This window comes from Pogoniulus pusillus, chromosome 30 (assembly GCF_015220805.1).
Source record: "Pogoniulus pusillus isolate bPogPus1 chromosome 30, bPogPus1.pri, whole genome shotgun sequence".
Classification (NCBI taxonomy): Eukaryota; Metazoa; Chordata; class Aves; order Piciformes; family Lybiidae; genus Pogoniulus; species Pogoniulus pusillus.
In genome coordinates this window covers 11116737-11177684 of record NC_087293.1, presented here as the reverse complement: position 1 = coordinate 11177684, position 60948 = coordinate 11116737, and the positions used below count along the sequence as shown (strand labels likewise).

Genomic DNA, 60948 nt, shown 5'->3' with positions numbered 1-60948 from the left:
TGGCCACAACCACCCCTCAGGTAGTTGAAGACACCACCCCCATGCGTGCCATGGTCTGCCCCCTTGGTGTGTGCCTACTGTGTGAGCACCCAGCCAGGAGCAAAGTGAGCGGAGCCCACAGCATCCTGGCTCTGCAGGCAGCAGCATCACCTGTGGTGGCCCAACACACACATCATACCCATTACCCAGCAGGCTGCCCAGGGCAGTGGTGGACTCCCCATCCCTGCAGGGGTCTCAAAGCCATGGAGATGTGGTTCTGAAGAGCGTGGTGTAGCAGTGGCTGGGTCGTGCTGGGGTAACGATGGTCTCAAAGGTCTCTTCCAAGCAAAACAGAATCATAGAATGGTTTAGGTTGGAAGGGACATTAAAGATCAGCCAGTACCAACCTCCACCATAGGCCCACTAGAACAGGTTGCTCAAGACTTCATCCAACCTGGTTCTGAACACTTCCAGGGAGGTTGTGGAGCACAGAATCACCCAATGTGATCTTTGATCACATTGGGTGATTCTGTGCTCCACACCCTCCCTGGGCAACCTGTGTCAGTGTCTCACCACCCTCACTGCAAACAACTTCTTCCTAACAGCCACTTTCAACCTCCCCTCTGCCACTTTAAACCCATTCCTCCTCCTCCTGTCATTCCAAGACCTTGTCAATAGTCCCTCTCCAGCCTTCCTGTAGCCCCCTTCAGATACTGCAAGTCCATTCCAAAGTCTCCTTGAAGCCTTCTCTTCTCCAGGCTGCAGAGCCCCAACTCTCATGGCCTGGCTATGAATCTATGATCTATAACTCTATGAATCTATGACCTTCTATGAATCTATGATCTTCTATAACTCTATGAATCTATGATCTATAACTCTATGAATCTATGATCTTCTATGAATCTATGATCTATAACTCTATGAATCTATGATCTTCTATAACTCTGAATCTATGATCTTCTATGAATCTATGATCTTCTATAACTCTATGAATCTATGATCTATAACTCTATGAATCTATGATCTTCTATGACTCTGAATCTATGACCTTCTATAAGTCTATGAATCTATGATCTTCTCTGATGCTCCTAAGGGTTAGTGCTTGGACTTGATGATCTGAAAGGTCTCATCCAACCAAACTGATTCCAGAATTCTATGATCTTCTATGCCTCTCCCAAACCCAGCTGTGCAGAGCTGCCACCTCTCCATCCCAACCTCCTCCTTCAACACCCTTCCATTCAACATTCCACCACCCACCAACAACTGGGTTTTTTTTCCTCCCCACCTCTACCAAACCCCCTGGTCCTTGATGGTCCTACAGAGAAGGAAATAAACCAAAAGTCATTAATAACAAACCATCACATTTGAGTTTAGGCTTTGGGGTTTTTTTTGTCCTTTTCCAATAGTCTCAGTTTATTAGATACCACACCAAGAGAGGATGTTGTGCTGCATGCAGCGGAAGACTGGAGGGTTTCTAGTTCCTGTGCAACATTTTCTTTGTCTCTTAAGAGTTGTCAACAGATTATTTTGCTGTAAAATCACTGCATGCAACTCAGAATGCAAACAGCAGTAGAAGAGGATTTTTTTTTGCATTGTTTCCCCCCCCTCCTTTTTTTTCCCCCTCCTATTTCTTATTATTGTTATTTGTTGTGGTGGTGGTTGTTAGGATTTCCTTGCACCATTCCCAATCTGTATCTGCATGCTTTATTTACAATGCAAAAGGAGGCATTCAGGGCAGAGATTACCAGCAGACACAAACAAACAAAAAGGAAAGCAAGCAGCAAGGAAGAAGGTGGTGGCACAAATGGAGACAAAGAAAGATGAGTTGGGACAAGGGAGAGCAGTAGGTTGTGTTGCTTTCAGTTCATGGGTGCAAAGAGAGGATGTGAGCATTGCTTGGCTGAAGGGAAAGCAGGCTGAAGAGAGAAGGGCAAGACAGGAGGGGGGGAAAGGCAACCTGCACACACAGAAAAGAGGCTGGGCTGCTGCAGGGGTCAGATTTGGGGTTGCTTTTAAAAGGTAAACCATTTCTCCAGCACAGCTCAGAAGGACACAGTGACTAACTCCTGCTCCAAGAGGTTAGAGAAGGGCCAGCAAAGGTTTTGAGCAGGTCCACCACTCTGGAAGGATGACACCATCCTACTGCCAAACCCACTCTGTCCAGAGCAGTGAGGATTTGGGAACAGCTGCACCGAGGAGCACGGGATGCAGAAGGAAATGATCCAAAAGAACCAAGTCATTCCCACCTGGGTCCTTCATGCAGCTTACAGTGAGGGTAACATAGCTCAGGGGCTCTTGGACATTGCACTCACTCATGCAGAATAAAGACCTTCAGGAAAAGGAGGGGAAAGCCACTTCAGAGTGTCCTCTCCCACTGCACACTTCCATGCACTGCAATCTGAGCAGCTCCCATCTTGGCAGCCACACCACTGGAGAAAGTCTAGGGTGATGGAGCAGAGGACGCATATGCTGCTTTAGGTTTCTCCACCTGATTACTAGGTCCAAGGGTGGCTCCTAGTGGAAAGTTAGCAACAAAGAGCTTGCAGCACCCAGCTGGGGCTGGAGGGAGGAAGAAGTACCAGCTGGTACATGGGAAGTCTGAGCTGGGCTGGGGAAGGGCTGCTCTGCAGCAGCAGGATCACACAGCAGTGTGGACATCACGCAGCAACATGAACGTCAGGCAGCCCTGCAGAGGTGCTCGCCACAAGTCAGCACTCAGAGCAAGTTCTGCTGGGGGAAGAGTGGGGGAGATGGTGGGGAAATAATCAAGAAGAGGACAACAACTCATCCAATTCCAGAGAGCAAGCTCTGCAGTACAGCTGCATTGAGGCCACGCCACAGGCCAGCAGACCACAGCAGGGGTTGCAGGGGCAGTGATGGGCCAGGGGGCAGGGGCCCAGGGGTGACACAACATGCGCAGGCTGTAGCTGACCAATGATCTATTCCAGATGTGCTTATTGTGCTACCAGTGACACCTCTACCCTTGAGGTTGTCCAGAGACAGCCAATGATAACCCAACCTGATCAGCACCAAGCCTGAGAGCAGCTCTCTCCTGCTACTGTGAACACACCAAACATCTCCTGATGATCCTTACAGTGCAGGCTGGAGACAATGCTTCTTGTGCAGATTTCAAACAGACCCAAACCAACCCAAAGTCTGGAAGGCCTCTAACTGCTCCAGCTCATTTCAGTCCTTGTGGCATTGTAAAGCAATGATCCTTGCACGCATCAGCTTGTTGGTGGGAAGTGTCTTCTCCTTCAGCTTCCCTCCTGCATGTGGTATGGAAAACAGAAAGGACAGTCTGAGGAGGACCAAGGAACTGCCCTGGGGGGGGTCCAGCTAGTCACTACTTCGCAGCTAGGAGGTGAAGAGGAGGTAGTCACAAGCTTGAAACATGAGTGGGCTCCTACAGCAAGAAACACAAACCAACCCAAATCTCTGCTTCCCTGCGAGCAGAGTGGCTCCTGTTTGCCCTTAGTGTATTAGAGGTGGATCTTCTCGGCAAGGGACGTGTCACAATATTGCTGGGGTGTACCAGACCAGAAGTAAAGCTCAAGCAGGGTTACATCAGTGACACAGGCTTTAGCCTAATCATGACAACACAGATACCAGGCTACGGCCACGACCCACACCGAAGCCAAAGAGCTTTGAGGTATTGATACCACGCAAGCAGAACGAGCTCCCACCGCCAGGGCTCAAACCCACCCCAGCGCTGGATGAGAGCACAGCCAGGCTGGTGGCCGTGCACCCCACTGGCAGATCCGGGTGCCACAAGCTGGTGGCCAAGGGAAGAGCCACAGGAGCAGAGAGGCTGGAGGAACACAGAGCATCACACACACAACGGGAACGCTACCATGGCGTGCGTGAGACTAGTGAGAAGGAGGAACAGTCAGAGGGCAACTATTGCTTGGCAGAACTACACACCAGGATAAGTCAGTGACTCCCCCACAAAGATAACCCAACTGCCCCCCCCCCCCCTCCAAAAAAAGCCAAACCCAAACCCCAGACAAACGAAAGGGAGTGAATACAAAAGATCTGGGTTAGTTTTCAGGTGGAGATAAGGAGCACAGAGGATGCTTGGAGAAGACAGAAGAAGGTCGCTGCCCCGCGAGCGGAGGCGTGTAGCAAGGCATGGCTGCGCTGGAAGACGGACATCAGGGCACCTACGGGGGCTGGGCAGAGGAGGGGCTACTTGGGGAGGTTTGGGCAGCAGCTCCTTTTAATCACTGGCAACGTGGTTCTCGTTCTGGAGGGTGTGCCAGCGTTCGATCTTCTTGTCCTTGTTCTTCAAACATTCATACCAGTGTTTCAAGCGCTCCCCCTTCGCCGTGATGCCAAGCTGACAGCCACCTGGAGGAGCCAGAGGGGAAAACACACCATGCTCAGAGTCGAGGCTGACAGTAGAGTAAACCACTTCTGTGGAGACAGAGCTCACATTTAGAATCATAGAATCAATCAGGGTTGGAAGGGACCACAAGGAGCAGACAGTTCCAATCCCCCTGCCATGCCCAGGGACACCCTACCCTAGAGCAGGCTGCACACAGCCTCAGCCAGCCTGGCCTTAAACACCTTCAGGCATGGGGCCTCAACCACCTCCCTGGGCAACCCATTCCAGCCTCTCACCACTCTCATGCTCAACAACTTCCTCCTCACCTCCAGCCTGAATCTCCCCACCTCCAGCTTTGCTCCCTTCCCCCCAGTCCTGTCACTCCCTGATTGCCTAAAAAGTCCCTCCCCAGTTTTTTTGTAGGCCCCCTTCAGATCCTGGATGGCCACAAGAAGGTCACCTTGGACATTTGGGACATTTCTCTTCACCTCCCTGTTTTAAAATGTGGTGGAAACGACCAGAGCTGCTCTGCTGGCACTGCAGAGCCCCCATGACGCTGGGGATGGGGCAGGACAGTGGCTGAACTGTACCTGATGGACTGACACAAGCACCCAACCAACCTGCACAGCCCCACCTCAAAGCCCAACCCAGGGTCCCTCAGAGGGTTGGTGACCTACACATCCCTTCTGCAGAGCAAGCACTGCACTGGGTGCTGGAAGCACATCCATGCTGGTTTGAAGCTGGTTGGAATATTCTAATGAGAGAAATCAGATCAGTGCTTATAAAAGGGTAATAAAGTCTATGGGAGCCCAACACAAGGAGGACATGGAACTATTGGAGCCAGTCCAGAGGATGCCACCAAGATGCTCAGAGGGCTACAGCAGCTCTGCTATGAGGACAGGCCATAAGAGTTTGGGCTCTGTAGCCTGGAGAAGAGAAGGCTTTGAGAAGACCTTGGAGTGGCCTTCCAGTATCTGAAGGGGACCTACAGGAAGGCTGGGGAAGGACTACTTGCAAGGTCATGTAATGAAAGGAGGAATAGGAATGGGTTTAGATGAGCAGAGAGGAGACTGAAAGTGTATGTTAGGAAGAAGTTGTTTGCAGTGAGGGTGGTGAGACACTGGCACAGGTTGCCCAGGGAGGTTGTGGGGCACAGAGTCACCCAATGTGATCACAGATCACATTGGGTGACTCTGTGCTCCACAACCTCCCTGGAAGTGTTCAGGACCAGGTTGGATGAGGCCTTGAGTCACCTGTTCTAGTGGGAGGTTTCCCTGCCTATGGTGGAGGGTTGGAACTGGATGAGATCTTTGAGTTCCCTTCCAACCTAAACCATTCTATGATTCTATCTTACTTCCCAAGCCACCTGAGCTGGTCTAGTAAATTTGAGTAGTGATGGGGGGGGGAGTTTCTCAACCCACCACAACATCCCAGGGCACAGAGACTTGCAGCTCACCGATGTAGTCATTGGATTTTCCAATGTCATAATCCCAGACAGAAATGTCCAGTGACTTCTTGGCCAGGTCGTTGTGTTTTATGTCATAGAAGAACTCCTGCAGAAGGAGAACACCCACATCACCTCAGGAAAATACAGCCCTAAATTGCAGGGAAGGAGTTGCAGATGATTCCTGTAGAGCCTGAATCCAAAATCCAGCAAGAGGATACTTAAAATACATCAGCAAGGAGCAAATGTTCCTGCCCTGCAGCACCTTTCCTCCCAGGATCATGGGATGGTGCTCAGATGATGATACCAAACTGAGAGGAGTGGCTGACATACCATCAGGCTGTGGTGGTGCCATTCAGCCAGACCTGGACAGGTTGGAGAGCTAAGTGAGGAGAACCTCCTGAAGTTCAACAAGGGCAAGTGTTGGGTCCTGCCCCTGGGGAGGAATAGCCTCCTGCACCAGCACAAGTGAGGGGCTGACCTGCTGGAAAGCAGCTCTGTGGAGGACCTAGGAGTGCTGGTGGACAAGTTCATCATGAGCCAACAACATGCCTGCATGGCCAAGAAGGCCAATGGTCTCCTGGGTGCATTAAGAGTGTGTCCAGCAGGCAAAGGTAGGTTCTCCTCCCCCTCTGCTCTGACCTGGCAAGGTCACATATGGAGGACTGGGTCTAGTTCTGCTGCTCAAGAGAGACAGGGAACTACTGGAGAGAGTCCAGTGGAGGATGGCAGTGGTGCCAAGTGACAGGACAAGCAGTAGAGGGCACAAAGTAGAACCCAGGAGGCTCCCTCTGAACAGGAGGAGAAACTTGTTTGGTGTGAGGGTGCTGGAGCCCAGGAGCAGGCTGCCCAGAGAGGTTGTGGAGTCTCCTCCCCTGAAGAGATTCCAAAGCCACCTGGGCATTGTGATCCTGGGAAAGCTGCTGTGGGTGCCCCTGCCTGAGCAGGGGGCATTGGACTGGATGGTTGCCAGAGGTCCCTTCCAAGCCACACTGTGTTGGCATTCAGTGACCATAAGCTGAGCTCACCTCTTGTCTCTAACTGAGCACTTTGCAGTCATCCCATCAAAACAGCACCAGCTTGAGGATGCTCATCCCACCCATACCCCAGGTTGAGGTGACACAGGGTTGGCAGCAGGGAGGTTTTGGGGCACACTGGTGCTGCCCAGCATTGAGCTGGTGAGATCACCCAGAGCAAAGTCCTTCCTGAAATATGCCTGGGTACAGAAGGGGAAAAGGAGCTGGAACTCTGAGTGAGCAACCAAACCTTGGGCAGTTTGTCTTCTGTCTCCTTGGCACAACACATTGCTTAGCTAAACTGATCCAATAATGCATGGATCACATCCATCCTTACCTCGTTAAACTCAGGATTCAAGGTCTTCTTCTTAATCTGTGTCTTGTGCTTGGCTTTTTTTCCCATGTCAGGTTTCAGCCAACTGGGGGCAACAGAAAACAGCTCAAAACTCCAGTGTGAGACTAGCCTGAGCTTATTGACTAAGGAAAACTGAGGTCTGGGGCTAGAAAACAGCAAGTGAAGGTTTCTACAGCAAAGCAATGCGTTAGCCAGGCTCTTCCCACCTTCTAAAATAACATCACATCAGTAAAATCCTAATTATTCTCTTTCCTTTTTCCCCTGGGTTGCCAAATGAGACACAGGAAACCACAAAGACCTCAGCAGAAACCTCTCTGGAGGAGCTGGGTGATGGTCAGGCACCAGAAAGCAGCAAGTCCTGCACACAACTTTTGATGTCCTTCCAAACAATGCACTGGTCCCAGGTAATTTCCCACCCATCTCCCCCAGGAAAAGAAAGGGCCTCTTGTTCCCTGGCTCTGAGTCTGTGCATTTGGGAACCTCTGCATTCAACAGGCTGCTCAGGGCAGTGGTGGAGCCCCCATCCCTGGAGGGATTAAAAAGACCTGTAGGTGGAGTGCTGAGGTTCAGTGGTGGATTGGGCTGTGGTGGGTTAATGGTTGGACCTGATGATCTTCAAGGTCTTTTCCAACTTAGATGATTTGGTGATGCCATGATTCTAACCTACAGGGACTGGAATCATAGAACCAACCAGGTTGAAAGAGACCTCCAAGGTCATCCAGTCCAAGCTATGAGGAAGGACCTAAGGGTGGGGTCAGTCTCACCTAGCATCAGCCATGGCAGCGGCACACAAGCAGAGCACTGCCACCTTGCACAGCCAACTCTGGTGGGCATCTCACCCCTGCGGGAGGTCTCAAGGTGGTTGGGGAGATGCTCTGCTCTCTCCCACGGTTTTAGGAGGAGCTCTGAGCCCATCAGTTACCGCCCAGGGACAGTGGGTGGCTCCACAACCAAGCGCTAGCAGACGGAGCCATCCCCAGCTCCCACTCACAGCTTCACGAAGGGGTCCGAGTAGCCGTTGGCATCCATGGCCGCCAAGTGCACGCAGCGCACGATGCCCACGATCAGGCCTCCCTGCTGGGTGCTGTACATGAGGGACACGAGGATCTTCCCACGTTCCTCCACATCCCCACCGCGATCTACCTTCAAGAGGAAGCAAGCAGAGATGTAGACACAAAGGGCTGCGTGAGGCAAAACCTCAGCTGCAGAGCAGACGAGGCAAGACAGGTGCAAAGGACCCTTGCACCTCCACGAGGGGAAAAGGGCTTTGTCCACGGGAGAGGATGGGTGAGGCAGGCATGGAGCCTCCAAGCTGCACTCCAAGCCCTCTTACCTCCTCCTCGTACAGCGCCATCCCGCGGGACGCGCCGCTCGTTCCAGCACGCTTCATCTGGGACGGGGAAGGGGGAAAAGAGACTTCCATGAGTGACAGGAGTGCAGTGTCCTACAGGATGAACACCCCCAGGAGCCCACCTGCATCTTGCCCAGGGAGGTTGTGGCTGCTTCCTCCCTGGAGGTGTTCAAGGCCAGGTTGGATGAGGGCCTTGAGCAGCTTGCTCTAGTGGGAGGTGTCCCTGCCTACGGATGATGCTTGAGATCCCTTCCAACCTAGACCATTCTATGACCTTTTGCTGGCCTCAGGAGTGGAAGGTGCCTCAGGTATGTTCAACTGCTCCATCAACCTCCACCTCAGCACTGGGGAGTGGAGTGACCTGACCCTGAGCAGTGACACACATCAGCATAGGCTGGCAACGCATTCCCCACCACAAGGTCAGGCTGGGCAGGCCTCTGAGAAACCTGCTCTAGTCAAAGATCTCCCTGCCCATGGCAAGAGGGTTGGACTAGATGAGTTTTAAAGGTCTTTTCCAACCCAAACCATTCCCTCATCCCACAACACCAGCAGCTCTGTGGCCACTGAAGCAGTCACCAGAGTCACTTCCCCTGGGTTCCCACCATGCTCTTATCTCTTGGCCTTGATGTGCCACATCAGCTCAGACACAGATGGGGATACAACTCCTAAGGATGCCAGCACCTACAGCTCTTGGCCAGGTCCAGCTCCAAGCTCACCAGGAGCTCCCTCATGTGCCATTTGGTGGCAACCCCAACACCAGCAGCAGCAGGAGGACATGTGACAGGCACTCACTGGTATTACTCTCTCCAAGCAGATGTTGAAGTTCTTTTTCTGGTTGGCTTTAAGCTTTTTCAAGGAAACTCTGGTTTCTCCAATAAACTCATTGTGGCCAAATTTGTCTTCATCACACACAGAGATCCTGAAGGGAACAGGAAAGGTGAACATCAACCAGATGGAGCAGTGGCACCTGACTTCAGAGCACAAACCTTCTCCTGCAAGGGCACTGGTTTGGGGGTAGCCAACACAAAGCACTACCAAAGCCTCCCCACCCATCTGGCTCTTCTCTGACCACAAGCAGTCAGAAAGGTGAAGTTGTGCTGTGCCACCAAAAAGCAACATGTGCTTTGTTGTGGAGCAAGAAATCAAGAGGTGGAAATTTCTTGTGGGAAGGACATGCCCAAAACTTTGAGAGGCACCTCAAGGTTCTGCTGGGATAGAGTCCGAGCATGTGTGGCTAAGCAAGGCACAAATCTCTACATTGAGAAGGGTAAAATAAATATTACAATAACAAATTACAAGCTCAAATTTGTATCAGGAAGTTTCTTCCCAGAAAGGGTTCCTAAGTCCTGGAACAGGCTGCCCAGGGAGGTGGTGCCCCTGTGGTCGAGAAGGCCAATGGGATCCTGGGGTGCATTAAGAAGTGTGTCCAGCAGATTAAGGGAGGTTCTCTTTCCCCTCTACTCTGCCATGGTGAGACTTCATCTTGAGTGCTGTGTTCAGTTTTAGGCTTCCCAGTTCAAGAGGGACAGGGATCTGCTGGAAAGGGTCCAGCAGAGGGCTACGAGGATGATGAGGGGACTGGAGCACTGCCTGATGAGGAGAGGCTGAGGGATCCAGGTCTGGAGAAGAGAAGACTGAGAGGGGATTTAATCAACGTTTATAAATCTCTGAGGGCTGGGGGTCAGGAGGGGGGGACAGGCTCTGCTCAGTGCTCCCTGTGACAACACAAGGAGCAATGAATGGAAGCTGCAGCACAGGAGGCTCCACCTCAACACGAGTGGGAACTTCTTTCTTGTGAGGGTCACAGAGCACTGGAACAGGCTCCACAGAGAGGTTGTGGAGTTTCCTTCTCTGGAGCTTTCCAAGGCCTGTCTGGATGTGTTCCTGTGTGACCTGAGCTGGATTGTATAGTCCTGCTCTGGCAGGGGGGTTGGTCTGGATGATCTCCTTGGGTCTTTTCTAAGCCCTGATATCCTGTGAGCCTGTGGTGGAGTCAACATCCCTGGAGATAATGAAAAGACACTTGGATGTGATGCTGCGGGACCGGGACATGGTTTAGTGGTAGCTGCTTAGCAGCATTGCTGGGGTCCTGAGCAATAGGTAAGCACTTTGGCTTGATGATCTGAAAGGTCTCTTCCAACCTCAGCAGTTCTATGGTTCTATGATTCTCAAATGCCTTTATGTTTTTTAAGAGGACCATCACCATCAGCACGTTGTGTGAAGCTTGTTGATTTGGGCCAAAACCTCTGCATTTCCTCCTCCTGAGGAAGGCTGGCTTGAGTCCAGCTCTGTGTCCAGTTCTGGGCCACTCAAATTAAGATGTGGAGGTGCTTGAACATGTCCAGAGAAGGGCAGCAAGGCTGTGAGGGGCCTGGAGCACAGCCCTGTGAGGAGAGGCTGAGGGAGCTGGGAGTGTGCAACTTGGAAAAGAGGAGGCTCAGGGCAGAGCTCATTGCTGTCTACAACCGCCTGAAAGGAGGCTGTAGCCAGCTGGGGTTGGTCTTTTCTCCAAGGCACCCAGAGACAGAACAAGTGGACACAGTCTCAAGCTGTGCCAGGGCAGGTTAAGGCTGGATGTTAGGAAGAAGCTCTTCACAGCAAGAGTGATTGCCATTGGAAAGGGCTGCCCAGGGAGGTGGTGGAGTCTCCATCCCTGAGGATGTTCCAGAGGAGGCTGGATGTTGCACTTAGTGCCATGGGTTAGTCAATTAGAAGGTGTAAGGTGATAGGTCAGACTTGATGTGAAGTCTTTTCCAACCTGGTTGGTTCTGTGAGCCACTCCATGCAAGGAAGCCCCCAGTCCCCACCCCACCATACCAAGCAGAGGCAGCCCAGCTACTCCAGCCTAGCTCTGCCAGGGGCGATTTAGGCTGGAGGTGAGGAGAAAGTTCTTCACTGAGAGAGTCATTGGACACTGGAATGGGCTGCCCGGGGAGGTGGTGGAGTCGCTGTCCCTGGAGCTGTTCAAGGCAGGATTGGACGTGGCACTTGGTGCCATGGTCTGGCCTTGAGCTCTGTGGTAAAGGGTTGGACTTGATGATCTGTGAGGTCTCTTCCAACCCTGATGATACTGTGATACTGTGATACTGTGCTTACCTGAGGGTTTTCCTCTGCATGTCCTCGTCCGTGATGCCGTGGTACACCAGGGTCTCGTTCCACACGGGGTTGCGCGTGTTGCGCAGCGTCTTCGTCCTCAGCTTGTTTGACTACGGCATTGAAACGACAGAGGCATCGTTAGACCCCGCAGCTGCTCCCCGCCTCCACGCAGGCTCCTGGCAGAGGAGTGTCAATGAGATGCTCCATCGCTTCTGCCTCACCAGAGGTGCTTTGACCGGGCTCTGAAGGACGTCACCGCCGCCCGCTGAGGCTGTCGCGCCTCCGAGCCGTCAGCTGCAGGTGAGCGTCACTGACCTGACAAGGTGGACCTTTATGCAAGCACCAAGGACTCAGCTGCCTGCAGTCACTAGGGTAGACTTCACCACCTGGCTTTTGGCACTGGCTCTGGGGTCTAGTCCCTCAAGGACATCTACACAAGTAGTCTGCCCAGGGCAGGCTGTGCAGGGCTTGGGTGGTCTAAAGCAGATGACAGCATGGGAAATGGAGGAGCTCTGTCACTTGTCCTTCACAGACATACAGGTCAAAGAAAACAGCAAATGAGACTAAGCAAAAACCATATCCCAAGACCATGACACCTTGATGGACCCTGCACAAGACCAGGACATCCCCACTCACGAAGCAAAGCTGGAGCTATCAATCCAGCAGGGTTTGCTTTCAGTTTCCTACTGTTTTACACTTCATTCCTCTGAGCAAAACCCTTCTGCAGCCCCCCAGATAGCATCCTTGGGCACCAGGTCAGTGGTCAGCCCTTCATCAAAGGTGTCCCCACCAAGACCAGCTTAGCTGGGCTGGGGAATGAGATCTTCAAAGCTTGCTTAACGGAGTGAGTCAGAGCTTGCTCAGTGGTTACTGCCTCACTGCTCTAACAAGAAGATGCTGCAGCATCAAATGGATGGTTCAAACCCCAGTAATAACTGGAGTATGTGTCAGGTGCTTTGTGATTCATGAACAGTGTCACCTCCTCTGAAGCTCCCTTCCATCCCTGTCTGCAGCATAAGCTGTTCCTTGGCTAGGGGAGAGCATCTGCAAGCATCAGCACTTCTCTAGAGACACCTCCTGGGTAACACAGCTCCAGGGAGTGACAGCATGGAGAAATCAAGAGGAGAAAGTTTAATGCAAGGCAAGGACCTCAGGGGCCTTTGAGGAACCTCCGCTCCATCTCCCAGGCACACCCAAACCAGGCAAAACCTCACCTTGCTGGCTCCAGGCAAGAGGTGCAGCTTGACATAGGGATCTGCCAGGCCATTTGAGTCCATTGGTTTTAAGCCCTAAAAGATAATAAAGAAACCATGGTGCATGGATCTTCGTAAAGATAAGGCAGGGAAGACAGAAAAGCTGCCCATGAAGCAACTCAACAAAGAGAAAACATGGTCAGAAAGCCAGGAACCTCTGCTCCAAGCAGGTGTGGGTGCCAGCGTGTGCTGAAACATCAGACCCACTCAAGGAGATGTCCTACAGACTTCCCAGACCTACTTGGGGAAAGGCCCTAGAGATCTCTTGGATTCAGTTGAAGAAAAGCCCCACAGACTTTCCAGACCCACCCAAGGACAATCCCCACAGACCTTCCCAGACAGGAACAGTGGAGTAGCTGTGCTGGGTCTGCTTAGGGGCAGCCTCCACCAGCATCCACATTCACAGAAGTGCAGGATCACAGAATTAAGCAGGTTGGAAGAGAGCTCCAAGCTCAGCCACTCCAACCTAGCACCCAGCCTGAGCCAAGCAACCAGACCATGGCACTAAGTGCCCCAGCCAGGCTTGGCTTCAACACCTCCAGCAACTCCACCACCTCCCTGGGCAGCCCATTCCAGTGCCAATCACTCTCTCTGACAACAACTTCCTCCTAACATCCAGCCTAGACCTCCCCTGCCACAACTCCAGACTGTGTCCCCTTCTTCTGGTGCTGGATGCCTGGCAGCAGAGCCCAACTCCACTTGGCTACAGCCTCCCTGTAGGTAGTAGCTCTGCCCTGAGCCTCCTCTTCTGCAGGCTGCACACCCCCAAACTCCCTCAGCCTCTCCTCACAGGGCTGTGCTCCAGGCCCCTCGCCACCTTCGTTGCCCTTCTCTGGACACCTTCCAGCACCTCAACATCTCTCTGCAATGGAGGAGCCCAGAACTGGACCCAGCACTCAAAGTGTGGCCTGAGCAGTGCTGAGCACAGGGGCAGAAGAACCTCCCTTGTGCTGCTGGCCACACTGCTCCTGAGCCAGCCCAGGATGCCATTGGCTCTGCTGCCCACCTGGGCACACTGCTGCCTCATGTTCAGCTACTCTCTACCAGCACCCCCTGGTCCCTCTCTGCCTGGCTGCTCTCAGCCACTCTGTCCCCAGCCTAGAGTGCTGCTTGGGGTTGTTGTGGTCAAAATGCAGAACCTTGCACTTGGCCCTGTTAAATCTCATCCCATTGGCTTCTGCCCACCCATCCAGCCTGTCAAAGTCCCTCTATGGTCCCTCCTATCCTCCAATAGATCCACACCTGCTCTTATCTGCCTTCCATCTCATCACACTGGGGGAAGTGGGAGCCAGATGGACACAAACTGGTGAAAGAAGGAGCAAAAGAGGAGCACTTACTTTGGCCTTGATGAGGGTGCAGTGGAGGGAGCTGTTCTCCTGGTCATAGAGCAGGCTGAACTCCAGTGCTCCCAGCGTGGCTGACGGAGAGAGGAGTTGGAAATAGGACCTCATTAAAAGCTCAGCCAATTGCTGTTTAATCAGCCCTGATTAGCAAAAATTAGCCAGCCTTGTGGTTGAAATGTGAGAGCCATCCAATGCCCGTGGGACCGCACTGGCATCGGCCAGACTGCTGCACACAAATCCAGCTGGATTCACAGGCTCTGCACATCAGAGCTTTGCCATGCTGGGAGTGCCAAGGGAGGACAGCTGGGGGCTTTTGAGGTGACTTAAAAGCTCATCAGGTAAAGGAGGATGTGACCAACTCTACAAACCCTTCTTCTCAGGGCAATGCCACCCCAGAACTACCCCGAGAAGGTGTTTCAGCTCAGGTGGGCTGTATCTCCTCTCCCAAGGCTTGGGACTCAGTGTTTGGTCCCCACTTTGGCCTGTTTGGGAGCCAGCTCCTGCTTGCTTATGTGTGCTCACCACAGAAAGATGACAGGACCTCAGCTAGGTCCTGCTGCTCCTATCCAAGCATGATTCCACACCCAGTCCTGGCCCAGAGAAGCTCTTGCCATCCTGGGTGGGAACAGTCTGGACAGGCAAAGCACTGCTCTGCCATTGATGCTTGTCCTCATGCAGCAAATCCCCTGAACACAAGGATCTCATGATGCTGAAGTCACCAACCCTTTCCTACAGACAGGCCCACCAAGGCAAAGGATGCTCTGATGGAAAGAGGCAGCTGCCTTCAGGACTTGAATTTGGAAGTGGGAAGATGGTGTGAGCAGAGACTAAACCATCCCCTGCCAGAGGTCAGTAATTTAGTGCAAACCCACCTGAAGATCCCATGACTGAGCAGAGACAGCATGCCAAGAGCCCAGCCCAGCTCCAGAGCAACATGCCCCAAGGACTCTTCTCACCAGACACCACAAGCTTAGCATCATGGAATCACTTTGGTTGGAGGAGACCTTTAAGATCATCAAGCCCACCCCTTACCCAGCACTGCCATGGCACCATTAAACCATGGCCCTCAGCACCACAGCTCCACGGCTCTGAAACCCCTCCAGGGATGGGGACTCCACCACTGCCCTGGGCAGCCTTATAGTGGGAGTCACAGTCCCACAGTGACCACCTCTTCACAACTCCTGGTTTTCCAAAGAAACTGCTCCCTGCCCTCCCACCAGGTGCCCCAGGTACGCACTGCCTTCATCAGAGTCATAGCTGTTGGCATCTTCCTCTTCCTCCTGCTGGGGCTGCTGCCGCACTGGGGCCGCGGGTGCCGGTGGGACGGCTGGGGGCTGCTGGAAGGCAGGGGGCTGCCGGGCTGGCCTCTCCTCTCTGGCAGGGGGCACACCATAGCCCCCTCCTCGCTCCTCCCTGGCAGCAGCACGGGCTGGCTCTGAAGGTCCCAGTGGTGGGCTCGCTGCAGGAGGGACCCTGTTAGCCCCTGGCACACTCTGCCCCCCAGCCCCTTGCAAGCAGCTGGATTTTACCTTGTCTCTCTGGGAACCGGCCAGCTGCCCCAGGACCTGGTCTTGCTGCTGCTGGAGCTGCTGGGGACAGGTCACAGAATCATTTTGGGTGTAAAGACCAAAACCAAAAAGATCATCCAGTCCAACCATGAACCCAGCACTGCCAGATCACCACTAAACCCCTTCAAGGATGGGGATTCCACCACTGTTCAGGCTTGCTAATCCTCACAAGAAATTGTTCCTCACATCCAACATACACCTCCCCTGGGGCCATTTGAGGCTGTTTTCTCTTGTCCTAACACTTGCTCCCTGGGAGAAAAGGCCAACCCTCACCTCACTCCAACCTCCTTCCAAGGAGCTGTAGAGAGCAATGAGGTCTTCCTTCAGCCTGCTCTTCTCCAGGCTGAACCCCCTCAGTTCCCTCAGCTGCTCCTCACCCACTTTGTACTCCAGACCCTTTACCAGCTTCATTGGCCTCCCCTGTACCCACTCCAGTCCTTTAGTGTCCTTTTTGAAGTTAGGGCCCCAAAACAGAACCCAAGATTCAAGATGTGGCCTCACCAGTGCCCAGCACAGGAAGATGATCCCTGCTCACATCCTGCTGGACACTCTGTTGCTGATCCAAGCCATTCACCTGGGTGATGTTCTCCATCCCATTCCCTTCCCAGCACTGCCACAAGCAGGGAGGTGTCTGCCCACGGCAGGGCATTAAAGTATTACCCTCATAAACCAAGCATCTTGGCTGCGTCCCCATCGCATCCTACCTGGGGATGCTGCTGGACCAGGAGCAGCAGCAGGAGCAGGGCTGGCAGCAGCTGGTGGGGGCGGCCTCGAGCCTTGCACGGAGTTGGTTCTCCTCAGCGCTGCAAGGAGAAGGGAGCATCAGCAACAGCTTTGCGGGGGCTCTGCCCGTGTCAAGCACGGGGGCGCAGCCAGAGCGGCCAGGCAAGGGCAGCCAAAGGCGGTGGAGAGAGAGGATTGGTCCACGGCTAGAGGTGGCCGAGACCACATCTCACACAACGTAAAGTCCCTCAGCGCTGCTTGGTGCTGCACACTGAGCAGAGACAGCCCTGGCACAGCTGGCAGCTCCATGCCCCCCACCTCCCAGGCGCGCTGCAGCACAGCTCTCACCAGGGCTCCTGCTGACGCCGCTCTCAGCAGCGTAGTCGCGGCTGTCGGTGCCCCCATCGGTGACCTCACTGCCACATGGATCTGCTCTGCCCTCGGCTGGCTTGCGGCCGGGCACCGCGGAGCTGCCCCGGGCAGCTGCTGTCACATCGCTGCCTGCAGGGACAGGGATAAAAGCTGTGGTGAGGCTCACACCCTGACCACCCATCCATCCCCCGAAGTGAGGAGAAGGAGGATGGGTATGGCCACAGCAGTGCCATCAGAGCATTGGGGACCATCAACCATGGGTGGCAGGAGGGCTCTGCCCCATCCAACCTGCACACAGTGGTTGGGAAAGCACAAAGGACATCCCAAAGGACACAGAAAACCATGGGGACAGCAGAGACCCGCAGGGAAAACAAGACCAGAGGTATCCATCACCTGGTCCTCAGCACCCATCAAACCCCTAACGACATTCCAGCTCCACACCCCCTGGGATGGGAGGATCCTATTTTCTTTCCGCTGCTCATCCTCCATTTATCAGTGAGACAACAGCGGCAGCTGCCTTTGCCTCTCCCTTCCATCACCCAGCAGCGACCATCCCGGCGGATAAATCCCAGCCGTACGCGCCAGGGTGCCGAGCCCGCTCCGTGGTGATGAATTGCAACCCACGGATGCGATGGGAAAGGTCTCGGAGCTCACCTGGCTGGCGCTGGTGACACCAGGTATAAATCTTTGGCTGTGACACAAATGGGATGTTTCTCCTTGGCTGGGTTCTCAGGGTCACCAGGCAGGAGGAGAAAGCAAAACGCAACAGATTGTGGCTGGGGCGGGGGGGGGGGGGGGGGGGGGAGTGGAGGGAGGGGGAAGGGATGATGAAGGAGGGTGGGGAAGGAAATGAGCATCCACAACGCTGAGCCTCGTGGCGCAGAAAGAGCGATGCGAGAATTCATTCTGCAAAGGAGCTTCAGGAAAGTCATGGACACGGCACCAGGGGCAGGCTGAGCACCGGGGAGGAGCTGCGCAGCCTGACCGACTGCCTGCCGGCTGCGCGGCCGAGTCGCTGCCTTCCCAACAGCAGCCTGTCGTGGGGCCGGGAAGCTTAATGGCACCAGTTACCAGCACAATTAAATACTCTTAATTAAGTGGTTTCCCCAACTGCTGCTGCGTGGGAAGATGAAGATCATCACTTGGCTGGGCACAGCCTTGCCAAGGCTCAGCAGGAGCTTCCTGCCGGCGCCGTGAGCTGTAGTATGGGATGTGCCCGAGCCTGGATACTCTGCTGACTTGGCGATCCCATCATGGGGCTCGTCCCAAAGTGTAGAGTGCATCCCCATGGGGAGTGGTGCTGTAGTGTGGAGAGGGTACGAGGCTGTGCCACCCACCCTGCTCGCTGAGATGCTGCCTGCCCACAGCCCTACCTAACTAGCTTGCCCAACATGCAGCAAAGCCCCAGGCAGCTGCAACACAGCTCCAGGCAACAGCCCCTAACACCTCTTGGGCACCTACAGCCATTCTGCCAACCAGGTTATGGCCACCAAAACAGATCCTGAGCTAAAGGAAAGGTGGGATGGAGAGGATCTCTCCAAGAGATAGTGCCCTCAGCCCCTCATTGCCTCCTCCATAAATGAGGGCAGAGGGAGAGGAGGGTTTGGCACTGTGCTGCTCATCACCATGATGGCCCAGGTGACAACATCACCGAGGTGATGTGTGAGCTTCACACCTCAGCTGTGACGCTGAACTGGAAGAATGGTGGTTAACTCCCAGCAGTACAACTCATCCAGGAGCAGCAGGACCCCCAGCCCTAGCTCACGTTGGTGCCAGCAGCAGCAGTAGCTAGGGGATGTGAGTCCAGAGTAGCACAGGGTATATTTGATGGTTGGACTTAATGATCTTTTAGGCTTTTTCTCCCACCAAAATGATTCTGTGAGGTTAGTAATTGATAAGCCCTGGTGAAGAACATGACTTTGTGAGCAGGAGGCACTGATTGCTGTCCCTCAGTGCAACCCCATCCACCATCATCATTAAAGACACAGAATCATAGGATGCATTGGGTTGGAAGACACCCTCAAAGTTCATCTTGTCCAGTGAGCCTAGGAGGGGGCTGCAAGTGCTGCAGGGGACCAGGTATAACCATCAGAAACCACTAAAACAGCCTCCCTTTGCTCTGGTAACCATGCAGAGTAAAGCTTTGATGCCAGCAAGCCCAACATGATCAGGTCAGAGGGCAGAACATCTGCTGCTCCATCCCTTGCAGACATGCACAAGCTCCCCCTGCCCCCACAAGCCTCCTAAAAGCATTCCCAGAAGTTTTTCTAGGGATTTCCATTAAACACCCAGAAAAACAACTGCCAACTGACAGTGGGAAAGCAAACACCCCCGGGAGCCAGCTCTGCTCAGCATCTTCACACCAGCCCAGGCGTCTGCCGTGGGTGGGGAAGCCCCAGAATAGCTCTGGTCCCCGCAGAGGGGGTGGCAGCAGCCAGGAGAGGTCCTGCTGCTGTCACCTCCCAGGAAAACACGGTGGGGAAAGGAGGGAAGGAGAGAGGGGGCTGAGCACAGGGGAGGTGTGAAGGTCGGTGCTTACCATCAGAATCCTGCTCGGCTGGGGGCCTGGGGTCTGCCTGGTCTTGGGGGGTACAAACAGAGCAAGAAGTGGTGAAGCTGCAGCTCATCCACCCCACCAGTACCAGCCTGGGATGTGCTGACACTCCTTAACAGAATCCCAGAACCTCAGCACGGTGGGGTTGGAAGCAACCTCTGGAGATCAGCCAGTCCAACCCTTCCTGCTCAAGCAGGGGCACACACAGCAGCTTGACCAGGATCACAGTGCCCATGTGGCTTTGGAATCTCTCCAGAGAAGGAGACTCCACAACCTCTCTGGGCAGCCTGCTCCAGAGCTCCAGCACCCTCACACCAAACAAGTTTCTCCTGTTCAGATGGAACCTCCTGGGTTCCAGTTTGTGTCCATTTCCCCTTGTCCTGTCACTGGGCACCACTCAGTGCCTCAGCCTCGTGGCCCCCACAGGTGACAGAATCATAGTCATAGAATGTCAGGGGCTGGAAGGAACCTCAGAAGATCACAGGATGTTAGGGGTTGGAAGGGACCCAAAGAGATCATCCAGTCCAACCACCCTGACAGAGCAGCACCACACAATCCAGCTCAGGTCACACAGGAACACATCCAGACAGGCCTGGAAAGGCTCCGGAGGAGACTCCACAACCTCTCTGGGCAGCCTGTTCAGTGCTCTGGGACCCTCACAGGAAAGAAGTTCCCCCTTGTGTTGAGCTGGAACCTCTTTTGCTGCAACTTACACCCATTGCTCCTTGTCCTGTCCCAGGGAGCAGTGAGCAGAGCCTGTCCCCCACTCCTGGCAGCCCTCAGATACTTATAAACATTTATCAAATCCCCTCTCAGTCTTCTCTTCTCCAGACTAAGCAGCTCCAGGTCCCTCAGCCTCTCCTCATCAGCCATGCCCTCCAGTCCCCTCATCATCCTTGTAGCCCTCTGCTGGACCATCTCCAGCAGGTCCCTGTCCCTCTTCAACTGGGGAGCCCAAAACTGAGCACAGTATTCAAGATAAGGACTCAGCAGGGCAGAATTGAGGGGGAGGAGAACCTCCCTTCATCTGCTGGACACACTGCTCCTAATACACCCCAGGATCCCATTGGCCTTCTTGGCCACAAGGGCACATTGCTGTGCCATGGGTACCTTGTTAGCCACCAGGACCCCCAGGTCCCTCTCCACAGGGCTGCTTTCCAGCAGATCACCTCCCAGCCTGTACAGGTGCAGTTTATTATTCCTCCCTAGATGCAGGACTCTGCACTTGTCCTTGTTGAACTTCATCTGGTTCCTCTGTGCCCAGCTCTCAGTCTGGAAATCATCTGGCCCAGCCCTGGCCAGAGCAGGACCACCTAGAGCATACCACACAGGAACCCATCCAGACAGTCCTTTAGCTCCTGCTGAGCACTGATCAGGTCCCCTCTGGGGCTACTCTTCTGCAAGCTCCACAGCCCCAGGGCTCTCCACCTTTCCTCCTCACAGAAACACCTCAGTTCCCCCAACACCTCTGTAGCCTCTACTGGACCTTCCCCAGTAGCTCCTCGTCTCTCTTGAACTGGGGAGCCCAGAACTGGAACCTTTAGAAACCAGACAGCAGCTACATGACTGCTCTGGATGCCCTCTGCTAGGGCTTGTCCTTGCAAACGATGGAGAGCAGACCCCACACCTTGCTGGTAGGACCTCCTGTCCCTTGCAGTGATGGAGGGGGCCAGCACCTGCTGTCACCTACCTCGGGTGGGTGCACGGGAGGGGAGTTTTTGGTCCTGGGCTGGTGGCTCTGCCGGGCTGGGCTCACTCGGGGCTTGGGGTCCCTTGTTCTTGCTGACAGGCATCGGCTGGGGCAGCATCTGCTTGGGCAAGCCCTTGAAGAACCAGGCACCAGAGCGCTTCCACACCTGGGGGTGCAGGTAGAAAGGGGGTAGGCATGTCCTGGGGGAACGCTGGGTACAGACTTAGCCCCCCCCAGCATCACCAGGGTTCTTCTCCAGCAAGCTACATTGAGGATGTAGATGCCTGTTCCCACCCTGTCCCACAGGAGGTTGGAAGGGACCTCTGGAGATCATTCAGTCCAACCCACCTGCTACAGCAGGGTCACCCAGAGCAGGTTGCACAGGACAGCATCCAGGTGGGTCTGGAATCTCTCCCCAGATGGAAAGTCCACCACCTCTCAGGGCAGCCTATGCCAGTGCTCACTACCTTCAACATACAGAGGTTCCTCTTCAGGAACCCACATTCAAGTTTGTGACCCTTACCTCTCATCTGTCCTGTTAATCAATTAACTCTTCAGCTTTTGGATTCTGTAGGTGTCAGGGAGCCCATCTTTGGCCCCAAAAGTCTCTTCAACCCCATTCTGTTTCCAAGTCAAAAAACAAATGGCTTTTCACCTCAAAAATCAGCTCACCCTACAAGAACCAAACCTGCTGGGCAGGATTTAATGCTCCATGGGAGCATTCACCAGTCTGGAGATGGTTCCATCTCAGAGGTGGGGACAGACCAAGGTGAAACCAAGGGCAGGGATGTGTCCCCACTTCAGCATGAGGAGCCCCCAGGGCAGGAGATGCCACACTCACCTCTCGCTGCTCGCTGCAGATCTTGCAGAGCCAGATAGTGTGGGGCCGGTTGTTGGTGGTCTGCACCCCACACTTGGTGCAGACATTCTGCAAGAGAAAGCAAAGCACCAGCTGGGCACACTCTGGCCACCAAAAAAGTCCCACAGCACCAGCATCATCCCTCAGGAGTGTGAGGTTAATGAGAGTTGGGTAACGAGAGGTGGTTAACCAGAGGTCTCCTAGCAATAGCATAGGTGATCATAGAATCAGACTAGTTTGGGTGGGAAAGGACCTTTAAAGCTCATCTGGTCCAACCCCCTGTAATGAGCAGGCACATCAGCAGCCAGAGCAGGTTACTCATTGCTCCAAACAACCTGGGATCATCCCACGCATGGGACACCTGCACCCTGGGGCAGGCTCTCATCACTCCCAGCATCAAACATTTCTTCCTTCTCTCTAGTTTGAATCTCCTTCTTTTAGTTCAAACCCTCACCCCTTGTCCTGCCACAGCAGGCCCTGATCAAACCTGCCCCCAGCTTTCTGCTCAGCCCCTTTGAGCACTGAAAGGCCACCAGAAGGTCTTCCTGCAGCCTTCTCTTATCCAGGCTGAACAACCCCAACTCTCCCAGCTTGGCCTCCCAGCAGAGGGCTTCCAGCCCTGCCAGCATTGCTGTGGCCTCCTCTGGCCCCATTCCAACAGGTCCACATCTCTGCTGTGCTGAGGACTCCAGAGCTGGCCCCAGCACTGCAGGTGGGGGCTCAGCAGAGCAGCGCAGAGGGGCAGAATCCCCTCCCTCTGCCTGCTGCCCACCATGTCCCTTCGTGCCAGCTGCACAGGGATGCTGGGCAACCAAACGTGCACTGAAAGCCCAAGGCGCCCATGCTTCCACCAGGGCGAGCTGCGTTGGGTGCAGGGCACAGGGAGGGGTCTCACCTTCTTGCAGTCCTCACAGACGACACAGGCAGAGCCCCGTGGCCCCAGCTGCTCCCCGCAGAGGATGCAGCGGTTCACCCCATCCCCCAGCATGCTGCGCCGCATGTCCTCCAGCCGCGTCATCAGCCGCCTGGCAGAGGGGGACAGGCAGAGTCAGGGCAGGCACTGCACGGCCAGCACACAGCGGTCCCTGCTCCTGAGAGGGAGATGTTGCCTTTCACAGAACCACAGAACCATCCAGGTTGGAGAAGCCCCTCAGCATCACCAAGTCCAGCTGATATCCCTACTCTGCAAGGGGCACCCCAAACCGTATCCCTAAGCACCACATCCAAAGGACTCTCAAACGCACCCAGGGTTGGCGACTCCACCACCTCACTGGGCAGCCCATTCCAACACCTGACCACTCTTGCTGGGGGAAAAAAATGTCCTAATGTCCAGTCTGAACCTACCCAGTGGCAGCTTGAGGCCATTCCTTCTTGTTCTATCACTAATTACCTGTGAGAAGAGCCCAGCAGCAGCCTCTCCACAACCTCCTTTCATGTAGCTGTAGACAGTGATGAGGTCTGCCCTTAGCCTCCTCTTTTTCAAACCATCCATCCCCAGCTCCTTCAGTTGCTTTCCACAACATTTATTCTCCAGGCCCTTTCCCAGCTCCCTTGCCTTCCTCTGCACTGGCTCCAGCACCTCCACATCTCTCCTGTATTGAGATGCCCAAAACTGAACACAGTACTCAAGGTGTGGCCTCACCAGAGCTGAGTACGAGGAGAGAATCACCTCCCTACTCCTGCTGGAGACAGCATTTCTTACACAAGCCAGGTCCAGCAGCACCTTTTCCTGCTGCTGTTTCCAGCAGAATCTCTCCTCTTCCAGCAACAAGGGAGCAAGCCACATCCCAGGGGACATGTTGGAGTATTCTATTCCCCTGCAGCTTTAGATCACACAACTATTAATTTCCACCAGTACTGCCAGAAAGCAGATCCCATCCCCAGCTCCACATACACAGACCCCATCCAAGTCAGCACAACAAGGTCTGACATGAGGGAAGCAGCTTTGTTTTCTTCCCTTAGTCCCAGTGACCATGGAAGAGCTGCAAGAGGACGTGTTGGAAGGACTCTGGTAGGGAGTCTATGGAGGTGGTCAAGCAACATGCAGGGATGATACTTTGTGACATGGTTTAATGGCTATGGTGGTGTCAGTCTGATGGTTGGACTTGATGATCATAGGGGTTGGTCTTTTCTCTCTAGTCTCAGGTGATAGGAGAGGAACTGGCCTGAAATTGTACCAGGGAAGGTTAGGTTGGAGATGAGGAAAAATTTCTTTGCTGCAAGAGTGGTCAGAGATTGGAAGAGGCTGCCCAAGGAGGTGCTGGAGTCACCATCCCTGGAGGTGTTCAAAACACAGAGACATGGCACTCTGGGACATGGCTGAATGGCCATAGTGGGGTTAGGATGATTGTTGGACTCAGTGATCTTAGAGGTCTTCTCCAACCAAAGCAGTTCTGTGATTCCATGACCTAATTGTCTCAATTTTTGAGGAAAAAAATGCTGCATATCCTTTATGAAAGTTTTCAGCCCTGAGAGATGCAAAAAAAGCCTGCTGGAAAACAGGCTATAAACCACATCTGTCTACTTCAAGAAGAAGAAGAAGAAGAAATCCCAGTTAAGCAACTTCTAGAAGCTAAATCAGCGCTGGCAGCAGCACTTCTCAGAGCAAAGGCAGCAGAGAGCTGCTGGCGAGCTGTACACTCCCATAACCCAGAATCCTGGCCCTAAAAATAGCTCTAGAAGGGAAAAAAATGATGCATTATTTATGCCATTCAGCGAGGATGGAGAAGGAACGAAGAGGAGGAGGAGGAGGAGACCCAAGCCCACTGGGGAGAGCAGCAGCTCCCACGGCAGCCTGACCCAAATCCGGCAGAGCCGCTCACACGGCAGGGCAGAAAACCCACCCCACGCTTCAGAGGCGTTTTCCCACAGGGCTGATGACAGATTTATGGTGGCTGAGCTGCCAGCACCTCTGAAGCACACAGGGACAAATCCAGGAGCTCTCCTCCTCCCCATAGGGTGCCTCTGTGGTTGGTCTCCAGGAGGGCCATAGCGGTGTGGACTCTGCTGCTGTTTGTGGGCTTTGGAAGAAGGAGGAGCAGCCAAAGAGGGGAAAAAGAAGCATTGTGGAGCATGCAGCCTACTGGAGCTCCTAGAAAGCCTCATTGCAAAGCTGCTCTGGTCAATGGGAGATCTTGGAGGTCTCTTCCAACCTGGTTGATTCTATGACCTCAAACCATTTCATCAGTCAAGCCCAGCATGGGGATCACAGGAGCACAGGATGATAGGGGTTGGAAGGAACCCAAGGAGATCATCAAGTCCAACCCCTCTGTCAGAGCAGGACCATACAGTCTAGCTCAGGTCACAGAGGGACACATCCAGACAGGCCTTGAAAAGTCTCCAGAGAAGGAGACTCCACAACCTCTCTGGGCAGCCTGTGCCAGTGCTCTGGGACCCTTACAGGAAAGAAGTTCCCCCTTGTGCTGAGCTGGAACCTCCTGTGCTGCAGCTTCCATCCATTGCTCCCTGTCCTATCCCAGGGAGCACTGAGCAGAGCCTGTCCCCTGCCTCCTGACCCCCAGCCCCTGAGTGTTTATAAACATTGATTAAATCCCCTCTCAGTCTTCTCCTCTCCAGACTAAGCAGCCCCAGGTCCCTCAGCCTCTCCTCATCAGGCAGTGCTCCAGGCCCCTCATCATCCTCGTAGCCCTCTCTTGGACTCTCTATAGCAGATCCCTGTCCCTCTGAAACTGGAGAGCCCAAAACTGAATACAGTTCTCAAGATGAGGTCTCAGCAGAGCAGAGTAGAGAGGGAGGAGAACCTCCTTTGATCTGCTGGACACACTCTTCATAATGCACCCCAGGAACCCATTGGCCCCCTTGGCCACAGGGGCACACTGCTGCCTCATGGACAACTTGTTATCCACCAGCACTCCCAGCTCCCTCTCCAAAGATCTCCTGATCCCAAAGATCCCAAGAGGTCTGCACGATCCCCTAATCACCCAGCCAGCAACCAGCAGAGCTCCAACTGAACCTGGAAGCTGGCTGTGCCTCCACCACTTCTTACTTAGATGACATGAGTCACACCATGGTTGTTCCCAGCCCACATCCCACCATATGCAATCTGAAGTCTACATGAAGAGCCCCCAGCAGCAAATAACCACCAGCATCCCACCTCAGAGAGAACATTCTGGGGGGGGGGGGGTAAAACCTTTCCTTTCCTAGCAGTGAAGGACATGTACAAGCCCATTCTGTTCTACAGCTTCCCCTCCCACTGCACTGCAAGAGCTTTGCTCCAAGAGAAGCAGCTTCCAGTTGGAAAGCTGCAAGCCCAAACAAACTGATTATAGAAACTGGAACAAATGGCACAATCAAAGAGAGAAGGAGAAGAAGGAGGGGAGGGAGGGGAGCAGGGGAAAGCTTTTGCATTTCAAGAGATTCATTATTTAGCCACAAAAAAACCCCCACAAACCCACCACATCTCTCCCAGCCTCTCATTTACCAGAAGCAGCTCCTTAAGAGGTTGTTTTGAACTGGTGGGAGAGCTTCAGCAGCCAGTACATGCACCTGTGGCTCCAGTATCAAACGAGGCACATTTGCCTAATTAAATCCAACCATTCAAGATGCAGGAATTAGCCTTTCCCCTCGCCCCCTCCCCTCCTCAATACAAATGCTGCAGTGAAAGGGCTGGATGGGGAAAAAAAAAATCATTTCAAATGTAAGTCCTGGGGTGAACTTGGTAGAAAGAGGAGAGGAGCTGGGAGAGGGAGTATCACACTGGGATAGGTAATAAATGGGAGAAAAGAAGCTCCCAAACCCCCCTAAAGCCTCAGAAGCTTTGACTCCATCCAGCACTACCCCCCACGCATGCAGTTCTCCAAGGAGAGATCACAGAATGGTTTGGGTTGGAAGGGATCTTTAAAGACCATCTAGACACCACCCTGCCATGGGCACAGACACCTTAGAATCATAGAATCAAGCAGGTTGGAAGAGACCTCCAAGCTCACCCACTCCAACCTAGCACCCAGCCCTGGCCAAGCAACCAGACCATGGCACTAAGTGCCCCAGCCAGGCTTTGCTTCAACACCTCCAGGGACAGCCACTCCACCACCTCCCTGGGCAGCCCATTCCAATGCCAATCACTCTCTCTGCCAACAACTTCCTCCTAACATCCAGCCTAGACCTCCCCTGGCACAACTCCAGACTGTTTCCCCTTGTTCTGTTGCTGCTTGCCTGGCAGAAGAGCCCAACCCCACCTGGCTACAGCCTCTCTTCAGGGAGTTGCAGACAGCAATGAGCTCTGCCCTGAGCCTCCTCTGCTGCAGACTAAACAACCCCAGCTCCCTTAGCCTCTCCTCATAGGCTTTGTGTTGCAGGCCTTTCACCAGACCAGGTGAGATATTCTCTTGCCCAGGAAGGAGCTTTCTGCCTTCCTAAAAAGCTTTTTCCCTCCCTCTCTCCTCACCCTCACTTACAGTCCTCTTTCTTCGATGGCAGATACAATCACCATCCAGGTCATCACTCTCCCTCACACACCTCTAGGAGTGCAGCAACATCCTTCTCACTATTCTGCTCACTTCAAAGTGCCCATCCCTCTGGCCTCTGGGAGGTGAACTTCAATGAGCAGGAAATATGCTTCAAATTGTTCAAATAGGGAAGGGGAAGAAAAAAACCCCAAGAGAGAAGTAACTGAAAGTGGTAGCAGGGAGCTGGCTAAACCCAGCAGCTGGGAGAGTCCTTGATCCCAGAGCCAGCCCTGTGGAGACAGGGAGAATCCATCACCTGCCAAAGGAGTAGTTACTAATGGCTGATGGGAGCAGGAGAGAAGAACCAGGAATCAGAATGCTTCACTTGCACCTGAGAAGCCAGCACTAAAACAGCCCCCTGGCAGCAGAACCAGAGAATCATTTGGGGTTGGAAAAGTCATTTACAATCATCAAGTCCAACTGTGAGCCCAGCACTGCCAGGTCACCACTCAGCCAGGTCCCTCAGCACCACATCTCCACAGCTTTGAAACACCTCTACAGATGAAGACCCCACCACTGCCCTGGGCAGCCTGAGCCAGACCTTGACAACTGTTTTGGGGAAGAAATTGTTCCCCATGTCCATCTTAAACATCCCTTGGGGCCACTTGAGGCTGTTTCCTCTAGTCCTATCCCTTGCTCCTACCATGCCTCCTTTCAGGGGGTTGAAGGGAGCCAGAAGGTCTCCCCTCAGCCTCCTCCTCCTTTCCTCCAGGTTGAACAACCCCAGTTCCCTCAACTGCTGCTCACCCAAACCTGTTCCCCAGACCCATCACCAGCTTCACTGATCTCCTCCAGGCACTCTGCAGCACCTCAATATCCTTCTTGGAGTGAAGGGACCAAAAGTGAACCCAGGATTTGAGGTGGCCTCAGCAGTGCTGAGTACAGTGGCACTATCACTGCCCTGGTCCTGCTGGCCATACTATTGCTTATCCAAGCCAGGATGCTGGAGGTCTTCCTGGCCACCTGAGCACACTGCTACCTTGTCTTCAGCCACTGTCAACCAAGCCACCTAGATCCTTTTCAACCAGGCAGTTTCCAGCCACTCTGCCCTGAGCCTGGAATGTTCCATGGAGTTATGGCCCAAGTGCAGGACCCAGGCACTTGGCTTTGCTGAACCTCATCCCATTGTCCTCAGCCCATGGATCCAGCTTGGCAAGGCAGAGACACCTCACATTAAACCACAGGCTCACAGGATGTTAGGGGTTGGGAAGGACCCTAAGAGATCATCCACTCCAACCCCCCTGCCAGAGCAGGACCACACAATCCAGCTCAGGTCACACAGGAACACATCCAGACAGGCCTTGAACGCCTCCAGAGAAGGAGATTCCACAAGCTTTTTGAGGAGTCTGTTCAGTGCTCTGGGACCCTTACAATAAAGAAGTTCCCCCTTGTGTTGAGCTGGAACCTCCTGTGCTGCAGATCAGGTTGCTCAGAGCCCCATCCCGCCTGCCTGACCCCATAGATGCAGTTAGGAAGAGAAAAGCATCCAGGGCTGGTAGATGACCTTCATTGCCCCCAGCCAGGAGCCCCAGCACAGGTAGGGGAAGGGTGTGCATTCCCAAGGAGACCTGCAAACATCTCCCAGGATCTCAGGCAGTCAAAGGTTCCACAAGGGAAACAGCAAAGGCTGAGGGACCATCTCAGGCTGGGTGGATCCTACACAGCATGCTACAGCATCAGCATTTGCTCCTGCATTAGGCCCAGAGCAACTGAGAGGAGGACAGAGAGCCACTATGGTCCCTGGAAACAAGACTTGCCAGCAGGGCAGGCACACAAGAGCAGGTTGTGTTTAAATATTCATTGGCACTCTGCAGAAGTGAAGAGCTGAAGACCTGCCTAATGGGTCTGAAATCAGGCTGGGGAGGACATTTCGTGTGGCAAACAACAAACTGCTGCGTAGGGACAGCAGCAGGACCTGGCCTGCAAGCCAGCAGTGTGCCCAGGTGGCCAGCAGAGCCACTGGCATCCTGGCCTGCATCAGGAGCAGTGTGGGCAGCAGGACAAGGGAGGTTCTTCTGCCCCTGTGCTCAGCACTGCTCAGGCCACACCTTGAGTGCTGTGTCCAGTTCTGGGCTCCTCCATTCAAGAGAGATGTTGAGGTGCTGGAAGGTGTCCAGAGAAGGGCAGCAAGGCTGGGGAGGGTCCTGGAACACAAACCCTATGAGGAGAGGCTGAGGGAGCTGGGGGTGTGCAGCCTGCAGCAGAGGAGGCTCAGGGGTGATCTTATTACTGTCTACAACTACCTGAAGGAAGGTTGTAGCCAGGTGGGGGTTGGTCTCTTCTGCCAGGCAAGCAGCAACAGAACAAGGGGAAACAGTCTGGAGTTGTGCCAGGGGAGGTCTAGGCTGGATGCTAGGAGGAAGTTGTTGCCAGAGAGAGTGATTGGCATTGGAATGGGCTGCCCAGGGAGGTGGTGGAGGCACTGTCCCTGGAGGTGTTGAAGCAATGCCTGGATGAGGCACTTAGTGCCATGGTCTGGTTGACTGGATAGGGCTGGGTGCTAGGTTGGACTGGATGATCTTGGAGGTCTCTTCCAACCTGCTTGATTCTATGATTCTATGAAGGACCTGATCTGGGACATCATGAGCTGAGTGCTCCTCAGCCCCAGGTGGGAATCACAGAACACACTGGGCTGGAAGGGACCCTTCAAGGTCATCTAGTCCCAGCCCCGTGCTGTTAGCAGGGACATCTTCAATCACAGCAGGTCTCTCAGAGCACATCAAACCTGACCTTGAATGTCTCCAGGGATGGGGTTCTGCACTACCCCCCTGGGCAACCTGTTCCAGTCTTCCACCACCCTCACAGTGAAGAATTTCTTCCAGTGAGGATGGATTTCAGCCACAACTTAGGTGGCAAAAAGAAACTCAAGCAAAACACAAAGGAGGTCAAGAAAGTGCCTCCAGAATTAAGCACTGGCTTGCCTCCGTGGGGAGACTGTGTGCCTTGAGGGGCTGAATGCTAAATTAAGGCTAATTTGGATGGTCTGAAGGAGGCAAGAAAAGAAGCCAAGCTGCAGATTAAAGAAAACCTAATTAAAATCAGGATGAAAAATTAGAAGCAATTATTTTCTTCCCTTACAAGCACACAAGTAACTAAAGGTAAAGCATCTTCTGAGCTTTTATTGGTCAACTTGCAGAGCTCATCCTCCACTAAGAGCCCTCACTAGGGAGAGAAGATGCACAAGGAGGCCAGGGGGCTCTCATCTGAGTGTTCCATTTCACCCCCCACCAAAATTCAAGCAGCACAGGAGAAAGCTTCAGGCCATGACTGAACCTCAGCTCTGCTAGAAGCTGGCATCTCAGGAGAGGTCTCCATCTGCCTCCAGCCTCCACCCTGCCCCTCCCAGCCCCTGTTGTCTGAACAGGAGGAAGAAAACCAGAGCCATGCCCCCGGTGAGCATCCCTGCTGCTGGCCACCGAGGGTAATGAGTTAATCCCCGGTGCCCTCAGCCATCTGCTCCGGCTCCACACACCTGTCAGCCCAGCAGCAAGCAGCCAAATGAGAAGGCAAATCCTGCCCCACTGATGGGGCTCTTGCAGGAAAGGTGAGAGGCTATGACCCATGCAGAGAAAGTCAAACTGTCACACTCTGAGAGGAGACCAGAGGGAAGGGAACAGCTGCAGCCAGGCAGGGGCATGGCCAGATCCAGGAGCGATGGCTCCCATCACAGCACCCCCAGGAGAACAAGCTGCATGCCACAAGGTGCTCTCCAGAGTCAGCAGGTTTTAACTTTGGGTAGTTTGAATATTTTCTTTGATGCCAGGAGTGTGATGGACCTCATTAGGCAGCAGAGCAGGCTCTGTGGGTTATTGATGACAACTAATTAGAGGTGCATAATGGAGCCAATTAGTGCTTTCAGATGCTCCTGCGTGGAACAGGCTCCTCACGGAGCACAGTGAGAGCATCACCACTGCTGCTGGAGATGGCACAGAGCTGCCATGGAGACCTGCTGACCATGAGCCCAGGCCAAGCAAGGAGAAGGGATGAGAACATATCCAGATCCATCCCTGCCACAGGTCTGCTCTTCCCTCCAATCCCTGTACCCACCAACTTTTGACTCCTGCACCTCTAACCCATCCTAAAGGAAGATCAAAGGATCACAGACTGGTGGGGGGTTAGAAGGGACTCTGGAGATCAAGTCCAACCCCTCTGCCAATGCAGGATCACTTAGGGCAGGTCACACAAGAGTGCACTCAGGTCTTGAACATGCTCCCTGTGACAGGACAAGGAGCAATGGGTGGAAGCTGCAGCAGAGGAGGTTCCAGCTCAACACAAGGGGGAACTTCTTTCCTGTAAAGGTCACAGAGCCCTGGAACAGGCTGCCCAGAGAGGTTGTGGAGTCTCCTTCTCTGGAGCCTTTCCAGGCCTGTCTGGATGTGTTCCTGTGTGATCTGTGTGAGTATTGTCCTGCTCTGGCAGGGGGTTTGGAGTGGATGATCTCCTTGGGTCCCTTCCAACCCCTGACATGCTGTGAGCCTGTGAACATCCCCAGAGAAGGAGACTCCCCAACCTCTCTGGGTTATGCAGTCTCCCAGTCCCCAGGCAGTCGTAAAGTCCTTCATCAACTCACACCCAAAGCACTCTTCCTCTGTCACTGCTTCAGATGCTTTCAGCTCCTATTAGCCTTCTCTGTGCCATGAGACAACGACTCAGCCAAAAAAACCCCTCACACCCCAGAGCATCCCTGTCCTACAGCCTCATCAGCATCCAGCTCACGCCTCCCGCGGGCCTCCAGCCACCCCCAGAGCTAAAAATACTCCTCTGTGAGATTCATTGGAGCTGCTTTGACATCGAGTCCAACCCCACAAACAGCTCCTCAACAAGCAGCATCCATTTGTTCCCACCTCACTCCAGCTGGCTGAGCTACAGGGCTGCTGGGATGCTGGGGACAGGAGAGGGGACATGAGGTGGAGGAGATGGACAGTGGGTACAGGAGAGAGGACACAAGATGGAGGTGATGGATGGAGGGCACAGGAGAGAGGATATGAGATGGAGGCGATGGGTGGTGGGTGCAGGAAAGAGGACATGAGATGGAGGCAGTGGATGGTGGGTGCAGGAGAGGGGCATGAGATGGAGGTGATGGGTGGTGGGTGCAGGAAAGAGGACATGAGATGGAGGCAGTGGATGGTGGGTGCAGGAGAGGGGCATGAGATGGAGGTGATGGGTGGTGGGTGCAGGAGAGGGGATATGAGATGGAGGCAGTGGATGGTGGGTGCAGGAGAGGGGACATGAGATGGAGGCAGTGGATGGTGGATACAGGAGAGGGGCATGAGATGGAGGCAGTGGATGGTGGGTACAGGAGAGGGGACATGGGAAGGAGGCAGTGGATGGTGGGTACAGGAGAGGGGACATGGGAAGGAGGCAGTGGATGGTGGGTACAGGAGAGGGGACATGGGAAGGAGGCAGTGGATGGTGGGTACAGGAGAGGGGACATGGGAAGGAGGCAGTGGATGGAGGGTACAGGAGAGGGGACATGGGAAGGAGGCAGTGGATGGTGGGTACAGGAGAGGGGACACGGGAAGGAGGCAGTGGATGGTGGGTACAGGAGAGGGGACAGGGGAAGGAGGCAGTGGATGGTCGGTGCAGGAGAGGGGACGCGGGAAGGAGGCAGTGGATGGCACCAAATCAGGAGGAGGTTCACCTGCAGCCAGCACTCAGCTGCAGAGCTCAGGGTGGCACAAGTAGAGCTCCAAAGCACCCCCTCAAGCATGCACTTGTAAGGACAATCCCAAGCATTTACCCCAGGTTCTCCCTTGGGAAGCTGCATCCACTCATCCAAGCTATTCCCTGTTCTAACCCAAATCCAGCTTTTAAAGGATCTTCCTTTTTTTTTTCCCCCCAATGGATCTCCCTTTTCATTTTCCTCCTTCACAGGGGCAGAAAACCTCAGCAATTGGGAGCAACCCAGGAGCAGCTCCCTCGAGCAGCCTGTCCAAGGGAAGGACACAGCCACAACTGCTGCCACCCCTGCCAGAGGCCAGCCTGGCAAGCCTGGATTATTTTGTACACAAGGAGCTCTCCTGGACAACGTCTGAGTGGCTCTGGAGCAGGCAATGCTGCAGGACACCACGGGGACAATGTCCCACATTTCTGGAGCCTCACATCCTACAGCTCCTCTTGTGCAGGCCAACAAAGGAGCTGGCAAAGCTCCTGCTTACTCCTACACGCAGGAGGCACATCAGCTGCTGCTGCACATCCCAGCTTTCCCCTGCTCTACTCCGAGGATAAGCTCTGAGTCCTCCACCCAGCTTTTTCATGAATGAGGAGGAGCAAAGCTCCTCCAGCTCAGCTAACAAAGCAAAGAGGGAGAGTGTTCACAGGGCTGCAAACAGCTGCAGGAATGCACCATCGCCCCCCCAAAATCCCCTCCCACTGCTACAGTTGGTTTAGAGCTGGGGGGGTGCAGCCTGCAGAAGAGGAGGCTCAGGGCAGAGCTCATTGCTGTCTGCAGCTACCTGAAGGGAGGCTGTAGCCAGCTGGGGTTGGGCTCTTCTGCCAGGCAAGCAGCAACAGAACAAGGGGACACAGTGTGAAGTTGTGCCAGGGGAGGTCTAGGCTGGATGTTAGGAGGAAGTTGTTGTCAGAGAGAGTGATTGGCATTGGAATGGACTGCCCAGGGAGGTGGTGGAGTGGCTGTGCCTGGAGGTGTTGAAGCCAAGCCTGGCTGGGGCACTTAGTGCCATGGTCTGGTTGACTGGGTAGGACTGGGTGCTAGGTTGGACTGGCTGAGATTGGAGCTCTCTTCCAACCTGCTTGGTTCTATGAATTGGTTGAAAAGGAGCTCTAGGTCACAGAATCATTGAATTATTTGGGGTGGAAAAGCCCTCTAAGATCATCCAGTCCAACCACAAACCCAACACCATCACGGCCATCAAACCATGTCCCAAAGTGCCATGCCCACAGATGCTTGAACACCTCCAGGGATGATGACTCCAGCACCTCCCTGGGCAGCCTGTGCCAATCCCTGACTACTCTTGCAGCAAACAAATGTTTCCTCATCTCCAACCTAACCCTCCCCTGACACAATTTCAGGCCAGTTCCTCTCCCTCTATCACCTGAGACAAGGGAGAAGAGACCAACCCCCTTGACCATGAAGTCCAACTGTTGACCCAACACTGCCAGCCCAAATTTAAAGGTAATCTAAAGAGCAGCACATTTGAGAGGGATTCTGACTGGGCTGGAAATGAGGAGTCCCCACTCCTGGAGGTGTTGAAAAGTGAGGACATGGCACTTCAGGACATGATTTAATGACCATAGTGGTCTTAGGGTGACAGTTGGAGTCGCTCTTAGAGGTCTCTTCCAACCCAAACAATTCTGGCTTTCTCTGATGGGAAGCCTCTAAGACTCTCAGCTGCAGCTGGAGCTTCCCATGCCTGCAGCATAAGCACACCCTCAATGTTTAAGGGTCATTAAGCAGCTGGAGTGACGGATGAAGGGCTGCAGGCAAAGCTGTCCCCAAGCTACAAGAGGGGTTTTGAGGCTCTCCAAGCAGAGGAGAGCAGAGTCCTGCCTGGACCTAAGTATTTCCCCTGCAGGGGAAATACAATAAAGGTTTTAAAAGCAGTGGATGCTTAAGCTCAGCAAGAAGCAAATTCTCTGCTCTACTGGCAAAGGCAGGAGGGCTGACAAATGGGATTAGGGAGATTCCCTCTGGAAAACTGGCCCCAGCAGAGCAAGGAGACAGCCAAGTCTCAGCCTTATTTCACCAGGCAGGTGTGGAGCTGTAGTGGAATCATGGAATTACTTTGGTTGTAAAGACCTCCAAGATCAAGTCCAAGCTACCAGGTTGCCAGGGCACCACTAAAGCGTTGGCCCTCAGCACCACATCTACACAGCTTTGAAAGCCCTTCCAGAGATGGGGACTCCACCACTGCCCTGGGCAGCCTGGGTCAGGCCTTGACAACTGTTTTGGAGAAGAAATTGCTCCTCATGTTCAATCTAATCCTCCCTTGGTGTTATTTCCTCTTGTCCTACCACTTGTTCCTTGGGAGAACTGACCAAGCCCCACCTGGCTCCAGCCTCCTTTCACACAGGCTTGTAGAGAGCCAGGAGGTCTGCCCTGAAAAAAGCAAACATGGGCACTTCTCTGCCTTTGCTTTGTGCCAGGCACATCAGCAGCAGGGGTGCCCTAGCACCCACCACTGACCATGGGTACTCCCCACGGATGTGGCTGGGGTAGAACCAGCACCTGCAGCCCACTCAGAAGTTGGTCCCAGCTTGGGGCTGTACAGTTTTGGGCTCCCCAGTTGAAGAGGGACAGGGATCTGCTGGGGAGGGTTCAAGGGAGGGCTGTGAGGATGATGAGGAGAGGCTGACCTGGGACTGCTTAGTCTGGAGAAGAGAAGACTGAGAGGGGATTTAATCAATGTTTATAAACACTCAAGGGCTGGGGGTCAGGAGGGGGGGACAGGCTCTACTCAGTGCTCCCTGGGATAGGACAAGGAGCAATGGATGGAAGCTGCAGCACAGGAGGTTCCACCTCAACACAGGGGGGAACTTCATAACTGTAAGGGTCACAGCAAGGCTCCCCAGGGAGGTTGTGGAGTCTTCTTCTCTGGAGCCTTTCAAGGCCTGTCTGGATGTGTTCCTGTGTGCCCTGAGCTGGATTGTATGGTCCTGCTCTGGCAGAGGGGTTGGAGTGGATGATCTCTTTGGATCACTTCCAGCCCCTGACATCCTGTGAGCTGTGATCACTCCCACATTCAGCCTCGCAGGCAGCTCATTTCTGGGTAGCAGGAAGGATCCAGCATGCAGCTGGAGAGGATGATAGATCCATCTCTGCTCCCAGATCAAAGCACCTTTTGGTGAACCTTGGCTTTGCCTACGCTCACAGGCACTTGGGCACACAATGAGATGTTATCAATAACCCCTTCTGAGCCGCCAAAATAAAGCAAAAACCGATGAGACTCTGAAATCTTGGTCCAGAAGACAGCAGCAAAGCGAGCGGCAGCAGCGCGCCGGGCAGCAGCCTCCCTGCTTACAGCTTCCTCCTGGCCAAGGACCAGCTGCAGCTCCAGAAGATCCCCCGCAGGCTCCTTTCAGGAGAAACACTGCACTGCAGTAGCTGCTGGCCAGGAACGCAGCCAACCAAGTGCTTCCCAGCCACGGGCACCAGCCAGACTCCAGCTCCCTCCAGTCCCACCAGCGAGGTGGTGCTGATGCCACCAGCGCCAGCAGCAGCTTACCCGATGCGCTCCTGCTCCATCTCCTCCATCTTCTCGGCACGGGCGATGACTCGGTTGATGATCTCCTTCTCTTCATCTGTCAGCTCCTCACCCTTCCTCTGCCGGTCGGGCTGGCCACCCCGCGCTGTCCAGCCCGCTGGGAGCCTGCAGGGAGAGGGGAACCAGGGCTGCGTCTGCAGATCACACATCTGCATCTGTGTGTGACCAGGCGCCAGCTCCCCGGCGCGGGGAGGAGGAATCAGCAGCTCCCACAGAGTGGCTTTGGATGGAAGAGACCTTTAAGATCATTGAGACCAACTCTTAACCCAGCCCTGCCAGGGCACCACCAAACGACAGCCCTCGGCACTGCACCCCCGCGGCTCCGAGAGCCCTCCAGAGTTGGCGACTTCACCACTGCCCCATGCAGCCTGAGCCTTTGGGGGAAGAAATTACCCCTCAAGCTCAACATAAACCTCCCCTGGTGCAACCTGAGGGCATTTCCTCTTCTCCTATCACTTGTCCCTTGGGAAAAGAGAGCTTCTCTTTTAGCTTAGAATTGTTACCCCTGTTCTGTTGCAACAGGCTCTGCTAAAGGGATTGCCTCCATGTTTCTTATAGTCCCTCTCTCTTATAGACCCTTCTTAGGTCCTGAAAGACCACAGTAATGTCTCATTGGAACCTTCTCTTCTACAGACTGAAGAACACAAACTCTCTCAGCCTTTCTTTACAGCAGAGATACTGAAGCCCTGTGATCAATTTTTGTGGTCTTCCTTTGGATCAGCTCCAACAGGAATCATAGAATCAAGCAGGTTGGAAGAGAGCTCCAAGCTCATCCAGCCCAACCTAGCACCCAGCCCTGGCCAGGCAACCAGACCATGGCACTAAGTGCCCCAGCCAGGCTTGGCTTCAACACCTCCACAGACAGAGACTCCACCACCTCCCTGGGCAGCCCATCCCAGTGCCAATCACTCTCTCTGCCAACAACTTCCTCCTAACATCCAGCCTAGACCTCCCCTGGCACAACTTCACACTGTGTCCCCTTGTTCTGTTGCTGGTTGCCTGGCAGCAGAGCCCAACCCCACCTGGCTACAGCCTCCCTGCAGGCAGCTGCAGACAGCAATGAGCTCTGTCCTGAGCCTCCTCTGCTGCAGGCTGCACACCCCCAGCTCCCTCAGCCTCTCCTCACAGGGCTGTGCTCCAGGCCCCTCCCCAGCCTTGCTGCCCTTCTCTGGACACCTTCCAGCACCTCAACATCTCTCTTGAATGGAGGACCCAGAACTGGACACAGCACTCAAGGTGTGGCCTGAGCAGTGCTGAGCACAGGGGCAGAAGAGCCTCCCTTGTCCTGCTGCCCACACTGCTCCTGATGCAGCCCAGGATGCCACTGGCTCTGCTGCCCACCTGGGCACACTGCTGGCTCATGTTCAGCTACTATCTACCAGCACCCCCAGCTCCCTCTGTGCCTGGCTGCTCTCAGCCACTCTGTGACAAGGTATTTCCTGTGCAAAGCACCCCTGAGATGGACCTGTGTCTCTAGGTGAGGTCTCAAGAGAGCAGACTGAAGGGGCAGAAACACCTCCTCTTTGATGTGCTGGCCACGTTTCTTTTGATACAGCCTGGGATAGGATCTGCTTTCTGGGACATGAGCACACATTGTCTGCCCAGGTCCAGCACTCCACCTAGCAGGCAGCCTGCCAACAGCCCCTGTGCTTGAACTCTCTGTTTCCATTCTGGGGAGGTTTGCTGTGGGGAAAACTCCTATTGCCAAACCTATTCTGATTGATTCCACATTCGCCACCCAAGGACATGCTCAGTTTTGCAGCTGCTCTCTGCCATGCCACACCAGGTTTGCCAGCAAGCTACAGCACCACGGTGGTGACCACAAGGAATTAATGTTGTTGGCAAAGACTTCACCAAACATGGGAGTTTTCCCTCTCCTGACACCAGTTCCAAAGATCCTGTTGCACATCCTGGGCATCAGGCAGCTCTAACATGGTGGTACCATAACTTCTAAAGACCTTTCCTGGGTCATTTCCTTCTCCAAGGCTGAGCAGACTCAGTCTTCAACCTTAAATTCATTAAAACCCTGCTCAATACCCCCCCAAACTAATGCCTTTTTTTCCTTCATCCAGAGCAAGGTTCTCTCAAGATAGCAGCAGGGAAAACCAAACCAAACAAAACCAGAACAACCCCAAGTGAGATACTTACTGCTCCTTCTCGCTGCTGGGAGGCACAGGGAAAGAGAGGGAAGAAGGATTAGCATCATGGAATGGGTTTGGTTGTAGATCTGTGAGCTCATCCAGCTCAGCTGTTACCCCAGCACTGCCAGGGCACCACTAATCCAACGCCCTCAGCTCCACATCCACACAGCTCTGAAAACCCTCCATGGGATGGGGACTCCACCACTGCCCTGGGCAGCCTGGGACAGGCCTTGACAAACCATTTTGGGGAAGAAATTGTTCCTCCCCTCAGCCTCCTCTTCTCCAGGCTGAACGAGCCCAGCTCCCTCAGCTGCTCCTCACCAGACCTGTTCTCCAAGCCCTTTGCCAGCTTCGTTGCTCTTCCTGTCCCTCAGTTCTTTGGTGAGAGAAGGGACAAGGGCAGAGCCAGCTGTGCTCTCCCTGCTTTGCAGGCAATGTCCCTCTCCACAGACCCTCACTGCTGCCCCAAAGCAGCATGGAGCAGGGAGCTGCAAACGGGAGTGTCCCCCATGCTTTGCACCACCTGGACACCAGGGGGTCTGTCCTCACCCCCTTTCTCAGGGGGGTTAGGAGGCAACATGGCAAAATGTCCCCATCCAACCTGCACAAACCCACTACTCAGTGCCCTCAGAGAAACAAGCAAGGTGGCTGGACCCCACCACCTCCCACCCCCCAGCACCAGCAGCACCCCACAGTGCCTGCCCCTTCCTCTCACCTGGCTCGGAGAGACATGGTCCTGTCGCTAGGGCACATCCACCGGTCAGAGCTGCCACCCACTACCGTGTTGGTCATCACAGGTGGCCCAGGGGACCGACTCTGCACCCTAGGGAGGTCACTCACTTTGCTCCTCTGCCCAGGCTCTCAGACAGCAGTGATGCTGGTGACGGTGACTCGATGCTTCCAGCCAGGCTGTAGGGAAACAAACCCCAAACCATCAATTCATACTGGGCAGGGCTTTAGTTTTGACATGAAGAGGAGTGGGAGCAGGGAGAGGAACAGGAATGTCACTTCAGTCACTGCCTTGATGTCATGCAGAAAATGCAGGAGCCTACAGCCACTACCCTCCCCGGAGGGCACTGCAGCTATGCTCAGCCTGGACGTGATAAATGAGGCACCCAACCTGCCATTAATTACTATGAGGCTTCAGAGCTGGGAGGGAAGATGTTTCCATGATCAGAGCAAAAACCTATGAACAAGGAAACTTTCTGCCCAAAACCCAGCAGGTCTCCTTGTCCTCCCCCAGGCCACATCCCCTCCAGAGCAAAACTCTCCTTTTGCAGTTCTGTTCACCAAAGTTTTTGCACCATGACACCAGAAGAGGCTTTGGAGGATGTGGCAACACAACCCACACAAGATATTCTGTCCACTCATCTCCAAAAGAGCTTCACAGAATCCCAGCTTGGTGGGGGTTGGAAGGAACCTCTGGAGATCAGCTAATCCAATGCCCCTGCTAGAGCAGGCTCACCCAGAGCAGGTTGCAAACCCTTCTCCTTCCAGCAAACCCAACAGCTGTTATTAAAGATCAAACCGATGTGGAATTCACAGCTTGAGTGCTGCTTCTTCCAATGTTCTGGGTTGTATCCCTCTTCCCACCACCCCCACTGCATGGCCATGGGGACATGACAGCAAAGACCAAGCTGATGCTGACCAGCATCATCCAAGGCACAGGGATAGATTGATCCATCCCATCACCTATTCTGGGGGCAAACCAGTGCTGTCATCCTGGGTAAACACCACAGGTAGAGCAGGGCAGGATCCATCCTCCTGCCCAGCCACATGCCCCTGCCTGTGGTTACACCACAAGTCACTGTCACACCTGGACCACTCTGGGGATGATTATGATCCCCAAGAGCAGCTTGCAGCTCCCTGGATGGCCTCACCCAGGAGATACCTGTGGCAGAGAGAGAAGCTCAGGTTGAGCCTCCTGTTACAGTCATCACGGTGGGAATAACTGAGAAAAGGCCATCAAACCATCCCTTCCCATCCCATCCCTTCCCATCCCACCCTCCAAGGGCTTGGCTTAGCTGCAGCACTGATGAGAACCTAAGGCACTGAGAAGGATACAAATCACTACTGGCCAAATCAAAGGAAGGTTTTGGAAGCTCAACTATTTCCCATTCATAGGTTTTTGCCTTCCTCCCTGCCCATCCTCTGCCCAGATCACCCACTCCCAATACACACTGAGTAAGATCCCACCACAGCAGCAGACTCCTGCCTGCATTGCTGGCAGCACTTGCATTGAAATCACTTCCTCCTGCCTGCAGCATGACCAAACCCACACAAAATCCCAACCCCCTCTGCAGAGCCCAGCCTGCAGCCAACAAGGACCCTCCATCCTCCCAAACCTGCTGTCCAGGAAGATGCTGCCTCAGATTCCTCCCCACCCTAGCCACCCACATCCCCCTGGGTTGCAGGACCAAAGCCAGCATCCCAAAGGTGATGTCCAGGGAAGATACTGCCTCAGATTCCTCTCCACCCTAGCCACCCACATCTCCCTGGGTTGCAGGACCAAAGCCAGCATCCCAAAGGTGCTCTTCAGGGAAGACGTTGCCTCAGATTCCTCCCCACCTTAGCCACCCACATCCCCCTGGGTTGCAGGACCAAAGCCAGCATCCCAAAGGTGATGTCCAGGGAAGATGTTGCCTCAGATTCCTCCCCACCTTAGCCACCCACATCTCCCTGGGTTGCAGGACTGAAGCCGGCATCCCAGAGGTGCCAGCGGGTCCCAGCAGGATCTGAACTCAGCCCAAACCAGGCAAATGCACCTTGGCAGGGGCACAAAGCAGCCCCCGTGGACAGGGGCACAAAACCCTTCCAACTCCCAGCAGAGCTCTAACAGAGGCACTGGGGAAAGATCCTTGGCAAGGCACAAAGAACCTCCAGCTCCTGGCAAAACTCTATCAGAGACATCGGAGAGGTTGTCCCCAGGAGATGGTGATGATGATGATGAAAAATAGGAGCTGGAAAACCATCCCAGTGAAACCACAGGAGTCATGAAAAGTAAAATTGCAACTTGCCTAGAAAAGAAAAGAAGTAAATTTAATCCTCATCTTCCTCTTTCTGCTCTGCAACAGTGCAGAGGTTTCTCCGCCGCTCGCTCCCAGAAGAGTCAGCAGAGACTTGAGGCTCCCCTTTGCTTCACTGCTCACTTCCCAAAATGCATTCATTTATTTCAATACACAGAAAGAAGGGAAGCCTGTGGGGTAATTAGTGCTCTGCTGGTCTCCTACAGCGACTGTGCCTGTGCCAAACCAGAAGGTTCTGATTGACAAGGTCAGTTAAATAAGCAAACTGTTCGTTGAAGTCCCCATCGTCACCTCCACCATCTGCACTGCAGCACCAAACTCCTGCCAGGAATATAGGGAATGGAGGGGGTCTTACAGGGCTGGCCATGGATTTAATGGGATGTCCCCGGAAGAAGGGCAGTGCTGTGCCACCAGCATCTGCTTATGGGGAGATGTGGATGGATCAAGAGCTTGTCCAAGGTCATTGGGGGGAAAGAGAAACTGGGGGAAAGAATCATGCAATGGCTTTGAGTTGGAAGGGACCTTAAAGATCATGGGCAGGGGCACCTCCCAGTCAAGCACGCTGCTCAGTGCCTCATCTAGCCTGGTCTTAAGCACTTCCAGGGATGAGACACCCACAACTTCCCTGGGCAACATGTTCCAGTGTCCCACCAGAGCAGTAATTAGCAGGGGAAGATGAAGAGCAGCAACTAGTGCAGGAAAGCAAATGAAGAAGAGAAGCAACTAGCAGGGGGAGAAGAGGAGCAGCAGGTAGGAGGGCAATAATAAGAAGGGCAGCAGTTAGTGGGGAGAAAAGAAGAGGGGTAGCAGCTGGTGGGGAAAGAAGAGGGGCAGCAGCTGGTGGGGAGAGAAGAAGAGGGGTAGCAACTGGTGGGGAGAGAAGAGGGGCAGCAGCTGGTGGGGAGAGAAGAAGAGGGGCAGCAGCTGGTGGGGAGAGAAGAGGGGCAGCAGCTGGTGGGGAGAGAAGAGGGGCAGCAGCTGGTGGGGAGAGAAGAAGAGGGGCAGCAGCTGGTGGGGAGAGAAGAGGGGCAGCAGCTGGTGGGGAGAGAAGAAGAGGGGCAGCAGCTGAGAAGAGAAGCAGCAACTGAGGGAAGAGCAGGGGAAAACCTCTGTTTTTCCCTAGTGAAGAGGGTAGGTCGACCAGCAGCCCTTCAGCTGAGGAGGACAACTCCTTCCCCAGCTAGAACTTTCTGGCCGCTGGTGTTTCACTTCGTTGTGGATGGAGCTGAGCCCGGGGGCGGCTCCGGGAGGAATACTCAAAGCCTTTCCCTCTGCCTATAAATAATAGATTTTGAAGATCTACTTTGCATTACTTCCAGCAACTACTCTTCCTTGTCCTAATGCTTCTTCCTGCATTTTTAGCACACAGCAAAGAACAAAACAACAGCTCACGGTGGAGTTTTGTTGCTGTTGGTTTTTTTCCCCTCTCCCTGCTGCCAAATCCTTGCTGGGATGAAAGGATGTGGCGATCCAAGTTGAGATCGATGGGATGCAGCAGCGTTTAGTTAATGAAATGGAAACATCCCAGCCCAGCAAGATGCCAAGACCTACCAGGGTTTGGCTGGCCCCAAAAAGAAAAGGTCCCAAGATCTGCTTCCCCTCATCTCTTCATCATCTCATCCCCAGGCTGGCTGCTCGAGGTTCCCCAAGCAGGAGGGAAGGAGGTGGCAGCTCCCCGCCGGCAGCAGCGCGGTGCGGCCTGGGCAGAGCCAGGAATAGAAGCAAGGTCTTGATTTCTGGCCTTAAGGAAGAGCCACATGACTCTGGTCACGCCGCTGCATTACTTCTGTGTGACAGAACCCACCGAGCTGGCCCTGCCCTGGCCGAAAGGGAGGCGAAGGCCTCCCCTGCCGCGCTCTGCCTCTCCCCGGGCCGACGGCGCTCCCGTCCCGCGCGCAGAGCTCGCTGGCGCCCAGCCGGGATGTGCCAGCTCGCAGGCGCATCGCCAGCACCCAGCGTTAGGCAGATGCAGCAGGTCCCTCTTGCAGCCTTGGCGCAGCAAAAGGCAGTGGAAGGCCCATGGAAAAGCCCCGTGGAAAAGCTCCATGGGAAAGCCCCATGGACAGTGTGGGAGAATTTCTTGCCAACAGGACATGAAATGATAAACATGAGCAGCTCGTGTCCTTGGGTCCATCTTGGGAGTGAAGATACCAGGCTCTGTAGCACCCCCCACCTGCAGGGGGTGGAGTGCCAGCTGCATGTGGGCAGAGTTAGCCAGCCCCAGAGGCTGACCCTCAGATTGTTATGGTATATTACCCTATCCATGTCTTACATGTAACCCTGTACCCTCTATATGTAACTAATCTTGGTGGAGCATGCCTCTTGCAAGAAAGCATGTAACTCACTGTACACGGAAATAAAGTGGGACCTTGACCATCTAACCATATTACAGTATCACACAGTATCACACAGTGTCATCAGGCTTGGAAGAGACCTCACAGATCATCAAGCCCAACCCTTTACCACAGAGCTCAAGGCCAGACCATGGCACCAAGTGCCACGTCCAATCCTGCCTTGAACAGCTCCAGGGACGGCGACTCCACCACCTCCCCGGGCAGCCCATTCCAGTGTCCAATGACTCTCTCAGGGAAGAACTTTCTCCTCACCTCCAGCCTAAATTTCCCCTGGTGTAGCTTGAGGCTGTGTGCTCTCGTTCTGGTGCTGGCCACCTGAGAGAAGAGAGCAACCTCCTCCTGGCCACAACCACCCCTCAGGTAGTTGTAGACAGCAATGAGCTCTCCCCTGAGCCTCCTCTTCTCCAGGCTAACCAATCCCAGCTCCCTCAGCCTCTCCTCATAGGGCTGTGCTCAAGGCCTCTCCCCAGCCTCATCGCCCTTCTCTGGACATGCTCAAGCATCTCAATGTCCCTCCTAAACTGGGGGGCCCAGAACTGAACACAGCACTCAAGGTGTGGTCTAACCAGTGCAGAGTACAGGGGCAGAATGACCTCCCTGCTCCTGCTGACCACACCATTGCTGATGCAGGCCAGGATGCCACTGGCTCTCTTGGCCACGTGGGCACACTGCTGGCTCATGTTCAGGTGGGTATCAATCAGCACCCCCAGATCCCTCTCTGTCTGGCTGCTCTCCAGCCACTCCGACCCCAGCCTGTATCTCTGCATGGGGTTGTTGTGAACAAAGAGTCATTTTACCCAGGTGCTCTACCAGCAGGACAGTGGGAGGGACATGGGGCAGCAGGTGCCCAGCGCAGGACCCAAAGCCACCAGAGGCACCCACATTGGGAGGACTAGCTGGGCACCTGCAAAGAGATCCCATCACTGAGCTGCCAGACACGCTGGCTTAGCCATCTGGAAGTAACATCTTGAGGCAGAAAACTGAGTATTTTGAAGGCTCCTGATGTGAGAATCAGGGTTTGGTGGTGAGCTCCACACTTCACACTTGGCGGTGCCTGCAGAGATCGGCTCCACCAGCAAAGACACTGACACAGGCAACCTATTTCTCCAGCCTCCTCAGCTCTGCAATGCAGCTTTCTTAAATATTGAATAAGTCTGCTGCTCTCCACCACCTGCCAGTGCCAATGATGAGGTAATTTTTGCATTGACAAAGCCCTAACACAATTAATCTGGGTTTGAAAAGGCAGATTTTAGAGCCCGGCCATTCACCCGGCTTGCAGACAGAGCATCAGCCAGACCCCAAAGCAACCACCCAAAAGCTGCTGCTCAGGTGCCAAGTCAGAGATGACTCCTGCATGTCACCACCAAACGGGAGGTTCTGAACTCAGATGGATCCAAGCACCACCCTTCTCATCAGGATGTGGAGGTTTCCACACTAGCTCCAAAGCCAGTCTGGGCACGGCAGCTAATTGCTGATTGCCCAGGGAGGTTATGGATGCCCCCTCCCTGGAGGTGTTTAACACCAGGTTGGTTGGGGTCTTGGGCAATTTGGTCTAGTAGGAGGTGTCCCCTGTCTGTGTCAGGGGGTTTGGAACTAGATGATCTTTAAGGTCCCTTTCAACCCAAGCTGTTCTATGATTGACACTCCCTAGCTGGCTGGTTGGGATGGGAAGGGGAAAATAAAGCACAAGGATGGCATTGCCTGATGGGCCTCACTCCAGGTGAGTATTTTGGGGTGACAAGGTCCCAGTGAGAACCACTGAGGCTGAGCAGAAGTCAGGATGTGCCAGCAGCTGCAGGATGGGAACAGTGCCTCCCCGAATAGCACAGACACATCCCCAAACACCATTTTTATCTCTCTCCCAGCTAGTGGTGACATCTGCCACCAACTCACAAGCTCCTCAGGGCCAGATCCTGTGCCAGGCCCCATGTGCCTCCTGGGTGCCTAGCAACTGGGAAAGCTGTGCAAGCCACAGGGGACTCTGGGTCCCAACCAGACCACAGAATCACAGAACTGCCTAGACTGGAAAAGGCCTTCAAGATCATAAAACCCAACCACCAGCCTAACACTGCCAAGTGTTGACCAAACCATGGCTCTCAGCACTGCATCCTCGCCACTCTTAAACACCTCCAGGGGTGGGGCCTCCACCACCTGCTTGGGCAAGCCAGTACCAAAGAACCAGAGACACTGCAGCCCACAGCCAGCTCTGCTCCAAGCATCTCACACCACCCAGGCTCCTCTTACTCCAGAAGAACATTTTCCCATGCACACCCCACAGCATCCCCCATGGCACAGCTCCAGGGGCCATGCAGAGATGGCCAAGCCAACAGCAGGGCGCTCACTGCCCTCCAAGACAGCAGGATTTGGTGCTACTGGATTGACCTGCAGAGGCTGGGGTGGGGGAGGTTTAAATGGCCCCCAAAAAAGCTGCTGTGTAATGCTGCAAAACCATCAGTGGAACAGACAGGGAGGCATGGGGGAAGCCCAGCTCTGGAGGGTGCTGTGCACTGAATTCCCTCAATTCCTGGGCAGCCAGGGCCTGGGCTTTGGCTTTTCTTAGATGCAAATTGCTTTAGAAAGTTCAGGCAAAACTGGGCAAGCTGCTTCACGGATGGAGCTTCAGGAAACAGCCCACGTTTGAGACTTGCCTTCAAAAAAAGAAAGAAGAGGCAGAGCTCAGCTGGCAGAAGTGCGTGGAAGTGGCAAACCGGAGCTGCTTGGCCTGGAGCTGCCCACGAGCGCCCAGGCGAGGCTGGCAACAGGACAAAGGACAGCAGGGCAGTCAGCCTGTGCAGCACTGAGGGACCCACAACTGTGGCAGCATGTGAGGACCTGAGCACCCCAACCACCCAGCAATGCTGCTGTGGCGCAAGGTGCAATGGGACCTGAAGATGCTGAGCCATTCAAAGATGCTGCAGCAAAGCGAGGGCTAGGGGTGCTGGAATCCAGCTTTCAGCAATGGCCCACAGCCAGCAAGACCTACACCTGGGGTTGTTGCATCCTTTAGTCATTGCACCCTTCAGCTTTAGCCACAAGCCTTAGAGGGAACAGCAGCCCCACAACATCCAGGACCAGCCTGGCACTGGTTGGTTAATTGAGGCTAAATGTGGCCCCACTGGTGATGGTCACAGTCCACAGATGACTCTGATCCATACAGCAGAGTGTACACAAAATGCAAAGCAACTGAAGTCCTGACCATCCTCTGGTGTCCCCAGTCCTATGGCTGCCCCTACAAGTCCACCTTGCCCACAGTACCCATGGCACATCAGGATGGGGTCACCACATGCCAGCACATAGGACCCCACGGGTCTACTCCTGCCTCTGCTGCCCTGCAGCTAAACCCCACCACATGCCAGAGCAAACGGGCTGGAAGCCCTGCTGAAGGCCCATGCCTTTGGTTTGACCAACAGCTTTCCTGCCTTTTAAATCCACACAAGGTGCTGAGAGATGCCTTTTTTCCCTTCCCCTCCTCCTCAGTTCCCAGCTCCCTGCCACTCTCCTGACAAAGATCCATCCCAAGGCAGCGGAGAGCAGCACACAGTCAGTTTTATTTAAGCAGCACGTTGACATTTCCTCCAGCAGCTCCTTCACAAACCAAACACTGTTATGATGCTGTCACAAGGATTTACTCCCCTTGATTAATTGCAGGAAAAGACAATGGTGGAAAAAAAAACCCAAACCAAATCAGTTCTGCATTTATACAACTTACCCCTGGCTGCTGGAGATTGGGAGGGAGTCTTCAACTGGGTGATACCTGAGTGCATCCCAAACCTACCCGGAGCTGCAGCAGCAGCATTGCCATCACTCCTCTTGTCATGGTAGAGCTGCTCCAAAGGCTGCTTAGCAACAGATTGCTGCACCCACCTGGCACACCGATCCCACCTGGAACACCAATCCCACCCTGGCCACACCAGGCCTACCTGGAACACTGATCCAAGCTGGCACAATGATCCCAGCTGGCACATCAATCCCACCCCAGCACAGCACCAGGGATAAGACACATGGCCAATGCCACCAGCACGAACCAGCCCCACGGAATCAAAGAATGGCTTGAGTTGGAAGGGACCTTAAAGATTCTCTAGGTCCAGTCCCCTGCTGTGGGCACCTCCTGCCAGGCCAGGTTGCTTAAAGCTGACACAAGGAGCCTCACACAATAGCAGGGGTGGGAAAAGGTTGGGAATTACCTGCCAACCTGGAGATGAGAAGCATGCTTGGAGGAGACAGTCCCCACAGGACATCCCAGCAGTAGTCAAGGACCACAGTGCCAAGCTGTGTTGCAGGAGTGACAGCTGGGGGTGGCCACATGCACCATCCTCAGACCAACACCCTGAGTGCAGGATGCTCAGTGCTGCAAACCCATTCTCCTTGGGGGGCAGCAGAGAAGCCCAGCAGGGACCAGAGGAGCCACACGGAGCCAGGCACCTCGAAACAGGAGGAGGTCCCCTCAACACCACAGCCCAACCCTGTCCAAGAGCTCAGTTACAGGTAACGTCAATGAGGAGCACGCAGTCACCCAGCTCAGCATCGGCACCAGCCTGAGAGATGCTCCCAGCTTACACAGTTGCTAAAGGCATCTCCTTTCTCTCCTCACACCCCCTCGTTAAGTGTCTGGTTTCATGCCCTTCGTGCCCAAACTGCAGAGCCCATATCCACCTCCTGAGGCTGCAGGAGAGCGATGCTGCTCAGACACATGCAGGTAGCAGCAGCATCGGGATGGAGCCTGAGCATCTTCCAGCACACGAACCTTATAAACCATTCACCCCAGCCTCAGCTTAATGAGATTGGGGAACTTAATCAGGCTGGCCACAGGGGCACTGGGAGCAGAACCCTTCTCCATGCACAGAGTGCTCACTGGGACCACCTGGAATGATTCATTACCCGTTATCACTAATTGGCAGCGACTGCAGTGACATGTCTGCGGGCGGGAGGAGGGCACCAGGCTGGGGCCACCAGCAGCACTCAGAGTCGCTGCTACCACAGCCCCCAGGACCTGCTGCGGGCAGGGAGGACCATCTCCTCTTCAGCTCCTAGAGGAAGTGCCTCAAAACTTAAGGCACAAAAAAGAGCTTCCAGAGCTGTAAGTCCCTTTGTCCTTCCTCAGTTTTACTCCCCTCGCCCTTTCCAAAACCAGGGAATGCTGAACACCAGCACACACAGACCCACACGGCCACAGAGGTGCAGCAGAGTCCTGCAGCGGACTCCTGGGCTTCACCCTCGCCGCAAAGGGTGCTCCACACACCAAACAAAGAGGCGCTTTTGCCACGTTGGGCACACGTTTCAGCTCTCCTCGGGAGCCAGGGCACTGCAAATGCAAGCCTGGGAAGGAGGAGAAAGCTGGAGCCAGCGCCAAGCAGGGGACGGTGCTTGCACCCCGGTGGGATGCTCTTTGGGGGGTGCAGAGGGGCTTCACTGGAAGTCCATCTCACAGCCCCCACACAGCCCCGATGGGAACATCTCCCACCGCATCTCCTGGATGTGGCACAGCTCTGCCCCAGCGCTCACCCGGCTGCAGGGCTGCTGCAGGCGAGCATCACCCATCCAACACAACCCCTATCTCCGGGGGGTGAGGGGAGGGGGATGGAGGGCATGTCCAGCAAGGCCCCCGGTGGATACCCCAACAACTCCCAACCCCAGCCCGTGCGGCTCAGCCCCACAGCTCCACACACCCCGAGCCGATCCCTCCGGAAGGCTTGGCCACATCTCCTGAGTCAGCCCCTTGAGCACAAAGCTCACAGCTCGCTAAATCCCAACCAGATGAATGATGCATCATCAAACAAAGCCCAGTATCACAACATTAACCATATTTATTTCCAGGCTAAGCTGCAGCCTGGGCTTTTGATACCAGTAATTAAAGCAAATTGTTCATCTGTTATCATCTTTGCATCCCTGGAGCCAACTGGCTGCATTTTGGAGCCCTGAATTATCTCTTTTCTCTTCTTTTCTTTTTTTAATCTTTGAATTGCAGCCTCCTAGGAGGTGGGGAGGGGTGGTGGGATACCAGCTTGATCCACACAGACTTTTTACATCCTGGGGATGGTGTAGGATGGACCGAGCTCAAAGCAGAGCCACGCTGCAGGCAGCCACCCTCCCTGCTCTGAGCCCTTTCAGCAGCGAAAATGAAGAAGCTCAACGACAAATTGCTGCTCCAGTTTATAACTGCAACCTGAATTAATAGAAGGAGCCCAGCAAGATGATCAGGTCCCTTCTCTGGAGCAACCCCGGAGGTTGCAGCCTATTGTCTGAGCTGGCTGGGTTTGCTTCCAGGAGGTATCAGGCTATGATTCCTAACTGCTTTTTAATGCTACTTTGGTCAGTCCTGGGAAAGGGGCGGTAAAGGCAACTGCTAAAGGTGTCTGAGCTGGGCAGTGATGCCCGTCCCGACCCCTAACTTGGGGGGCAGAAAAGCCAAAAGCACCCTAACAGTACACTCTGTGCTCCAGGACCGGGCTGCTCCCTGCATCCCAGCACAGCCAGATGGCCAAGGATGAGCTCCCTGCTCATACAGCGGGACCAGGGACAAGGCACAATTTGAAGGGTTTAAGCCCCCAGCACGCATCAAAGTTGCCTGAGCACAACCAAGCGGCAAAGCAACACCCAGAGCAACCCTCAACCTGCAGCCACACACCGCGGGGACGCTGCCAGCCTCAAGGACCCCCCGGTGCCAGCTCTGGCCACTCTCCCCAGCCAGGAGCCACGGGCAGGAGTGTGGGGGGGTGAGCTACCCCCCTACACACAGCCAGGACGATCCAAGTTTCCCCAGTCGGGCAGCTCTTTTTGCCGAGTACCCCTGGATGTGCTCCCCCTAGAGCGGGGTCCCCCTGCCCGCCGCCGTTCTGCCCCTGCTCAGACGGGAGGAAAGGAGCCCTGAGGCGTCCCCGACCTGACCTCCCTGCTCCCATTGCCGGCTCCAGAGCCGCGGGGGACCCCGACCCGCCTAAACACACGCACACCCCCGACCCCTCTTACCTGGTCCGGGGTCTGGCCAGGCCGGGGGCCGCGGCAGCCCCGGGCTGTCCCCCCGCGCTGGGCTGGGCTCGGCGCAGCAGCTCCGGAGGCAGCACTGCGGAGCGGGGCGGGGACAGCACCGGGACCGGCCCCGCTCTGCTGCCCCCGCCCCGGGCACAGCCCGAGCCCTCCCCCGCTCCCATTCATCCTCCTCCTCCTCAGCCCTCTCCCATTTTCAGCTCCCAGCCCTTCTCCATCCCTCCCCCTCTCCCATTCTTCCTCCTCCTCAATACTCTCCCATCTTCATCTCCCATTGTCTTTCCATCCCCCTCCCATTCTTCTTCTTCCCAACTCTCTCCCATTTTTCCTCTTCAATCCTCTCCTATCTTCAGCTCCCTTTCCCTCTCCATGCCTCCCCCTTTCCTATTCTTTCTCCTCTCCAACCCTCCCCCACCCTCAGCTTCCATCTCCTTATCAATCTCAAAAGCACAGAATCAACCAGGTTGGAAAAGACCTCTGATATCACTGAGTCCAACCTATCACCTAACCCTTCTAATTAACTAAACCATGGGGCTAAGTGCCTCATCCAGTCTCCTTTTAAACACCTCCAGGAATGGGGACTCTACCACCTCCCTGGGCAGCCCATTCCAATGCCAATCACTCTTGCTGTGAAGAACTTCTTCCTAACATCCAGCCTGAATCTGCCCTGGCACAGCTTGAGGCTGTGTCCTCTACATCTCATCTCCATATCCATGCTCCTCTCCCATCTCTTCCCTCACCATTCTTGGGGGACACAGCACACACACCCCTCCCTGGGAGAGACTGAAGCAAGACCTTGCGCATCCAACCAGAGATGTCCAAAGTCCTTCCTCCTGTGGTAGGGACTGAGCTAGAGCCAGGCTGAGATGGAGCCTAGCTCACCACCAAGCTTTGCTGCCAAGTCCAACAGTTCAAGCATCCCTGTTTGACTGATGTTCCATATTCCATGACACTCTCCAGCTTTCATGACTTTCCAGAACATCTCCTGCCAGCTGCTCCTGTGTCATCTCTCACCAGATGAAGTGGAGAGGACAGAAATCAGAGTTAGTCTGACACCTTGGCATGAACAGCCAAGGAGGGAAAGTTAACTAAAGAGTTTGGCAAAGAGATTATGGGAGATGAAGTCAAGGGGATGAGACGTAGCTCCAAGCTGCCTCTGCAAGCAGGGGACCAACAGGCTTTGAACAACACCCAGCCATGGCCAAGGAGGTGACACCTGAGACAGGAGGAAGGAAAGTTCCTCATCCCTTAAGCTGGATTTTGTCATACAATCACAGAATGATTTGGGCTGGAAGGGACCCTAAAAGATCATTTAGTTCCAACCCTCTGCCATGGACAGGGACACCTCCTGTTAGAGCAGATTGCCCAAAGCCACATCCAACCTGGCTTTGAACACTTCCAGGTTTGGAGCTTCCAAAACTTCTTTGAGCAACCTGTTCCAGTGACTCACCACCCTCATAAGGAAGAATCTCTTCCTTATGTCTAATCTCAGTCAAGCTTCTTCAAGTCTGAAGCCACTACTCCTTGTCCTGTCACTCCATGACTTTGGGAAGAGTCCCTCTCCAGCTCTCCTGTGGGTTCCTGTCAGATATTGCAAGGCTGCTCCAAGGATTCTCCTTAGAAGACCTTGGGAAGAGTCCCTCTCCAGCTGTCCTGTGGGTTCCTTTCAGATATTGCAAGGTTGCTCTAAGGTTTCTCTTCCCCTGTGCTCAGCACTGCCCAGGCCACACCTTGAGTGCTGTGTCCAGTTCTGGGCTCCTCCATTGCAGAGAGATGTTGCAGTGCTGGAAGGTGTCCACAGGAGGGCGACAAAGCTGTGAGGGGCCTGGAGCACAGCCCTGTGAGGAGAGGCTGAGGGAGCTGTGGGGGTGCAGCCTGCAGCAGAGGAGGCTCAGGGCAGAGCTCATTGCTGCCTGCAGCTGCCTGAAGGGAGGCTGTAGCCAGGTGGGGTTGGGCTCTGCTGCCAGGTGACCAGCAACAGAAGAAGGGGACACAGTCTGGAGTTGTGCCAGGGGAGGTCTAGGCTGGCTGTTAAGAGGAAGTTTTTGGCAGAGAGAGTGATTGGCATTGGAATGGGCTGCCCAGGGAGGTGGTGGAGTCACCATCCCTGGAGGTGTTCAAGAAAAGACTGGATGAGGCACTTAGTGCCATGGTCTGGTTGTTAGTCTAGGGCTGGGTGCTAGGTTGGACTGGATGATCTTGGAGGTCTCTTCCAACCTGGTTCATTCTATGATTCTATGATTCTCCAGACCCTTCTCTTCTCCAGTCAAAACATCCCCAATTCTCTCAGCCTCTCTTCATAGCAGGGGTGCTCCAGCCCCCTGACCATCTTCATGGCCTCCTCTGGAACATGTCTCACACTTCCATGTCCTTAACTAGTTCTATAGGAAAAGATTTTTAACCACTAGCAACTAAACCTCCAATAAACATCCTCTTTTGGGGGAGGTTTAAAGAGAACCCCCTGAAGACAGAAATCCTTGAAGGATGGAGCATGTTCCTGCCTCCAGCAAGCAAAGTGTGCCACCCCTGGCTGTTGATTGGCATTCATCTGGAAGTTTGATGGACACCTTCTCCCTCTTCCAGGCTCAGGGATGTGTTTTTGTTGAAGGAGAGAATGCTTATGCAAAGTAGCCAGAGACAGAAGTGCTTCCAAGCTGATGTGTCTTGACACCTTCCTTGGAGATTTACAAAAAGCAGCAGCAGGAGCAGAAATTGGGAAGAAATCAGACCTAAAAAAAAAACCCCCTTGCTTTCCAGAAGGGGGGAGGAGGGCAGCAGAAAGCAACTCCTGCAGTTCTCTGCCCTGGGTGCCTGGCACTTGGACTCCCCCCATACACACACACACACACACTTTTTTTTTTGCCCATCATCTAAAAATGAAAGAAGCTGGTTTGATTCTTGGGGGGAGGGGGTTTAAAGACTCTTTGGCAGGCTGGTGTCCCCTGCAGCAGATCAAAGAGCAGGAGGTTTATTCCTTTGTTTCCTCTCAGGTTTATTTTGGTGTTCCCCAGCCCTCAGATTCTCAAGGATTTCTTAGGTTTCCCACTCTGACCCCACTCAGGAGCCAGAAAAATGCCCAGTCCAAGCTCAAAGCCATCCAGCCTCAGCACTGTGCCCACACAGACTCACAGAATCCCACAGTCCCAACGTGGTGGGGGTTGGAAGGGACCTCTGGAGATCACCCAGTCCATCACCCCTGCCAGAGCAGGGTGACCCACAGCAGGTTGCCCAGGATGGCACTCTGGGTGGTTCTGGGTGACACTCAAGTTCCAATGCAGAGTGCAGAGGAAGGGATGAAACCTGTGAATGAAATTGGGAATGGAGCCAGGGAGGTGGTGGAGTCACTGTCCCTGGAGGTGGTGAAGCAAAGCCTGGCTGAGGCTTAGTGCCATGGTCTGGCTGATTGGACAGGGCTGGGTGCTAGGTTGGGCTGGGTGAGCTTGGAGGCCTCTTTCAACCTGGCTGATTCTTTAATTGCATGATCCTGGAGGTCTCTTCTAACCTGGTTGATTCTATGAATGGAGCCAGGGATGGAAAGGATTGAGCCAGGAATGCAGCCAGGGATGGAAGCAAGGATGAAACTAAGGATGAAACTCAAGATGGAGCCGAGGATTGAGACAGAGACAAGGATGGAGCAGGGAATGGAGCTGGGATGGAGCCAGGATGGAGGCAGGAATGGAGTCAAAGATGGAGCACTTTCCCATGGGGCAGCATGGCCACCCAAGCACGTCCTGAAGGCAGGGTGCAGAAAACACACCCACACCAGCAAGTGGAAGCTCTGGGACAAAACCTCTCCCTTCACTTCACAGCCCAGTCAGTGACATCCAACCGAAGGAGATCAGAAGCAGAGATCCCTCAGGCATCTGCAGGGCCTGGAAGTTCCATGGAAAAAGAAACAGGAGCTTTAGGAAAGGTTTTGTCTTGGTGTTCAATTCAGGTTAGAAGCATTCCAGTGGAAACCCAGAACCCCCCAGCCTGCTGTGCCTGCTTCTGACACCAGCAAAAATAAAGCAGGGGCAAGTCAGACCCTTCCAGCACAGCTGCCTGAGCTCAGTGGCACTGAGCCATGGCAGCTCAGGCACCCAGGAGAACATTTTTCACTGCTCTAAATTGCCAAAACCTGAGCTGCTCCTCTGCCAACCCCTCCCCAGCCACAGATCCCACAGGATGTGCCCAGGAGCTCCTTGGGATGTGGGTGAGAAGTGTGCACTGGCTGCACGGCCACTCACCACCGGAGCACGTTCTGCACACAGTGCTCAGCCCAAGGGCTTCACAGCTGGATGGATTCGCTGGCACGATAGAGAAATCTCCTCCCCTTCTGCCCTGCTGAGGCCACAGCTGGAGTGCTGGGACCATTCCTGGGCTCCCCAGTTCAAGAGACAAGGAATTACTGGAGGGAGTCTAGCAGAGGCTACAAAGATGCTGAGCACCTGGAAGCTCCAGCAGCTCCTAATCCCTCATGAGGACAGCATGAGATACCTCTGCTGAGGCAGAGAGGACGTGGTTTAGGGCTCCCAAAAGCTGCTCTGAGTCAGTCTGAGAGAGCAGAGCTTTTGGCTCTGCCAAGCCCCTGGGGCTGCTCTTCCCTTGATTCAAGTGCCAGAGCAAATATAAATTAGAAGGGAAAGGAAAGTAAATTTTCCCCCTCGATCTGGGTGCTGGGCTGTTCCAGGGACACTCAGCTGCTCCAGGAGCTGGTAGCAGGGGATATTTCTCTTCTCCAGAAGCAATGGAGAGAAAGAGAGGAGGGAAAGTGCCTTGTGAGGATGCTGGCACATGTTTCATCATCCCCTGTGCCTCTCTGCAGCATGCCAGCTCTTGCCAGTCCCATCCTGGCACCATCCCTGCTGGGGACACAGAAAAGCATCTGCGGCAAGGCCACTTCAGCATCCCACCCATCCCAGGCACTGGCAGCCCCAGGAGAAAATCCCCCTCCCCAGCCTACTCATCACCTCAGCCCAGAGCCACCAAATCCCGATGAACCCCACAAGGACCCTAAAATCCCTCTCCAGCACCCACATTTCCCCTTCCCACATTGCTCCTGGTGGCACGGGCAGGACCTGGCCCCCCAGCCCAAGCTGGGGGCTCACCCTGTGGTCCCAGCAGGCAGGCAGAGCTCAGCAGGCTCAGCTCAATCATGTAGGCAGCTCATTACACTCTTCTAATAAGCTATGTGCTGGTTTTACATCCATTTTTCCTTGCTGATAACGCTAACGCTCTGTCCTACATAACTGCACCACTTGGTGAGGAGAGGGGGAAGGCTCTCTTCCCTAAAAGACAGCCTGCATTAATTTTTCAGCAAGTGCCATAAAAGATTTAATCTGCAGCTCCTCCTTTGTTAATGGGATTAGTAGAATTTGCTTAGTGATGGCATTAATCGCTGCACCTCCCGGCCAGCGGAACACGGCGCGGCGCAGGCTTGCTGGTTTGGGCTGAGAGCTGGGCTTTATGCTGGGACTGCAAAAAGTATCTGCCTCTAAGGTCTGAATTACTGAAGTTCCTTACAATAGGGCACGTTGAAATGAGGGGAGGAAGGAGCTGTAGCTCCCCTTCCACTCGTGAATGTGGAGCGTCAGCTGCCCTCCGGCAGTCCTGATAAAGCATAGAGTGATAGGAGAATAAAGGGATGGAATCAGAGGATCATAGAATCAAGCAGGCTGGAAGAGACCTCCAAGCTCACCCACTCCAACCTAGCACTCAGCCTGAGCCAAGCAACCAGACCATGGCACTAAGTGCCCCAGCCAGGCTTGGCTTCAACACCTCCAAGCACGGCACCTCCACCACCTCCCTGGGCAGCCCATTCCAATGCCAATCACTCTCTGCCAACTTCCTCCTAACAGCCAGCCTAGACCTCCCCTGGCACAACTCCAGACTGTGTCCCCTTCTTCTGTTGCTGGTCACCTGGCAGCAGAACCCAACCCCACCTGGCTGCAGTCTCTCTTCAGGTAGTTGCAGACAGCAATGAGCTCTGCCCTGAGCCTCCTCTGCTGCAGGCTGCACCCCCACAGCTCCCTCAGCCTCTCCTCTCAGGGCTGTGCTCCAGGCCCCTCACAGCTTTGTCGCCCTCCTGTGGACACCTTCCAGTACTGCAACATCTCTCTTGAATTGAGGAGCCCAGAACTGGACACAGCACTCAAGGTGTGGCCTGAGCAGTGCTGAGCACAGAGGCAGAAGAACCTCCCTTGTCCTGCTGCCCACACTGCTCCTGAGCCAGCCCAGGATGCCATTGGCTCTGCTGCCCACCTGGGCACTGCTGCCTCATCTTCAGCTACTATCTACCAGTACCCCCAGATCCCTTTCTTCCTGGATGCTTTCCAGCAGGATGGGGCCTTAAAGATCACCTAGGTCCTACCCCTGCCATAAGCAGGGACCCTCCTACTAGAGCATAATGTTCAAGGTCCCATCCAGCCTGGCTTTGAACACTTCCAGGCTTGGAGCATCCATAACTGCTCTGTATGACCTGTTCCAGTGCCTCAACCACCCTTGTGTTAAAGAAGTTCATTCTCAGGTCTCATCTCAGTCCAACTTCTTCCAGTTTGTAGCCATCATTCCCGCTCCTGTTACTCCATGCATTGGGATAAAGTCCCTCTCCAGCTCTCCTGCAGCCCTCTTCAAATCCTGGAATCACAGAATTGCCTGGAGAAGGTCCCAAGATATTCAATAAAAAGCTGCTGCTGTTGGTGCCATCCTCCAGCATTCACTGGAGCTGATTCCAGGTATCTGCTCCATCCCTTGCTGGTCAGAGGCATTTTCCTGCATCCCACCATAGGATCCTATCACAGAATGGTTTGGCTTGGGAAGCACCTTAAAAATCATCCAGGTCCAGCCCCCTGCAGTGGGGGTAGACACCAGACCAGATTGCTCAAGACCTTGTCCAAACTGGCTTTGAACACCTCCAGGGAGGGGGCAGCCACCCAGCTATGCCACATCCTGACCAAACAAGTGGGTTTATGCTGTCATCCAACTCTCATCCCCTCTGAAGCCCAGGGCAGGGATGCTCAGGATCACAGGATGCCCACAGAGGGGTCCCGGTCTCCACCCGCAGGGCCGGGGCACCAGCGCCCCCCAGCACCTCTGGCGCTGCTGTATGTAGGTCAGGCTGTGCTCGGCAGGCAGGCTGGCAGCGGGGGAGGTTGGACTTCACACTCTTGCTCTCCGAGCTGCTTTTCTAGGTCACCAACCCACAGCGGTGCATTAAAATAGAGTCTCTCCACTTCCCATTTCCCACGGCCGTAGGCTGCGATCCTGGGATGCTGCAGCTGCCAGCCGAGGGGAAAGGAGGCTAGAGAAGGGGGGGCCCTGCAAACCCAGATCTGTGCCCACCCTACAGTCACCCCTCTGGGCACCCACAGCAATACACGGGGTGGGGCAGGAGGGCACACACAGTTCTGCAGAACCAAGCATCATCCCCTGCACCACAGAGCCCACCGTGCCTGGGGCAGAGGTCCCTTCCCAATAGTGGTGTCAGAGACATCATAGAATCAAGCAGGTTGGAAGAGAGCTCCAGGCTCATCCAGTCCAACCTAGCACCCAGCCCTGGCCAAGCAACCAGACCATGGCACTAAGAGCCCCATTCAGGCTTTGCTTCAACACCTTCAGGGATGACAACTCCAGCACCTCCTTGAGCAGCCCATTCCAATGCCAATCACTCTCTCTGCCAACAACTTCCTCCTAACATCCAGCCTGGACCTCCCCTGGCACAGCTTCAGACTGTGTCCCCTTGTTCTGTTGCTGGGTGCCTGGCAGAAGAGCCCAACCCCACCTGGCTACAGCCTCCCTTCAGGTAGCCTCCTCACCACTCTGGAGGCCTGAGAACAGCACCGTGGTAGGGACCCATCTCCAGCTGGCCATGGTCCTGTTTCCATAGGGATCCACAGCAAAACTCTTGGAAAGTCTGAACACTGCCAAGTCTTTTCACAGGGTGATGAAGAGGTTAAATCAGCACATGCTATAGTCACAGGGGGACCTTCTCCAGCAAGCACAGCATGTTTAACAAGCTCAGAAATCGATCCTGTCATCAAGTCCTTCTTGAACAACAGCACAACTGAGACACCTCTGCAAAGGCATTTGCCTCTCAAGCCCTCCCAGCATGGAATGATTTGCTGGGGCTGATCCCAGGGGAAAATCCCAGCCCAGACAGGACAGGGAGTGGGTGAAGGTTTAAACTAAAAGAGGGAGATTCAGACTGAAGGGAAGGAAGAAATGTTTGACACTGAGGGTGGTGAGAGCCCAGCCCAGGTTGCCCAGAGAGGTGGTAGATGCCCCATGCCTGGCACCATCCCAGGTCAGGTTGTCTGCAGCTGTGAGCAACTTTGCTCTGGCTGCAGCTGTCCCTGCTGACTGCAGAGGGTTGGAACTAGATGAGATGTGAAGGTGCCTCCTACCCAAACCATTTCAAGACTCTAGGACTCTATCCCCTGGTCCCCAAGGACACACAGCAGCTCCCTTACCCGAAGGGCTGGTTCCCAGCTTCTTTTCTCTCCCAGCAAAGCCTGTGGCACATGGATCACTGCTCAGGTCACTGCCTCGGGGGGAGGATCTGCTCTGAAGAAATGAAGGCAGCAGCAGCTGAGTTTCACACGCGACTGGGAGGTGGAGCTGCAAGGGGCAGCGCTGCTCAGCTGGCAGCACAAGGCTTCAGCTCCAGAGCTGACAAGTGGCTGCTTGCAGCTCCCAGGACCTGCAGGTGCTGTATTTACAGCTGCCCTCACTTCCAGCGTGCCCTGCTTTGGGAAGAAACCCAGCAGACATCCCTCATGCCGCGCACAAGCCCAGCAGCAACATGTGCTGAGAGCAGCCTGCTGAGATCACAGAATGCCAGAGCCTCAGGCAGGCAGGGCTTGGGAGGGGCCTCTGCAGATCACAGGCTCACAGCATGTCAGGGGTTGGAAGGGACCTCCAGAGATCATCCAGTCCAGCCTCCCTGCCGGAGCAGGACCACACAATCTAGCACAGATCACAGAGGAACACATCCAGACAGGCCTGGAAAGGCTCCAGAGAAGGAGACTCCACAACCTCTCTGGGCAGCCTGTGCCAGGGCTCTGGGACCCTTCCAGCAAGGAAGTTCCCCCTTGTGCTGAGCTGGAACCTCCTGTGCTGCAGCTTACACCCATTGCTGCTTGTCCTGTCCCAGGGAGCAAGTGAGAAGAGATCACCCTGCCAACCCCCCCTGCTCAAGCAGGGCACCCACAGCAGCTTGCCCAGCATCACAACGTCCAAGTGGCTTTGAAACCTCTCCAGAGGAGAAGACTTCACAGCCTCTCTAAGCAGCCTGCTCCAGGGCTCCAGCACCCTTGCAACAAAGAAGTTTCTCCTGTTCAGGTGGAACCTCCTGGGTTCCAGTTTGTGCCTGTTGCCCCCTGTCCTGTCACTGGGCACCACTGACAAAAGTTTGTCCCATTCCTCTTGGCTCTCACAGGTCCTCTGGTTTTTGCTGAGCACTGAGAAAATCCCCTCTCAGGCTGTTCTTCTCCAAGCTGAACAGCCCCAGGACTCAGCCTTTCCTCCTCACAGAGATGCTCCAGACCCCTCAGCATCTTCAACAGCCTCCACTGGACTCTCTCCAGCAGTTCTCTGTCCCTCTTCTATTGGGGAGCCCAGAACTGGACCCAGTCCTCCAGACAGTGCCTTGGTAGGGCTGAGCAGAGGTAGAGAAGAACCTCCCTCAACCTGCTGGCCACACTCTTCTTCACTCACTCCAAGAAATCATAGGCCTTTTTGACCATGAGGGCATGAGAAGCTCAAGCCCAGTAAGGGCAAGCAGCTCCTTGCAGCCATCCATGGAGCAGGATGGAGCTCCTACAAACCTGCCAGCCACTGGGAAG

General features: G+C 54.4%; 1 protein-coding gene across 4 annotated transcripts; it reads right to left on the bottom strand.

Annotated features, from left to right (window-relative positions):
• Positions 1–1348: 1348 nt before the first annotated feature.
• On the bottom strand, positions 1349–51248 carry RPH3A (rabphilin 3A). Of its 4 annotated transcripts, none has more exons than XM_064169085.1 (21): positions 51107–51248; positions 39476–39669; positions 38768–38782; positions 36581–36724; positions 22826–22955; positions 21913–21999; positions 21072–21237; positions 19367–19408; positions 16804–16956; positions 16437–16535; positions 15694–15753; positions 15402–15623; positions 14159–14238; positions 12783–12857; positions 11569–11678; positions 9265–9391; positions 8455–8511; positions 8113–8264; positions 7104–7185; positions 5763–5859; positions 1349–4329 (listed from the first exon to the last, which is right to left on the bottom strand). In XM_064169085.1, exons 2-21 carry the CDS (start codon positions 39550–39552, stop codon positions 4199–4201), a joined length of 2106 nt encoding a protein of 701 aa, XP_064025155.1. In that variant the 5' UTR covers positions 39553–39669; positions 51107–51248; the 3' UTR covers positions 1349–4198. The 4 variants fall into 4 exon arrangements, with proteins under 4 accessions (XP_064025155.1, XP_064025156.1, XP_064025157.1 ...); XM_064169086.1 differs by having other exon boundaries at positions 15694–15750; positions 51107–51247; XM_064169087.1 differs by lacking the exon at positions 38768–38782.
• Between the last annotated feature and the right edge of the window lie 9700 nt (positions 51249–60948).

Excerpts from the sequence above, each read along its gene's own strand:
- RPH3A (XM_064169085.1), bottom strand. The coding sequence starts at position 39,552 with ATGACCAACACGGTAGTGGGTGGCAGCTCTGACCGGTGGATGTGCCCT. Across the intron at positions 15,624-15,693 it reads CCGGTTCCCAGAGAGACAAG|CGAGCCCACCACTGGGACCT; the intron begins GTAAAATCCAGC and ends TCCCTCCTGCAG. Across the intron at positions 12,858-14,158 it reads GCACCCTCATCAAGGCCAAA|GGCTTAAAACCAATGGACTC; the intron begins GTAAGTGCTCCT and ends ATTATCTTTTAG.